Genomic DNA, 62,781 nt, shown 5'->3' with positions numbered 1-62,781 from the left:
ACCCCCCACCACCACCACCAGCCTGTGATTTACGTTCTGTGGCAACCGTCTGAAGAGGCTTTCTCACGTTGACGTGCCGTAATTCCGAATGCAGCGAACTACGTGCAGCCACGCTCCGTAATTTTAGTCCAGGCTGAGGAGGGATGCAAGGAAGTGTGTATTGCTTGCGGCCGTGTCAGCGCTGCCACACACCTGCGCTCAGAGGCTCTGGAAATAATTCCAAGGTATTCTTCGGAGCACTGCAGGACTTAGGCAGACAGATCTGAGGGGAGGAATGACGGCGGCTCCAGTCGCACACTGTGGCGAGCTGTGACATTGATTAAACATGCACTTGGCACTTGCTGAATAAAGAAGGAGCTACGAGCCACCCTTGCAGACAGCGAGTTGCATAACAATGTGCGATGGCTCCGCCGCTTCATTGTCAGGCCGGGCACATTTTCATCCTGCAACAGCAGAGAAAGTGTGCGGCGTTGGGAGGAGTGCGGCTAACTGTACTTCGGGGGGTGCTGATGGAGTGCTGCGTGACAAGTAGTGACATTAAGGCATTCGAGCTGAAACTGTGTTTCTGCCTGTTGTCTTTTTATGCTTTGTTTGACAGGCAGTCGTTTCTAAGGGAAGTACTGATGCTCGTAACGTTCCCTTTTTGTACTCACCACCCGAGGAATGCAGGTTAGGGTGTAATTAGTGAAAGCACAGGCTTAGAAAAATATATTCCTGCTTGCCTTTCAGAGGAAGCAGTGCCCCTGATTCTTCCTAGTAGATGACAGAGGTGTTTTCTGCCTGTGCCAGTGCAGGGGAGGGGGCAGCTCGCTTCTTCCCAACCTCTTCAGAGGAAAACCGACGATAACGAGAAACCTCCACCACATTCCAGAACAGCATAGTTCAGAAATTACAGAGTTGCTTGAAATTCATTTGTCAATAATCTTTTTGTGGAGTGTTTAAAGAAAGCAAGAGGGTAAAATCATCACTTCAAATACTTCAAATTTAAAATTGTTTTATTTACACATTAAGTATTTTTTCTCATTTTTCTGAAGTGTTACAGTGCATTTGTTTTTGTTTTTTTTTTTAACTTCAGAGATGATTGGCAACACCCAATATTTTCAGTGTGCATTATTTAATGGCAACTGCCATGTTTGAAGTACAGTGCACTGTGTATGGTGCTGGTACTTTGTCCTTACGCTGAGCTTAGTGTTGACTCGGTGCAGTTGTTTGGCTCTAGAAGAATGGCACAAAGAATTAGTTGTAATCTGTCCAGCACTGCTCCCCTAAAATATATTATAGTGTGAACATGCAGGCTTTCACTTTAAGCTCTTTCTGTGTTCTGAAAAGGCTGCTGCAACTTCTGTTTTCTTGGAATGGTTTCCTGTTGATGCATCTCGAACGAAGTTCTCTTTGTTTAGATCTGCTTGGATACAAAGATGGGAAAAATGTCACCTGTGTATTCTGACTGTTCCCACTTAATGGTAACCTAATATTCAAGCCATTGTACCATATTAACCCTCACATGTTAAAACCTGAACTCTTTGTGAAAGGAGATAAATTGTGCAATGTGTGTCTTCTATTTAACAATAAATAATGTACTTGGAGGATAAGAATCCATCACCTTGTCGATTTAATGCAACATGATTTAAAGCATTCAAGGCCAGCAGAAGAATTTCTTGCAGTGTTGTCGAGTACAAACGGTGACAATAAAGTAAATTTAGCAGTTGCACTACAGATAGATGGCTAATTAAGATGTACCCACAGAGAGCAGCAAAAGGACCTGCTAAGTATTTCTTGGCCTGGTTATACCTGTGGTTGAGCTCTTGTATTGGCCTGCTGTCATGAGCCACATGATGCAGCTGATAGTACAGGGGCTACATGAGCCCAGGGAAACAAATCTCTGGAGGCTCCCTCTGCACACAGTGGAGGGGGAGCAACAGCTTTTGCACGCCATGATTCAGATCCACCCTTTGCCTCGGCCTTGGTTTGATAATCATCCTTCCTCTGCATTAGTGTGTGTGGCTGGACAGGTGTGCTGAAGTTTGGAGAACACACCCAGCACAGCACAGTGAGAGGGATGGGGCAGCGGCTGTGCAGAAGAGTTCTTGTCTGTAGGGGAGAAGAAAAATAAAAGATTGTCAATCCTAACATTTCTTAATTACAGGAAGCTTGAGGAGTTCATCTGTGTTGGGTGAAAGCTAGTATTTACTAATACCAAACTCCCTTATAACTACAATACATCTTCAATATGAAGAGAAAATTCCATGTGAGATTTTTCACATTTTTACATCTTAAGTGAATAATACGGGGTCATTTTGAAAAGACCTTGATTTCTGCATAATGTTTTGTATGAAGAATTGAGGAGATATTTTATATTTTGCATAAAATAGTATTAGAGTTGACACATCTTATACACGTGAGTAATAAAAACACTTGCTTTGTTGTGGATGTGAAATGGCTATGTGCTATTTGGTTTTGATATCCAGAAATGTACTAAATGTAATTCTGTTTTTTCATCTAGGCCAACCTTTCAAGCACTTAGTAAGACTTTGGCAAGTCATTGGCAACTAATTTATGTAGCATCCCAAGAGCAGAGCGAGCAATTTCTATTGATTAGAGGTCATTCTGTTCATTATGCTGGTGTCTGAGCATTTGTATTGCATGGAAAGAGTCCTGAGCAATACAAATATATGTCGTATTTTACAGATATTCATATTTCAAGCAAGAGTTGCCAAGTTATCTTGTAAAGACTCAGTGGTATAAATACAGTGATATATAGTTTCAGTCCGTAGATGATCATTATCCTGCTTTATGCTGCAGCTGTGAGTAATGTGTTATACTCATAACATCACACTTACAAAAGAGACCAGTACTCTTAGCCAAGGTGTAAGTTTTGTTTCCTCGTGCGTTTTTATGAATGTATATAATTTTGATTTTAATGTACTCTAACATTATCGTGTATGTTATATTTTTGTTAAAATCTGCATATTTTGAGGGAGGTATTTATGCCCTATAGAGAATGAATGCTCTGGAGAAGATTGCACGTTAAAGGAGAATGTAAATAAAGATTTGAAGGGGATAATGTGAAGAAAAGCATAAAGGATTGTCTAGACTTAAAAATCTATTTAAGACACTGTAATGAGATCCAGAGGATCACTCATACATCATTTATGTATGAAGATTATTTCCTCTTGTATTTGTTCTGCATTTTCCCTAACATGCAGGAAAATGCATCCTGTAGGTTATGCATTCTAGTTTTCCTCTGTGACAACTTCCACAAACATCTGTTTGAGATCTGACACTGTTTCAGTTTGAACTGCAGTACAATAGAGGAAAGCTGTGTCTGTTGGGAGATGCAATGATAAAGATGAACCAGTTTGCTTAGTGTAACCAAGAAGCAGATGTCCATGCCCTTTCCTCCTCCTTTCTAAGGCTTTTGGTATTTTATTCTCATGAGATCTAAACACAGCTACTGTTTTTTGTTTGGGGGAGGCGGGGAGAGTTGGTTATGAGCGCCTTACTTATTTTTTCTGACGTAGGTAATGTGTGATGCCTTTGAGTCCGCAGTGATGACATGGTTAGTCTGAGACAGATTTCAAAGTCTTTATTTTCCTCTCTGTTGCAGGAAAAAAAAGCTCAAGTTACTTTTAGATTTCTTACTGTTGTCATTCATTGCTCTTGATGTGTATCACCTCAGCCTTGTTCGAATGATGTTGACACTTCAGCTATGTATCTACATCTTGTAAGAATTTTCCTTCTGATTGTGGAACTTCAAACGAACAGAATTCTCTCAGAGCTGTAAGTTCTAGCTTTTCCCCATCTGTCAGTCTTCATTCACCAGAAACTTACTTGTTCAGTCTCTCACACTTGCTCTATAATAGTTCTATATTAAGAAAGCAGTTTAAGCTTTATCGGTGCCACCCAGAGTAGTTTGACACAGAGAGTAACATCACTTTTTCTGCCACACTCCTTTTGTTGCCAGCTTCCATTAGCACCAGCAGGATCCACTGCTTTGTTGTCTGTGCATGTGGTTGGAATGCATACCAGTATTTAATCAAGAAAACTGGCAAGTTTGATAGCTGAGCTCAGCGTGCCTTTGGAGGATGTTGAGTGATGTGTCCCATACTGGCTTGGAGAGAACTATTTTAAGCTCTCTTGATAAATGGAAGTTACTTGGGAGCTGGTGACTGAATCTTGCTGACTCCAACTGTGCTCACTTACTGGATGTCGTGGAATGGAATGATGGAAAAAAGACTATTGTTTTTGTCTTCAGTCTCACATAGGATGTCAGGCATCTTCATTTTTTACTTTTGCTGTGTTATCAAAGAGAATCTCTTGTATGAGTGTTGTACGTCTGAAAAGTGATTGGTAATTTTTAAAATGCTTCAGTGATGATTCAGTGCTATTCTTTACAGCTCAAGAGGTTTTCTTCCAAAGGTATCTGGGACTAATTCTTCAGGTTGGTTTGAATTTAAGCTGCACACTTCTGGAGGATGGAGGATTTCAAGTATCAAATTTCTGAGCTGTCATGTTCGTAAGTTTTATTGTGGTAGAGTTATCGTTAAGCAAATATTGGATCCTTCTCCTGGGCAAGCCTGGAGAGGCAAAGTAGTGAGCATTGATCCTAGTCCAGGAAAGTGGCTCTTGGTGAACAACAGAACTAAAACAAATTCCTTTTTTTTTTTCAAAGACTTTAAAGCATCTTCCTTGGTGAGAAAGAACAAATCTTGTGCATGTGAGTGAGTCCAGATGACTGCTTTTATTTAAATATAGAGAAGGTACCATCATCCTAGTACCTTTTGCTATGACTTTTTTCTGATTTCTTATCTTTACTTTGAAATGGATACTTTTGGAGCAAGACCATAACATTCTCCTTGTGAATGAAGTCTTTTATTTTCTATTGCAAAAAGAATGAGTATGTGCTTATCATATTTTAAAAGCGTTTAAGGTATTGAATTATTTCCTAGTGATGTTTTTGTAGTATAACAACTTAATGAACAGATTTTTTTTAAATATTAAAACTGATTATCCATGTGTGGTTAATAATATTGAAGGTGTACGAAAGAACTAATTGTAAACTTGTACATCTAATTTGACTCTGATGCAGAACGTTATTTTAATTTACAGGGAGTTGTTATGAAATATGCACTGAAACATTACCCTACTGAGGTATTTGAGAATTAAAGACCAGGCAACCTGCCTTTCTTTTGTAATTAGATACTGGATTACATGTCGGGTAAGACACTTAGTCCTTTGAAGACTAAAGTTTTCTACCTCCAAAGAGCACACAAATTATTTTTCTCCAACAAATTATTATTTTGCAAAAATCATTGAGAGGTTTTATCTTCTACTTCAGTCTTCATCTGTTTCTGTACTCCACGTTGTTTTAGATTGCTTTTGAGCATTAGACCATTAACTGGAGAGCTCTTCACTGATTTACACAGCTGGTGATGACTTTTGGAGCTGCATATACAGAGCATGCTTTAACTTGCAGTCTCTAGCTCCGCTCACTTGATTGCAGTAAATTTCCCACCAGGAAGGGAATTTTTTAGGCAAGATACCTGAAAAAGTATCAGGTAAAAGATAGAAGAGTTAGGGCTTGATTTAAGTGAGGCTTCTCACATCACGCTTTGTTCTTCCTTCTGCTTTTGCTCGCCTGTGTGCTGCTGAATTTCTGTGGAGTACTTTTCAGAAAGACAGATCTCTGGAATAAAGAGTGGAATTTTTTTGTCCATTTGTTTATATGAGCTTTAAGTTACAGATATTTTTCCAAAATTACAACTAAGTCTCCAAAAGTTCTTTACAGGACAGTCTTGAAAGCATAAGGGAACTAGGTTGTTTTCTTATCTGGAGACCAATCTGAAGTTCTGAACCTTTATGGTTACAGGATAGTATGATTGCTTTGAAGCAGGAGCAACAGACTGCTTATCTATCTGTATCAGTCTGCCAAGAACCTGTTGTTTTTTGGTATCCCCTTTCTTCCAGTACTGACATGAAGTATATTTTTCTGGCAGATTTTGATGCCTTGCACTCGGCTGTGTAATATGTTTTATGTAAAAGGAAACTAAACTTTGGCCTTCCAAAGATGAGATATCTTTTTTAATAAGTTTTCTTGATATACAAGGATTTGTAGAAGCTAACATCATATATGAGATGCAGCTGGTATTCATTTTATTACTGAAGTTAGTTTCTGTGGTTTTGTTTCTAATTGTTTATTCAGAAGAAAAGGTAGTGGGAGCTGTTGTCTTCAGAAGGAAGGTTTGGTTTTGGTTTTGGCCATAAGTGTGACTGTTCAAGGGATATGGCAGTAAAGCTTCTGCCTTCTTTAAAGAAAAGGGAGCCTAACCATAAGCTTTCCTGATCAATGTTATCTTACTGCTAAGGTCCATGAGTATTTCAGGAGTTTGTTTGTTTGTTTGTTTGTTTCCCATTTCATTATTTGGAAGCCAAAATTGGTAGGTACATCTCTGCTAATAGGATCAAACTGGGAGCCTCTAACAACTAAATTAGCTTTCCCTCACAGTGTAATTGGTAAAGATACTTCACAGGCCCTTTAACACTTGAGGTGCCACATTGCATCTTTGAAAATTTCCGTGGTAAATATTATCGGAACTCCCATTTTCTCTTATTTTACGTTAGTCAGACTGTACATCTCAAATGGTTTCATGTGGATTTAATAAATATAGTTGGATAGCTGGTGGGTATCCGGAATAGTTTTCTCTGCAATCTACCACGTGCTCCAAACACACTCACAGATTAATAACCAACAGCATCAGTGCTTTTTGAAAAGAGAATATGATATCATAGGATAATAGGACATTACACTGGGTGTCCTGTAGTTCCATGTTACATTGTAGAAACGTTGATGCCCTTTTATTCTCATCCCATCCTGTTCCTTACTGCTAGTGGTACTGTAAATGCTGGGCACAAACATTTTATTGATGCGCATAAGAGATTCCTAAAAGTTTAGAATAGTAAATAATGCGTTTTCAATGTGTTTTTTTTCTTTTTCCTCTATTAGTGACCTAGACATGTTGCCTAATTGAATAAGATGCTAAGAGTTTCTTGTGCAAAGAAGAAATATATGCAGAGAAGATTGCCATGATTAGTTTTAGATAATTTACTTCAGCTTTCCTGAGGAGGAGCTCCCTGTACTTCCGGACCAAATTTTATAACAGTTAGGAGTCATGAAGCTCAGAATGAATTTGAAGAGAAGCTTAGTGGAGCATTGAGCACTGCCTTTAATTTTCATCATTCGGAACTCTCATTTGTTAGATGGTGTGATAGGTCTTGATTATTCTTGGCAATAACAGTCTCACTGTCTCATCTGTTGTTTTGTGTGTGTGTTCTTGTTTTCTCTCTTCTTTTTGAAAATAAGAGGCTATATCTGGCATTTCCCATATTCTTATGCAGATGCTTTTGTAATATTTCCTTTTCTGCATTTGCAGTTTTGAGTGCGGGTCACAAGAAAACAGGTTCCTGCAGTTGAAGGTGTTAGTCTGGAAAGAGCTTATTTCAGAACACAAAGCCTACTTTTTAATAGTGTTCCTATCTTCTTGTCCTCTTAAGAGCACAACTTCACTAGTACCACTCATTTGAAAAACAATGCACTGATTTCTTTGAGTTTGTTTGTTGTTATGCTGTTATCTCGGGCTAGTGAATGACAGATTTTAAGAAGTGATACAGGAGCTTGATTGGCATTGCATGGATGATGTAAACTCTCCTTTTCTGCATGTCTGGGGTGTGGAGGTGATTCTTCCCATCATACATGATGCTCAGGCATGCTGGTCGATAAATGTACCACAAAGCTGCTTGCACTCTAGGGCACTCAACATTCGTTGAGTGCAGGGATTGCCTTTCATGTAATGTAGGCTCAGGAAGGCTATTAGGCTTCAATTTCTCCACAGCGTGAGCTTCACCCATTTATACCAAAACCCCACGTTGATGTTTAAATAATCAGCTGTTCAACAGAAAATACACTGAAGAGGTAAAGGTTCTGTCTTGCATACGTACAGGGATTCTGTCATGTTGACCAGGCAAAATAGTTAGGTATTTAAGGCAGAATGAGATTTGTAAAACAGTCTTCTTTCTGTCACTTGAGGGCATGATATTGTAGGTATGCTCACAAATGGAAAGTTTGCCCTGAAGCACAAAAAAAAAATGAAAGCACGTCCATTCACTCAAATAGTAATGTGAGTGTCCTTTGCTGATAGTGTGGAGTTAGAAGTAAAAGCCTAAGTCCTGGCCTTCTTCCATCTACTGAAGTAATGGCTTAAAAAAAAAGAAGTAATCCTTCATTATCTAATTTTGAATTTCCACGTTGATTTCTGCAGCATGTGTTATGAAATGGCAGATTTCCATCTTATTTTCAATTCCCATTTTGCCTTAAAATACTAGTGACTGTTTTATGGGCTGGAAGGGGTAACATGACTTGCTGAGGACCATTTCAAGGTGGCTGCTTGCCCACTCCTCCTGCCAAAAATAGTGAAATCATTGTTCCCTCTCCCAATGCTGAGATGATGAAAGCCAGATTAACTTCCTTAAAAATCCTGCTTTGTGTTCGTAGAGCAGTGATACCTTTCTTTTAATCTCTGTGGAGTGCCTGTACTTGAGAATTAGCTTTAATTATACTTAATGATTTAGGAATTCAAAAGGGGGTAAATATGTATTCTGATTTCTAATAATACACTTAGAGCATGCCAGTGTGAGTGTGCAACAAATGAATGGGCCTAAAAATAGAGTTGCTGTGTAAATCTAAGAATTTGGTCATATCCAAAAGCAAGCACACTTAACATGGAGCGATAGGCAAGCTTGCACCTCATTTTATTTGATTTTATTTTTCAATAACATTTTTGTCCACAGGCCATTTAAATCATGGAATTTCTCTCAAGGAGAACATTTTTCTTACTTTCTTAGTTAAGAGGATGATTAATTTGACATTTTTAGCTTACGACTAATATTAAATTGATTTCATTAAATCTACTTCAAATAGAAATTTTCTTCTCTTTTCATATTAAATGCCATAGCAAAGAGAAGTAATGCCACCTATTTGTTTCCATGGAACTACAACAGATACAAAGAACACAATAAAACTATTTTGATAGAGCACGTTCACAGCCACAACTCATTCTTTTTCAACATGGTCACCACCAATAGCCATGCATTTTTGCCAGCCATTGACAAGTGAATGCATGCTGCCCTTATCAAAATCTGCACCAGCAAAGGTGACCCACTTTCACAGCTGCTGTGACAGCATCATTGCTAGGAAAATGTTGCGCATGCAGTCCATCTTTCACCAGCCCAAACAGGTGTAAGTCAGGAGGTGCCAAATTTGGACTTAAAATGTGTGTGGTAGGACAGTTCAGCCAAAATAGGCATCATGCTCCACAGTGTGCAAGCTGGTATGAGGCCTGGCATTACTATTTTTCCCACACAGAGAAATTCAGTGACATACCTATACTTCATATGTACTTCCATGTCTGACTGTCCCTCTGCTGTCATCTGTCACATGGCAACAAAATGTAACTGAATATTGGTGGGAAGGTTCAACCTCTACAGCCACACCACCACCAGCAGCCTCCGATGTCATGGGCCAATGTAATAACATAGAAGGCATTACTTTTGGAGCAGCCTTCATATTAATAATGAAACTTTTTTCATCCTCTGTCCGGGTATAAAAACTTAATTCTCATGCATTCTCTGAATGTCTTCTGTATAAAACTTTTCTTCTATCTTCCCTGTATTTCCTTGCTTTATCTGGGTTTGTATCGTTTTATGTTGATTCTGTAACTTTACCTTGATGCTTCTTATACTTGTTTTCTAGGTTTGGATGCAAACATCATTTGGTCACAGCTTTATCATTTGCTTACTTTTCTGCATGTTTCATTGTTTTAAAGGATTGGTACTGGGGGAAATGTGTGGACCTTTGTGAGTGCAGTGGGACTGGATCCATTGGCAGTAGGAATTTCCTCTGTGCAGTATTAATTAATAGCAGAGAATGGTGTCTTTCATGGATTCTGTTCCCAGGGACATGAGTGTAGCATGGAAATAGCACTATTTCTAATGTTGTGGTTCTAGTAATCATGCTTACAAAGCTGCTTCCCTTGCATATCTTTCATATCTGTTGTGTATCCCTTGTATATCTGCCATATCTTGCCTCTTCAAAACAGGAAATAGTCAGTTGCGTTTGCTCAGCTGTACATACTGGCTTCATGCAACACTGCCTCATGCTTTTCTGGCAAAGCTTTGTTTTCTGGGTTCATTGATGTATTCATAACAAGTTTTTTAAGTGAATAATGTTATTCAATTTCCCTTGTAAATAAAACCTTCCTGAAAAAATCTATCTTCACCAAAATCAAATATGCTTTAAAAATAAATGAAGCAGAACTCCTTAAGAGCAGTGGGCTGCCCTCTGAGCAGCATTCCTGCCCAGACTCCAGGTGACAGACCAACTAGCTTGAACAATGCATCTTGCTTCTTGGAGTTGAAATGCACAACTTCCCTTTCCTGCAGCAGTTAACCTGTTATTTTTTCCTAATTTCCTAGAGTAGATGTGTGAGCACTGCAGTGCTGGCGCAGGCCATGCTTGTCAGCCTGTTATTTCTATCGCCAATAGTGGGCAGTAACAGTTGCCTGTGGGAGAGCATAGCAGTGGAGCTGACCTGTTAACTGCTGTGCTGCTAACGCTGTTGTGTGGCCAGGGCTTGTGTCACCTCATTTATGAGTCCTTGGTGCCCTCTTCTTACATTCTTACATGAATTTACCCAATTACTTCTGGAGCTGTAATAATATTTCTGCCCCAGCATTTATTGCTAAATCCAAATTTAGCAATTTCATCCAAAAAAGCCTAATTGTGGAGCATTGTGTAACACATCCTGATCTTCTTTTACAATTTGCAGTCTTCTCATGGCATGCCAAGTTGTTTTGATGTGTAGATCGGGTTTTCTTTACCACTGATCATTTCAAAAAACTTTATCATTTGCTTCTTTAGTCTCTGGGGCTGCAAGGTCTTCATTCGTTTCATTTGAGGTAGTACAGAAGCTCTCATGCTGTACCTTCAGTTTTTCAGTTGCCTTTTATCCCTTTTCCAGTTCCGTGCTGTCTTCTTGAGACATCTGTTGAAGTCACACTATTGTTTGAATGCCATTTCAATAAGTAATTTCTAATTTCTTCCAATTTTCTCATATTTGGTCTATTTTCTTTCTTTTTTTTTTCTTTTTTTGACTGCTACTGCTGACACCATAGGAACAAGGTGCTTTGAAGAAGGCTGAATTTGAATAATAATCATCATCATGAACTTGGAGCCTGCACATGTTAGGAGACCTACCATTACTGCGTTGTTTCACTCTGCTCTGATACAGGGTTTGTAACTCCTGAGCTGGAAGTGAGCTTCCAGCATGAGGCTTATCCCCCTCCTCCTGCTGCAAAGGGACTCATCTCATCTGATGCCCTTTTTTTTTTTTTTTCTGATGATCAAAAATGGTACCATGAAAATGTTTATGCCATTCTTATATATGGAAAAGCAAAGAAAAAGTCAGAGTAATTAGATGATTACAAGATGACAATGTTTAGAAAGCTTTTATTTTTGCCCTAAGGTTAATGTTTCCTTTAAGTTATCCGATTTTGAAATATTCTGCAGGCAATCTTTTTTTCTGTCAAAATGTAACAGAACATAGGGTGCTAATTAGGCCTATCATAAAAGAGGCTTGCCCTGGGTTGATTGTGAAACAGAAAATCAAGAGGCAGCAGAGCATGACGTATTTGGAACTGACACTATTGCCTGCAGCATGGACTGCATTCATAGATCGTATGTTTGAAAAGATGCAATAAAGGGGGCTGAGGAGCGCCTGCACTTGTAAAATCTGTAGGAAAAGGAAGTGGGGCCCTCCTGGAAGCACCGTGTCTGACATGGATGTCTGGCAGTTCTGCGGTTGCAAGGCTGTATGAAGGTTTTAACTGAAAATACAAAATCAGTGTTTTTTTGTGTGGCTTTTTTGAGGAGTGTTATTTTTTTGCTGCTGAAAATCTTTAATAGGAGAAGGAGAATCCTGAAAAACTTAATTTAAACACAGCTTTGCATTTTAGGTGTCTGAATAATCTGCTAAGTGCACCCTCAGTAATTATAAGGCGTATTTTAGGAATGGTATAAAGTTGAAAGAATCTCTAAGTGATGTGAAGGTTAAAAAAATACATCAGTGGCAGATGTGTGTTGTACTGCAGTTATGATCTTAACATTGAGCTTAGAGGTTTTTAATAAGAGAAATGATAATAACCTTATTTACTTTCATCTTTTTAAATTGAGGAGACCAATGTCTTTTAAACTTTGTTACTGTTTTTAAAAAAAAAAATACTGTTCCTTGGAGTGCAAAAGTGTTCTTCTGTGGTTGGATTGTTTGGTTTTGTTGGTAATCGGATTTTTTGTCGGTTTGTTTTTGCTAGGGAGATTTGAATGCACTATAGTAAACCTTGAGCCTTTATGCCTGATGTAAATAGAAGAGTTATAATAGAGTTGTTTTGTGTAAATATTGGTACCTTTCTTTCATATTAGTTGAAATGGAGGCAGAGTTTTTATTTCTGGACAGAAAGGTAAAGGACAAATACTTTTTGTCTTTCTAGGAAGATGTGAAGTCGAATAGGGGAAAAGTAGATCCAAATCAACTGAGGAAATCAGACACAGAGGAGGCTCTTGGGTCTCTGGAAACTGCCCCATACAAGAAGCAAAGTTCTTGGCATGGGAGATGAGAATGTTACTGTAAAATCAGAATTCAAATTTGTCATGGATTATAAAAGTCGGTCAAGTTTTAATCTGTTTTTTCTCCTCTCAGTCTATAAAATGCAAGCCATACTATTTGCAGGAATTTTAGGTTTAACCTCATATTTCTTGTTTCTAGTCTGTGCATTCTGTACAGAATGCTCTTTTCCTTTCTGTTATTTCCTTTTAAACATGTCTGTATATCTCATGGCTGCTGTGGGAACTGCAGGAAGTTGGATAGAGTGCCTGGTGCCAACACAGCCTTTTTTCCTTCAGCAGTGGCAACAGGATATATTTTCCTTGTACTATAAAGCGAGGTTTGGAAGGTTTGTTTTTTTGGGTTTTTTTTAGGTGGTGGTTTCACAGGTGTCTGTTTTGCCTTGTTTTACATTACATTTACAAGCACTTTGGGGTAGAAATTCCTGTTTTAGTCATAGTGAGAATTGCAGTGGGAATACCTTCATATTAGATCCCTATAAAGCATAACTTGTCATCATTTTCTTAGAAATTATTCTTCTCTATTTCTTCAATCTACTGTAAAGTGTGAACATTTTTAATATGGTGCATATACTATACTAATCATTTCTTTTATTGTAAAATAAATATGTTTATTCTTTGTATTGTGTTTTAAATGTCCAATACAATGGAAATAAGCTTTATAATCTTACTCATACCCAGTTAAGTTGTACTGAGGTTGTTAAATGAATTGCAGAAAAATTTATTGCTGCTCAGTATTATCTATTTAATGGGCCATTAGGCTTGGCTATTCTTTGTTTGAATATTGTGTAATATTAAAAGAAAGCAAATGCATTAGAGTCACGGGGGCATTATCTTGTTACAGATACTTACATAATTCGAGGCAGTACCTTGATCCTATGAAGCTACCTGTCCTCCTCACTTGCTTTTTCATATATTGAGGTTGTAATTGCATATAGGTAGCCTTAGGCCCTCTTAAGAAGTAGAGCTGTACCTGTGATGCATAAATACATGTGGAAGGCAATCCAAATCTCTTAAAATCACACATAGTTTTTGAACCTAAATGAGTTATTTTCCAGGAATAGCTGGATTGTGTTTAGAACTCTTCAGTGATGTGGTAGGTGCTTTCATATCTCACAACCTTTTGGTATTTGTGAAAGATGGGCATTTTCCAAAGACAGATGCTCAGTACCTTCGTGGAGACTTCTTAAAACCGCTTCAGTTTCTTCACCCCTCCACCAGCCCCCAGTCAGAACTGCTCACTGCTGAGGTACGAGGGAAGCTTGGTTTTATGTATTGCCATTTTTGACCTATTTTTAGACTTCTTTGCCTTTCAAAATTGCAAATACTGCAGCAGGAGTCTAACAGATATTTGTGATTATTGGATAATATTTTTGGTGCTGGAATAGCAGAGAATCCTGGGTAATGTATCCATCTGTCATTTATTACAAAGCAAAGAATTTCAATCTCCTGTTTTCATTTTCTTAGGAATGCAGTGTATTTGGTGTTTGGTATGCTCATGTATGTGCCCATGTAACTTAAATGCTGTTTGTGCTGCCTTATACAACTGAAGCACCCATATAAAAATAATTCTGATATATTTAAGATGTACTAATACTATTCAAATTATAGCATCTCTATGAGCAAAACTACTTATTTTTATTTTCTGATGTGTAGAAAAGAAAATCCAACACAAGAAGATGCTGTATTTAACATCAATAAAATGTTACTGTAAACTTGTATTGCCCAATTCAGTAAGACAGAAGTTCCGTGTGTTCCCAAGGTACAGCATGCTGCAGCAGAAGTGGCTTACTTGTAACACTTGTTATTCACTGATGTTTATATTTGCTTAAAAACCAAATTGCTGTGATTATGGGCAGAGAGGTACAGGTACTTAAGGATGGAAATCTAAAGGTACCGTTGCTTCTATTCGATGGAAATGGGATTTCTTAATTTTCAGATGTGCATTGTATATTTTTCTCTGCAATACTACGTGGAGAAAATTTGATTCCTTTTAATTTTGGTTCCCTTAAAGGACTTAAATACAGGATCTAAATGACTTTTTTTTTTTTTTTTAAGGTAGCCATATAATTTGTATTTCTGAAGTACTCTCCCATCTACGTAGCTAATGATATCTAAAGGAAAGACATATATCTCATAGATCCCAGCTAACTTAGTATGTTGCAAACTCTAGGAGCAATGAAGATGATGCTGGAGCCCAAGTGCTCCAGGCTGACCATAGAGGCTCTGCTGTGCTCTGTGTCACTCCTGGGAGATTCTGTGGCCACATGAGTGCATGTTGCTGGTCCAGGCAGCAAAAGGTGGACACAGCAGCAGGGCTGGGCCAGGTGGCTCCTTTACAGAGAAGCATTGTGTTCTCCTAGTGGCTTAAGCATGGTGACTTAAAAATGGAGCATAATCCACTTGGGAACTTCTAATTATAAGTAAATGTCGAGATTGTTAAAATGCTTGAGTCATCTTATTTCAGAAAGCAGATGCTGCAGTCAGTTTGGCATCTCTTTCAACTGAAAATAAAGGAGGCGCAAGAAATAGAAGAACTGCCCAATAAATATAATCAACAGCAGTTTGCCGATATTGAGCTCTTTACAGCAAGTTTTATACTTACCCAGATATCCAGTTCTCAAGAGAGAAAATTTTCCTCTCTGTTTCGTTTTACACTGGGGACTACTGGGAATTCTTTTCTGGTATTTTGGACAAGCATACTTGCACAGATCATAATCTTTACTAAGTATAATGAACAAAAGTAATGTAAGACACAATGATAACTAGGAATTGAGATAGAAGAGTCTAGAAGGCAATATTTTAAAAACGGTGATAAACATGGAAGTAAAAAAGAAAAATAAAAAATGATAGCTGTTCCCTAAAAGTAGAGTGTTTAAATTGAATCCAAGCAAATGTTTTCATTTGCTTCACAAGGGAACAATTGCAAAGCAGTGTAAGCTAGTTGAATCTGATAAAAACATAAATTCTGTCCTTTCTTCCTAGAAGACATTTCTATGTTAAAGATAATGTCAGTTCAGTTTCTCTCAGAGCAGTGAATTTGAACGTAACTCCATCCAGGCAAGGAGGAGAGGGCAAACAGGCACTGAAGGATTTGAAATGATGTTTTCTGGCCTTGTGAAAATTTGTTGGTTAAATTAAAGAAAGAGCAAAGCTTTCCAGGAGTGAGCTGCTGTGGTTACCAAAAGGTTGGGGTTTATCCTTCCTCCAGCTGTCTCATAGCAGACTGCTGTTGTTTATATGGTCTCAGCACTGCAGGCTGGAGGTGGACTTCGAGGAGGGATAGACCAGGGCATTTTATCTCATCTCTTTGTTTTCCCCTCACGCTTTTTCTCCAGGAGCCCAGATGCACCAGCCCTTCACACAGACCTCTTCAACTCAGACCTGTTCTTGTTTCTTTAGTGAGCATTTTACACGTTTGAGGGATTTTTCAGTGGGGCAGTCTTTATTCACTACAGGGTAGGCTGTGAGCATGAAGGAATGAACGTGTGTTTTTTATATATATTATGGCAAATAGGAAGGTGATTTTTTCAATCGCCAGTGTTTAAATTCACTGAGGTTTGATTTAAGTATGATATATTTAAGCACAGGGTGTTTTCAGAGCTGTGATACCAGACCTGACACATTAATGCTTTGTTTCAGTAAATCTTCCTTCTGTTCAACCAAAAAAATTTTTGCCCAGTCAAGTGTTTGGGGTGTTTCAGTAGTTTCAAAATACAGATAGCAAACTCTTGATCAAAGAAGAGAGAAGTCCAGCTGAAAACTTGGATAAACTCGCTTGTTGAATTTTAGATGGCTATTTATCCTGACCCATCATGCTGCATTTAGTGCTAAGGGATTGGTAATGGGACGTGAAAGTTTGTGATATGCTTTAGCTTGGAGGGTGAGATGTGCTAAATGAAACATTAAAGTTATTCTGTGCTTCATTCTGTCCTAATGCAAGTTGTCAGTTAATTTGTGTGTGTGTGTGTTGGAAAATGCAGAAATGTATTTTATCAAACTCAGTCATTTGTAAACACTTTGAACTAGAGCAATGGCTTTTTTTCTGCGGTTAGGTTAAAAATAGTATGTCCTGGGGACAGAGGAAGCAGCTGTGTTAAAGTATCTGAGTATTGCTACATTTTCAGGATTTCTATTAATGATACAAAGTCAGTTGAAATGACATCCATTGCATATTTGTCCAGGCAAGCAGAAAAGAAAAATAAACAATGTGGCGCTAGAGAATCCATTAGAACCATGAGTGCCTCTGCATGTCTTTCCTACTTAGAAGAGCTGATACCTATGTACTGCCTCAGTTACTTCTATCATTCTGCGCAACATTAGGACAGTGAACTTTGCCTTCTAGTATATATTCTTATTCATCCGTACTGGCTTGTAGTTCACAAGTGTGCAGATAAAATATGCATCCTTTTCAAATAGTGCATGCTCTGAAGAATGCGTAATTGTTTTTTAAGATGATGTTAACATGGAAAGGAGAAAAGCTAGACCTCTGAGCTGATAAACTCATTTATTTCATGACTATAAATATTCCTGCAGTAATGCAGAAAAATTTTCCCAAAGGAGAAGGTAACTATAGATAAAAATTGATGATATTTAAGTCTTTCTTTATTAATGCTTATGCTATTAGAATACCAAATGCTGCAGTGTTACAGTATATAGCTTTTCACTTTGTCTTGGAGTAAAAGGTTAGAATTTCTTCCGTATAGATGTTTGTTTGCCATCTCAGCCAGCATACACCATGAGCCATGTTTGAGTAATAAGCTTCCAGAAAAGAATTGTTTGTGTGGTAATCTACTGTGTATTCATTAGCACTTTTTCTTTTGTTTTCTAGGTATCTTTCCAGTTTATTCTGGACAAGTCAATTAAAACTTAACATAAATTTTAAATGGCTGTTACAAAATACCATGTTATATAACTGTCATTAACATTTTAATTAGTTTTCTATAGTTTTAGTAATAAGTGTAAATTGTTTTTCCTCCTAGTTTTGGATATGGCCCGACATGTCCCTCTCTACCGAGCTCTGTTAGAATTACTCCGTGCTATTGCATCTTGCACGTCAATGGTGCCGTTACTGCTTCCTCTGTCTGGAGAAAATAGTGAAGAGGAAGAAGAACAGTTGGAGTCACAAGCTTCCGTTGGGACCTTGTTGGCTAAAATGAAGACCTGTGTAGATACCTATACCAACCGATTGAGGTAATTGTTCTTATTATCACAGCCATTATGCCATTGTCCAGACTAAGAACATGCTATCTGCTTGATGTACATTTGTCTTTACTGTGTATATATTCTAATTTATTATGTTACTTACTAGAATTTTTTTTCCATGACACAAATAAGTTAGTGGGTTTCATTCTTCTTATGGAAAGGGGACTGCTGCTTAAGAGTCTAGGAGCTTCAAATTTCAAATTTCTTTCTTCAGTGAGGACTTTACATTTCCTGCTGTCAGTCTGAAAGCAAGAGCATCCTTGGAAGCTCTTAAACACGCCCATTCTGTAAAGGGCAGGATTGAGGAGGATTAAACAAGATGGTATTTTTTACCAGAAATATCCCAGGTTTCTTCTATGTGGTACTGTGGCCCTTTATCCATTGAGTAAGGATTCCTCAGTGGATACCTGTTGAGTAAGGATTCCTCAGTAGATTGTCTGTCAGAGGCCAACTGGTTAGTAGAGAAGCCCTTTTGGGGTCTGTCAGGAAGCAAAAGATTAAGAAGGCAAAAGACTTAGTTGTTATTTGAGTGAGAATTCTACTATGTACTGCAAGCCTAAGATAACTGAAGGTTTTTGAGTAGCATTATCTGTTGGCACTACGTATGTAAAGAATGCTTCTGCACACGGTGATTCTACAACAGTTAATCTTTCCATTAACACGAGCTTTAGTGGTGAGCCGGTATGCTGAAGATGATTTGAAATCACAAATGAATGCCCTGGAGCCGTCTTTGCCGGGTTTCAAGGTCTTCTACCCTTTTCCAAGAAACTCCACACTTGACAGTTCTTGTCAAACACTCCTGCAGTCTGACAGAGCCATTAGCAAACAAATGGAAAAGTGTCCAAATATCCCTTCTCTGCAGTGATGCTATCTGGCTGCGTGAGGCTTGCAGTATAAAGCCATACAGGCTTGTTCTGTGCACCGTCCAGAGTTCAGGGGACTTCTTAAGGAAAGTTATGCAGCCAAGTCATAAATGACAGCTTGTTTCAGTAAGACCAGTCTCTTGGTACCTCCCTTTATTATTGCCTTTTTAAAAAGCCAGTAATAAATACAGATTTTTCCACAGAATGTGTGAACCCAGGCTAATTGGTAGCTGCATTTTTTCTTGATGATTCTGGTATATTCCATAGTTACATGGCAGTTTTGCTTTGTCAGACCTGGTATTATTGTCCTATTATCTGTCCCAGGCTGGTTGGGTCATGAATCTTTGACAACAATAAGGTTTAGACCAGCAGTCTTTTTCCTGTTCTGTTCAGTAACAACCAATGCCTGTATTGCTAAATTGTTTTTCCCTTTCTGAATTCACTCTTTTGACAAAGAAGAACTGCATGTTTTGGATAAATATAATGCCATTTTGTATAATTCTTACAGCCCAAACAACTTAGTTTTGTCTTTCTTCTGGTTCTTTGCGGTTTCTGGCTGTTCTGTTTCAAAGACCAAGCCATCTTCTCAGAGCAATTCTGAGTGATCAGATGAATTTGATCTTTGATTCTCACACTCTGCAGAATTATGGCTTATCTTCTGAAACTCTACTGTCACTGAATCTAACTGCTGATTTACACGAAAGGTTGCACTTTTGCTATGGCTCACCAGGCAAGAAACAAGTGTGAGAAGACTTTGTTTAAATCAGTTGACCAAATACGTTGGTGCTGCATGTGTTTGTTGCTTGAAGGGAACAGTCGCTGGACTGGCATTCACAGAAACAAGGAGCTCCTGCATGCTTCCCAGTGCCTCTGGCAGGTGCTGGACTTGGTACAGGTTTCACAACCAACTTTTCATCTGTTTCTGGATGTCTCCAACCTTTCTGGTTTCCAGATCTGAGGATTTGAGTGTGGGGGTTTTTTTGTGATGGTTGAATCAGCTTTTTATGCCTTGACTGAGGGAAGTGAGAGAACTGAAAGGCAAATGCTGCAATTCAGATTCCCATTCTTAATCTCTTAATAATTTTCTGCCACCAGCAGTTAAGAGGTTTCTTAGGTTCTCGTCAGTTGCTTCCAATATGAAGTTGGCTCATTAAGAAACAATATTCATATTTGCCTGAAAAAATGTAATGACCTCCCTAAGCATATGCTGAAATATCATGAGATGGAGATAAATACAATATCTGAAATATGTAAAGAAAATATGTTAAATATTTTCTCCTGTTATAAACTGAGAACACTTGCCAGTCAGTACTTGAAATTTTGAGCAGGAATCCCATTATTTGGAATAATTTCTAGTAGTTGCTGATGGGCTTAATTTCTTGTGAATTTCTCTTCTCCTTTTTAACTTAGCTTTCTAGTCTTGCATATCAAGCATGGAGTACCACAGTGTGATTTTCTTGTTGACTTAATGCAAGAGAAAGAGAGTAGTATTACTTTATATTTGATACCTATCCGAGAACTTCCCACTTTTGTGGCAGTCGTAGGAAGATCACAGTCTATGTAATCCTCTTAAAATAGGAAAGAAAATTGTACTTGTCTTCTGAGTAATTTGTTTCCAGTATAAATACTTTCTTGTTTTATTAGTCTGGGCATCTGTTGGGTAGTCTCAGATTTAATGGGCATGGAAACCTGTGCCTTCTCATGTTATTTCCCTAAGTTGAAGTCTAAAATGATTGTCTGTGAGAATGGCACTTGACCCTTACTCTCATAAACTCTTTTTCATTTTGATAAAATAAAACATGGTATTAATAGTTCTTCTTAGGATCTGAAAATAAAGAATAATTCTTCGGGCATAGAATTATTATCAGTATTAATAACTGATGAATTTTTTTTTTAATTGTAATTGGTTCTGTTATATTATCTTATATGCCTTTTGCTCATAGGTTTAAGCATAATACTGTTTGTCTTTAAAGCTGCGTATAAACAGGAATGAAAATACCAACAGCCTGGACAGCCTGGAATCATTGGAGTGGAAGGTTTTTGTTCTCAGCCTTTTAGCTGAAGGTTTGCCAGCAATATAAGCAAGTGTTGGCATGAATTACTTAAATGGGACAATCTGCTGTCCTTCTTAGGTCAAATGCCATAAGAACAACATAATTATGGGATCTGCTTTCAAAGACAACATTTTCCTATAACTGAACAGCAGTTCTACTTGCATGTCTACCAAATGTCACTTCCATGTTGGAACATGACTTCCATCCAAAATTCAAGGGGAACAGTTTGGTTTGGGGTTCCAGTTAGCATTCAGTTTCATTATCTTCAAATGCCATAGTACTGAATTGAAAAGTCAAGAACCTTCTGGATAATGGAGAAGGTTCTTGTTTAGGAATCAGCCCTTCTCATGACTGTTGGTCTGATAGGGAGGCAAAGCCATCACTAACTGCAGTGCTTCGGAGAGAGTTGTCCCCGGTATGAGTTTGAGACATTTTTTCTTCTTCTGTCCTCTGCTGCAGAGAACTCTGTGCAGCAAAGCAGGCATGTATCAACAGCCATTTACTTTGTGAAGGCTGTGGCAAATGCTTCAATTAGACAAAATAATCTGATGGCTAATTTGTGTAACATGGAATATAGCAAGCCTATGTCTAGAAACTCCTAACTAGAAATGCTTTTACTTTCCATGTCACCCAGGCCACCCAAGTGATAACTGCTTCAGGGAGGTCTGAATTCCTTAGTCTTACACACTTCTGTCATTTGTCATTCTGCTGCTAAGGGTTAATGCAGCACAGTTCCAGGATGGTCTCAAAGTATCTGACCCTGCCTGTCACATTGTTGTTAGAGCTCTTTGTTTTTTTTTGTTGTGTGAAGATGTTAGAATATAATCAGCTGAGCCTGCGGCATTTTCCCTGCTATAGCTTTTCAGTGCATTGACTGATATTTTGCAGACTTCTAAATGAAACGGTGCATTCTGCAAACAACAGTTTCCTTTCTAATCAAGTCCCAAGAATTTGGGTGTAATTATTTAATTGTTCTTTTTTAAAAGACAAAACCACTGCCAGTTTCTTCTGGAGAACTCTCATGTTCAGGGTTCATGGTTGGTGACAGGGAGCAGTCCTGCAATCCTTGTAGGTTTGAAATCTTCAATTTACAGTCTGTAAATACAGTGCGTGGAGCCCTGAGGATGAGTGTGTAGAGCCATCTCAGAGGAGGCTACTAGGCTTTCTCAGTTTTATTTGCAAAGGCAGGTTCCCTTGCTTGTTTTGCCATATTTCAGGATATTGGTTTAAAAATCTGTGGGTTACTGGAAGGAACGTGCATCTATTTGGTGTCTGTGCAAACCTGCAGAAGGTGAGGGGGCATTAGAGCTGGGTGATAGCAAAATCTCATGGCAATTTAATCACAACTTATCCATTAGTATAAAATGGAGCAGAATTCTGTTCCAAGCAACATCTCTGCAGTACAGAATGGTTCACTGCTTTTATTTTGTGAATAATGTGATAAATGTATCATTCCATATTGTCACGTTTACCTCTAAGTACCTGGCATGAGTGAGTAACTCTAAGTATTGGCTTTAAAAATTAAAGTTGCCTTGGGAGTGTATCATTCATTATTCATTTAGCACGGCGTGAAAAGAAGGCTGTCATCTTCCAGCACAAGCTAAATTAATGGCTTAAATTATTAGCATGTACACTGCTGTCTTCTCTAGCAAATATATTAGTTACTGTCATCCTTTTAAATATGAGTTGACAGGATATTGTCCACTTTTCCTTCAGTGGGTGAAAAACTGCAAGGCAAGTTTCTAAGTCCTAATTAAATATTTGGCTCTTCCTCAACTCTGAAAATTGTAACATTTAAACAAAGGTTTGGCCGGTATTAATTAACTGATGCATTTTGCTGCATACACAAAATCTTGGTGGAAAGAAATGTACAGCATAACGCAGACATTTAAATCTTTTCTAAAAATAGATAAGATATATATCAAAATAGTTAGATGATTGTATTTTTTATCTTAGTTTATTATTCGTGAGTATTACTGGTTCTTCAGATTCTTTAAAATAATGAAAAACTCAGAGCTTAGGATTGTGGTAACACTGCTAGTTTTTATGTGTGCATAAATGGATGTGCAGGCTGCTACAGTGCAGGAAGGATGGAAGGATCCTGCTGTATTTATCACTTCAATTTCAGTATGATTTCCTCATTCATCGTTTTTTGGGAGAGCATCTGCAATTCTTAGCAACTCCCTCTCCCCAGCTGGGATCTCTTTGGCCTTCTGAGACCTGTGTACGACACACAATATGGAGAGCTGCAGCTCTGAGTCCTGGCAGAGTTGCAGCAGCAGGATAGAGTGGAGATGGTACCAAGAAGGGAGGACAATGTTTCTGCAGCTAATAACTTGTTTTGCCCGTATTACACATGCTCACAGATGGGAGAATGCTCACCTAAGTGGTTTTTTTTTCATTAGGACACAAAATAATATCATGTGTTTGAGATTATATTAAGTTATAGATCTAGGGACCAAAAAATCATCTTTTGTATTGCTGTAAATTTGTCCTGGGAGCAATGCTGGCACTGCCTTGAAAGTCCTGCTTCTGACCCCCAAGATCAAACCCAACAGAATCTTGTTACAAGTATTTATTACTCAGGCTCCATGCAGGAGACCACTAGGCCTCAGCAGGCCACAAGATACTCTGGTACTTCTGTGTTTACTTCTGAGTGTACTGCGTCCTCCGTTCATCAGTTGCATGTGAACCCCATTCAGCTTTCCACAGAGCTTTACATTATGTTTGTTTCATGCCTTTTATAGCCATTTCAGGATGGAAATTGTTTATGTTCCTGGGTTTTCCATGCCAGGGAGTGTGAACATTCTTGTTGTTACCTTAGGAAGGTGGGTGCATGGACCAGATGCACACCTCCAGCAGCAGTTCCGGAGCTTTCATTCAAGATTTAACATTTTAGTGTACCTAATCTGTTTTTTAATTGCATTCATTTAATAGTCATAATGAACCATTTTATGAGATGTGATTTTTTGAAAGGGCTGCTGTGATCTTCTATTGTAAAATAAAAATCAGCTATAATAGTGCACTGACAATGAAGTTCAGTTCTGTCCCAGGAGGCAAGTGATGACAAAACTCTGTGAACTTCAAAAATTGCAATCAGTGTGAAAGTATATATCACTGGGGAGCCCTTGACAGACTTCACCATCTGGAGACTAGGGAATTGTTTGATTTACCATATGTTGATTGTAAATAAACTGCAAAACTAAAAATCACTCCAAGTAATATGTACATAACTGAATATGTATATAAGGTAGTCCTGAAGCAGCCTCAACTGTGCAGGATTAATCACAATAAGCTGATATTCTAATCTAGATACCAATAGATTTGAATCAAGTAAGGATAGGAAGGAAAAATGAGGAAAGAAGATTTTCTCCAAGATTTTTGTAGCAAAGAGTATAAGGGTTCCACACCAACAGCAAGCACTGCTAACTGGGTACACCTCTCCTGGAACTGCTGCCTGCTAGCGTGTCTGAGATGTCAGGTATCACCAAGGTTTAGGGAACTCAAATACACATATCAAACCTTAACACAAGCTATTTAAAAAATCTTGGCTTAGATTTCCACAAGGAGAAAGGCAGTGATAAGGATTTCAGATGGTGTAAATGGGAGAGGCAGCTGCTGTTTTTTAAACTGTTTCTTAAACTCTGAATTGCGCTATTTGCCTTCAGTGCATTCCTCCTGACTTAAAGGATCTGAAAGCTCAGAGTTGCTTGAAGTCATCAAAGGGCTAACAGCAGTTTGGATCAAGTCTGGAACACAGAAACTGTATCATGCTGCAGTGATGAATTTTGTTATTAATATGCTCTAGTGATGTTTTTATTTTATAAGGTATGGTGCAAAGACTTTTGTTATTGATGTAATCATCTCTTGAATACTTTAGAGATTAGTTATTTATGCATTATTTACAGCTAGTTCAAAATAAAGCATATTGTAACTGATATTTACTAAAATATATGTTTGGAATATCATAGCATTACATTGCTAATTCTTCTTGCTAAGGTAGCTTTGTTTTGCTTCTAGGTATGGTAGTGGGAAAGAAAGCTGCGGTTTCTTGGCTGTTTATCTTGTTTAGATCTTCCCCATAACTTTGTTCATTTTAAGTGATGCAACGCAGAGCAGTTTCCCAGGCTGCTCCTGTAAGGGCAGGTTAGGCTGAACACTCAGTTCAGATTACATTTGGAGTCTGTATGGAACTGAGTCGATGTCCATTTTTATTAACCATCTTTTCAGTACAGCATTCTTTTCTCCACCACACATGCACCATGCCAGCATCTACTGCAGGAGCAGTGAGTCTCTGTGGGTGTCGTCACCTCTGCATGGAAGCGTCTCTGGTGACTCACAAGGTTGTAACCTTCAGCACAGTGCAGACCTCAGGTTATGGGCTATTGCAAGGGAAGGATCTTTCTGGGACTCTGAATCCTTAAGGATCCTACATCCTTCCATTCAGTGAGCTAATGTGACTTGCATCAGAACCCTGCGTTTGTGATAGGGGTTGGAGAATTTGGGGTTGTTGTTCTGTGTTCTGGTGGGTATAGAGATCTTTGAAGAAGAGTCCTCCATAAAGGAGAAAGAGGACTTGAACTCAGTGATCCTTATGGATCCCTTCCAATTCAAGGTATTCTGTAAGAGATATTAAAATATTTACAGAAGACAGCTGGGAGGATGGGGCAGGGAGTGCTCGTTAGCATTAGAATCTCTAAGTTTTGCAGTCTAACAGTGTAAATTTATTCCAGCTCTTAAATATTAAATTCTGAAACAGGCATGGTTAATATTAAATACCACATCTTCATTTCAGTAATCAAGTATGCTGGTAAAGACTGAGTTATCACAATCAAAATATATAAATATGTCTGTATGTTCACAGGTCTAAAAAAGACAAGGCTAAAGCAGGGGTAAAGCCCGATACTTCTGATCAAGAACCAGAGGGACTGACACTTTTGGTACCAGACATACAGAAGACTGCTGAGATAGTTTATGCTGCTACCACCAGTTTACGCCAGGCAAATCAAGGTAAAATAGAAATACTTTTATTTGTTCATTAACAGATAATTTAAAAATTGGTTTAAAAGCAAGAGAAAAGCCTTCCCCCTAGCTGCAGTGACTGGCTACGTTTTCAAGTGTAGCTGTCTGGAACCTTGCATTAGTCTTAAATTCTAAAATCAGGATATAGAATAATTCAAGTTAGAGGACATCTCACAACCTTCTGCACCGTTATGTAGTACATTGTTTTTCTTGTTAGAAGACAAGAGATATAACCTGTAGTAGCAAGGCCTTTGCTATTAAAGCTAAACCTTGTGAATTAGCATGGTTATATGCAGAACAAAAATCTGAATTGTGGATTGAACTGCATACAGCCAACTAACCACCTGATTGTCTAGTAAAGAAAACTAAGAAGTGATGTAATTAGTGAAATGTGTTCTGTGAAGGAGTTTATAACCAGCTCCTGATATTGGAGAGTGGATAAAAGAATACTCATGGCAGCACTGGTCTTGAATTATTCCTGAGCTGAGATAACCATCTTTATTTAGCTGTTCGGATAATGAAAAGTAATAGTGAGAAATGTGGAGATGGCTAAAGACTTTAAGATCAGAGGCAGCCTGGGCTGCAGCAACCATGCCCTGGTCCATTTAGTGATCTTAAGGAGTGTGGGCCTGGCAAAGACTGGAGTCAGGACCATGATCTTCAGGAGAGCAAAGATCAGGTTGTTTAAGAAATTGTTGGAAGAGATCTCTTGAGAAAAATGTCCTTAGGGACAAATGAACAGAACAGAACTGGCAGCACTTTAAGAATGTGTTTCTGATAGCACAAGCTCTCCATCCCCCAGAATAAGAAATGAGACAGAAGAGGCAGCAAACCAGCATAGCTGAGCATGAAACAATGATCCCCACCCTTCCCCCTACTCCAGTTGCTGTGTAAAAGCCCTAAATTACTACTGCTGCCTGGAAAAGCCAAAAAAAAAAAAAATAGTAGCTGGAGCACCTCTCCTATGATGAAAGCTGAGGGAGTTGGGATTGTTTAGCTTGGGAAAGAGAAATCTTCAGGGAGACCTCATCATGATCCTTCAGTAATTGGAAGGAGCTTACAAGCAGGAGGGGGGCTGATTCTTTAGACAGGTAGATAGTGACAAAGGGGTATGGCTTTAAACTGAAAGAGGGGAAGTTTAGGTTAGATGTTAGGAAGAAATTCTTCACTCAGAGGGTAGTGAGGCACTGGCACAGGCTGCCCAGAAAAGCTGTGGATGCTCCATCGCTGGAGGTGTTTAAGACTGGGCTTGATGGGCAGTCTGATCTAGTGGTTGACAACTCTGCCCACAGCAGGGTGGTTGGAACTGGATGATCTTTGAGATTCCTTTCAACCCAAGCCATTCTATGATACTGTGAAAAATGGATTTGTATGTTGTGAGTGATCCCCGGTATTCAGAATTCTTTGCAGATACTGTAATGATAAAATGTCATTTCAAGATAAATAATCCCCAAATGTTTGGTGTATTTGCCCCAGAATTACATTAACTACAAATAATGATCACATTTTATATAACAGAAAAGAAGATGGCTGAATATTCCAAAAAAGCTGCTGTGAAGCCCAAACCATTGTCTGTTTTACGCTCTCTTGAAGAAAAGTATGTGGCTGTCATGAAAAAACTCCAGTTTGGTAGGTTGAGAAGTGTGAATGTATTTTAGAATGTGCATAAAAAATACTCTGTTGCAATGATACCATAATTATATTTTGAAATAATTTTAAAATATTTTTAAATGATACTTTTCATACATGGAAAATTATACAAGTCAGTATTCTCAGGTTGCCAGCTAATGCGGTCATTGAACAAATAGGAAATGTGTTACGTTATCTGTATACTACGTGAATGGAACCAGTCACAAAATTCAGATATGATGTTCATATTTTCATTCCAGTACTGATTTGTGAGATTTTCAGTCCTCAGATTCAATTGCAGCATTAGTAGAATTCTTTTTTAAAGCTCTTATTAAGCCTTATTAAAAGTACATTTTTTAAAAACACGCTTTTATTTTTTAAATGGAATAGAATTCAGAAGAAAACGTATTAGAGTAAAATGGAACTGTTGTAAACTTCATTCTGTGCTTTTTTTGTGAAACTCAGTATGTTGCATTTGGAAAACATGGTGAGAATCAGTGCTCATTTTGGCCATAAGAGAATGTGTTTGAAAAAATTCATAAGGAATAGTATTTCATCCGAATAGAGCTGTAAAATTATTGCAGAAGCGTGTTTATGAATATTTTTTGAGTTGCAGTGACAATATTTGCAGTCACATTTCTTTGCTGCTATATTTGTAAGGGATTTTCCTCACAAGCTGTTGTAGAGTTGTATGCCAGGAATAGGCAGGTAAGAGAGTTTGTAATGGCAGCTTCTCACTCTGTCAGCCAAGCTGCAGACTTTGTGTATTAAATGACTAAAGAAAATTAACCTCACTGTAATTTTGTATGATCTTCTAATAACATTGCAACCACTACACAATTAAATGCTGTTGGCATACTGATTCCACTAGTAGCGTTATTATGTATTTATGAGTATCACTGTATTCCTGGCCTGGAGTAGCTGGTAGCCTTCCAAATCAGAAATGGTATACACTAGACAAGTTGCATATGAGAGCTTGTAAATTTGCTGCAGGAGTTCATTTAACTCAAGACTGGTAATGCTTTGTTTTTTGAGATCACTGTTAATTCCCAAAATGCACATTTTCTTGACACACATTTCCTGATTTTAATACTCAGAATCTCTATCCAAGACTGATCTGTTATTAACTTCACTGTTTTCCTGATGCTTTTCTTTTTTTTCTCTTCTAGATACATTTGAAATGGTTTCTGAAGATGATGATGGAAAATTGGTTTTCAAAGTAAATTACCACTACATGTCTCAGGTAAAAAATGCAAGTGATGCCAACAGTGCTGCCAGAGCCCGACGTCTTGCACAAGAAGCTGTGACTCTTTCAACATCACTGCCTCTCTCATCTTCATCCAGTGTTTTTGTACGTTGTGATGAGGAGCGGCTTGACATTATGAAGGTAATGTTATTTTTATTTCCCTCTTTCAGCTCAGTATAAAAGAAGATGCAAAAGTATTTCATTTGTACTTTAGTTGCTATCTCAACTTCTAAACTAATGTAGTTGGTGGTATTTTAGTCTGATGATTTTTCAAGAACTTGGTGGGCATCCGTCTACCAATAGAGGACTTCGTTAGCGACGTAGACTTAATAGGACAAGGTTTGTTCTTTAGCTATTCTGAAAGGAAAAATGTAGTTTTGCTACTCCATTGCAGTCAAAGTGTATCTTTGTATATTACGTTATTAAGTCAGTTAAAAATGGTAGGTATGGAGAAATACACTGAACACCTCCTGTCCTGAACAGAAGGAGCTAACAGACATGTTTTGCTTTCCATTTGTAATCTGTAAGGAGAAATGGATATTAGCAGGGGATCTTCAATTATCTAGACTACTGAAATGAACAGACTGATAGCTTGTATGTGAGGATAATATTTAATAATAATTTCTGATAAATTGCATTTGGAAATAAAAATTATTCCCGTAACTTACAGAAATCTCGACTGGATGACAAATATAAGGGTTCTTTCTGAAAACTGTCTTTTTGCTTTCTTAACATTGGTAGGTTCTCATTACTGGTCCAGCAGACACCCCTTATGCAAATGGATGCTTTGAATTTGATGTGTATTTTCCACAAGACTATCCTAACTCCCCTCCACTTGTGAATCTGGAAACAACTGGAGGCCACAGTGTGAGATTTAATCCAAATCTCTACAATGATGGCAAGGTAGGTCAACTTTACTCTTGTGAAACTGATGAGACTTCTGTTTAAGTTCTTTAGTGATTTTGTGTCTTAAGCATGATAATTCTGATCTTCCAAGATTAAACAGTTTATGAATGGGAGGCCAAAGGCCTTTCTACCTCAGTACTTTGCTTCCAGTCATGTTTGCCCGCAGAATGTGGCATGTTTTGTACTCTGGGTTTGGCAAACCTGGTAGTTTGTCCAAATGTAGGTTGCTCATCCAAATGCACATCCAGATGTGATTGTGTGTGTGGAGACAGATCCTGCTGTCTTTGCAACTGTGGCCAGCAAGGTTTTAGAAAAGGGCTTTTTAGAAAAAGAGTTGATCAGCAGCTTAACAGGCACCTCAGTGAAAAAAATCTACCAGTTTGTCCAGTGACTTCATGAAAATCCTGCATGTCTTCATCTATAACACTGCACAGTAGTGAGTCCTACTGTTACACAGTGGTAATTTCTTTTCCACATTTTCTTAAAATTAAGAAAATTGCTCGTAATTGTCTCTTAATTAAAATATTCAAGTGTGTATAAGAAGCTGAGAGAGGTATTGCACACTCCCTAAATTTAAAGTGCTTGGTTTTTTTGTTTTTTGTTATTTCTCCTTTTACAATCAAATGATCAGCAGAAATGTTCTTTTCCACTTTTCTTGCCTAAGTAGTCAGGCAGAGATCTATTTAGGCTAACTGATGTACCCGGCATCCCTTCTATGGACAAAATGTGCTTCGTATCAGTTGCAACTGGTTGCATTTGCCAAGTACCTTCTTTCTCTCTGCATGCAAAAGTGCTTTTTCTGAAAGGGAAGAAAAAATATCCTTTATAAAAGCAAATGCAACTCTAAACAAAGGATTGAATAACGTTTTGCTTTAAAAAATACTAAAACTTTTGGAAATTATATTAAAAGATGAAGCAAATGATGAGCTCTTCCTAGCCCCCAGTCTCCATGTTGTGTATACCTCGTTCTGAAGGTTCCAAAAAATGTTTATGGTCAATGGTTTTCCTTTTTTCCACTACCTTATTGTTTTCAGAAGCTTTAACGTTCCTTTCCTGTACTAGACACAGAGTTTTTTCTTAACATAGACACTGAATGTAATTCAAATTTGAGAGTGTCTATCCTTTTTCTTATGCTTAGCATTAAGTCATGGTGAATACTCTTATCTAGATTTCTTATATTTTATCTCACTGCATTCCCTCTCTCTGATTGTTCCATTCTCATCATGATAAGGTTCAAGAACTCTATACACTTGACTACAAAAAATTCAGATAAGTCATAAGAGTTGATAAGTGTTTTCAATTCCTTGTTAGTGTGACAGAGAGCACCTTTGAAATGCTTAGTCAGAATGATTTTCTTTAAAAACAAGAAGTGTTAGAACAGTATTTAAAGAAGAAAATAGAGAATCAGATATCAATGATTCATTTATTTTTGGAGCCACTGGAATCCATAAGTTTTCTTTGAAGGAAAGTAATGCGTTTGTTTTGTTCTTCTATTAGCATGTGATCTTCTTCCTTATCCTCATTACTTTTATCCACTTTCATTTCAAATTAATTTCATAGGAAATAAACTCGTCTTTTGCAATGAAGCTACACAAAAGTTTGTCCAAAAAAAAAGGAACTTAATGCGATGCTAACATTTTGTTCTACCCAAGCAGAGCAAATATATTATAGTATTTATCTGTGGTATTAATCATGTGACCTTCTCAGGTATGTTTAAGCATTCTTAACACATGGCATGGGAGGCCAGAAGAGAAATGGAATCCTCAAACATCAAGTTTTTTGCAGGTGAGTATTTCTTGTTTCTCTTCAGTTTGTCACTGAGTAGTAAGTCTGTCAGTGTTAAGACTTTCTCTTTGTGATTTTACTCTGGAATTTTCTTCCTTGAGTAAGGAAAAATAAAACAGTCATCCATAAAATGTCTTATTGTGACATTCCTGTTCTGTAACTGATACTAACCTGTTCATCTGAAATGTCTAAGCATTATTTTGCAAATAGTCTGGAATTTAGTTCACCTATGTAGTAGGTCAGTAAGCAAGGTCCAATTGAGAAGCTGTGTTAATAAGTGTTGCTATTTAGAAGATAAAAACCTGCCACAATCAATCTGATTCCTGAGGAGTTCAGAGCGTGGGAGAATAAACTCACATCAGATTCATGAATGCAGGTAGATGTATCTACATATGAGTCTTTCAGTGCACGGTGAAGGAGCTGTGGGGGAGTAACAGCTGATTGTTAGTTAAATGTTACTGCAAGGATGAAAGCAATATGCTGTGAATGTCCAGCACTCAAGCCGTTCTCAGTTTCTCTTGAGGAGTGCCTCTTCAAGCTGATTTTTTTTTTACTCCCACATGTAAATATCCTTTTGTTGCACTGGGAGCTGTGATGGGATGTATATTTGTTTAATAATATTTGTTTACATATACCCAGGCAGTCGTATTTAGCAGCTACAACTGAATTAAATAACTGCTTGAATTTGTCAGAACTTGGACTGAAAACTCAAAGAATACAAAACTCCCAGATCTTGTCTTCCTTCAAGTATTTTCTTGTATTGGCAAATGCTGCAAGGTTGAGAAAAGCTGTCTTGCCTATGTGAGAATCACTTTAATGCAATTAAAAAAAAAAATCCAAATTATACTTTTGAAAAATGTTGCAACTTTACAGTAAAAACCAATTTTGTCAATCTGGCAAATCCTCGCCTCTTTTACTCAGAAGTTAAATATGAGTAGCTGATAACTTAAAACTAGTTAACTTTCGTAACAGGTCTGATCCAGTCAAATACAAAAAGAGTTATTCAAGAGTTACATCTTAGTGATTTCATAAGATTGCCTAGAAACAATTCCAACTGATTCCACGTTTTTTGACTTGTATTGTGGAAATCAAGAAAATTACTGGCTGGACTGAACACTTGTAACCCAGTCCTTATGGGCACTTTCTGTTCAATGTATCAGAGCATCCAACTTAAACTTCTAAGGGAGCTTGAGAGCATGTTGTCTGTTTTGATACTTCAGTGCTCTTGTAAATGTGGAGATCTATCCTCAGGCTTATCACAGATCTTCAGTCAATTGCAACAAATTGTTCAGTGTTCTCGATACCTGCATGAGCGTTTTCCTGAGAGGGGTCAAAATGTCTCAGTTATCCCACAAATACATATGGTTAAAATTATGTCGAAGTGCATGTTCTTAAGCAAACTAACCAGAAGTGGAGGCAATGTTAGCATCAAATAATGAGAAAAAGACAACTCCTGTTCGCTCTTTTCTTGTTTGCTCTCTCATCATTCATTCTCTATGTGCTTCATGCAAACCATCTCTTGTACAAGCCAGCTGCTTTCTACGTTCACGCAGTACCTTCAGTTCACTGTCATCTACTGGTCTTCTAATCCATGTGCAGCCTGAGTGACTGGATTTTCTGTACTGACTGTCCAGCTATACATGAACTGAAATTGGTGTGCATTATCATGTGGAAGACTTAGGGTTTTCCTAGGCTATTCTTCCTGTTTTGGGTCAGAGAGCATCATTTAAAGGCTCCTTGACTGCATGATACCTTATATTTATGTATGTCTTTGTACAGGGTTGTTTCTTCTTTTTTTCTGTATTAACATCACTGGTAGAATTTTCATGACTAATATTTCAATATTCTTCTAGGTTTTGTTGATACTGCATTAGTAATTTTCAAATTGCACAGCAACATAAAAGCACATATCTTATCCCTTACCCTTGTACTGGTAATGTAACAAAATATGTAGTTATTTAAGAGAGCCATCATGCATTGTAGGTGAGTATGGTATTCTGGTGCAGTAGCTACGCTCTTCCAGATTTTAATTCAGGGGACTCACCATCCTAGAAAGAAAAAAATGTTTCTGTAGCTTATCTTATAACAGAGTTTCTATGGGAGATACATAATCTCAAATGATTTTCATTGCAGAGACCCTGTTCAGCTGTTTTGAGGTGTTGCTTTTGTAAGCAATTATTTTAGTAAAGCCAGTCCCAAAACTTTGCATTTCTGAAGCCTGCAGTGACTGTAATTCTGTGGAACATGTATCAAGTATTGCATTTGAACTTCACCGAACCATTTTCTACCTCTGTTTGTACTGGATGCCATTCTTTCAATAACAATTCTTTGAAATCTCAGAATTGATCAGAAATTCTTGTTTAATTTGTCTACGGTTTTGTTGTCTTAGAACAGCAGTAAATCATCAAACATTAGTTTCTTCTTTAAGCTCTTGCAAGGTACTTTGGTGAAACAGTGGTTTTTCCCAGTAGGTAATACCCATTACAGGTAGCTGAGATTATCTTACTCAGATTTTTTCCCCACTTCACTTTCTTCAGCTATAATCCATTCCATAATGCCAAGTCTTACTGGTTAATTTCTGTAGGTAAACTGGAGTATTAACATACTTGATCCTTCACTACAAGCTTTTGATCACAGGCAGAATTTTTTTTTTTTTTTAAGGTAAAGTTATGAGTTTCCTACAACAGGAAGTTTCCAAGCTAAGAGACCCAACAGGTGATTATAGGATCAAAAGTTTATGGTGGGAATTTTTGTGCCACTTAAGATGATGTGGACAAGATCCATGTAACCATTGTACATATTAACCTATTTGGTTTGCAGCCACCTTTTTTATGCAAGCACAGCATGATGAGCCACTTCAAGTTACTTAAAACTCACTGGAACTGCTGCTTAGTGTTAGACTCTATCAGTGTGATTGTGCAGAAATAAGTTGCCAGTAAGATTAATTCAGCTGTGTACAGGCAACCTATCATCTTAATAGCTCACAGTCATTTGACTGACATAGTTGTCAAATGAAGCAACATCCCATTTATTATATGAAGAAATCTAGACCATTAGACTTCCCTTAATTTTCTCCTAAGTGGCCAATGGAATTGTTATCCAAGTTTAAAATAGTAAAAATAATGGCAGATGCTATTTTTATTCTACCAATACACAGAAAAACAGCAAGGTACTTTCAGGCATGTGATAGGCTTTCCCCATACACTTGGATTTTTTTTACATGTTGTAATATGATCTTTCAAAAAAATTCAGTATAATAAAGACAATCCTTATAAAAATGTTTTGAAAGGCTGCTCTGACGGAATGCTTATAAGGAATAGTGGCTTGTGGTTAGCAGTGAGGTAGCAGCGTAGGGTGTGAAAAAATCTTACAAGTGCATTTAAGTTTTGATGTTCTAGATAATACCTTTCTATAAAAACAATGTTTGGGAGAGGTGAGCTCTCTGATTTCAATATTGCTGGGTGCTGTAATTTTCCACAGAGCCATATAATTAGCATTTGGAAATGAGTACAAAGCATAGTGCCAATTGCGATAGCTTTCACAGACAAAATGTGCGTGGTGCAAATTACCTTCCTTACTATCTCTGCAACCTAATATTTTGGTATGAGAAACTAACTTTTAAACCCTGGGATTTTTTTAATAGATTAAATTCTTTTTATAAAGCATGTTTCAGAAAAGTTAAATTTTGAAGATACTTTGCATACTTCAAAATAGTCTTAATTGAAATTACTCCTGAATTGGGACAGCTCTAAAAGTACTTTGCTAAGTTACTTAGAGAATTCAGAGAAATCGGGCTTATCTTCTGTTCTGAAAGTGAGTAATTTTGTGTTCATTCTCATTTTGTATGTCTTGGTTCTCCAGCTACAGCCAACTAGAAACAATTATTCTCTCAGAAATCTTCTCTTTCCAACAGAAGATACGTGTGCTGGTAAGGGAAAAAAAAAAAAGAAGCACCTTGTAGAGAGAGAGAGAATGGCTCTGAAGCAGGAGGGCAGGGCTGGCTTTTACACTAGCAGGAAGTGTTCACTTGAATTATTTCATTGAATATTCAGGTTTGGTTTCTTAAATTGAGCTTGAGGTACACGTACTGAAGTTGGACTTTGTGTTCTGTAGGGAGTCAATTCAGTCTGGCTTTGAGATGCTCAAAACTGAAACATATTCTGCTGCATTTAGAGTGTACTACCAGTCTTCTCTTTGGTGCTTGATTTTCTTACATATTCATGAGTGTTGGTAATCAATTATGGAAATCATAGAGGGTGAGTTACAGGTGATGTTTTCATGGCTCTGAAAGGTCATTTCACTTTGTTCAAGAGTTCCAGATAGCCCTGGAACAGTAGAAAAGAAACACTGGCAAATTATTCAAAATGCTGTTTCCAAGCACTATTCCTATTGGTCTTGTCTTGAAGAGTTGCTGTTTGTGCAGCTCATTCCTAGTACCACATGGACTTGCTTGGATGATTTATTTATTTATTTATTTAAAAGAAGACTCAAAGATGGCATCATCTACTGGAATTCATATTATGTCTATATCTTAACCTATTTATGGTAAAGACAAAGCTCCACATTCTAAGAGATGAACAATTGATGTATTCTACTGAAAACTGCAAAGGTACTCCTGAATTCTACAAGTAAACTGAGTAGAGGAATAAAACTGAGGAGTTAAAGTACAGCTGTGCTATCTTTAGTGACACTCAGTGTTAAATTAGTCTAGAATTTATCAGAACATACTATATTATGATAACTGTCTAAACAGTCCTTAACATTTTCAGGTTTCTGCCATAGAAATGCTTTAAGCAATAAGCACGTACATCATGCAAAATAAGAACTTGCAATAATTTGTTCAGGGTTCCCATGGCACTTTCTCATTTTGTTCCTTGGAATAGTTACTTCATATCACAAGGTGGATTTCCTGTTCCAGATTCTAAAGTATTATGCAGTTTGTGCTTCAGCATATTAAGTTGAAACTCTTCAGCAGAAGAGATTTCAACTTGTTCAGGAATTGGCTTTGGAGAGCTGCTTGATTAGTTCCCTAAAAACTCAACAATTATGTATTCCAGTGTGTTAAGTCAAACAAGAGTGGCAGAAAGCCAGCATGAGTAAATAAGCAACTCCTGCCTAAGCTCAACTGCAAAAAGAAAGTACACAGAAGGTATAGGAGGGAATGGGCTTCATGTAAGGAATGTAAAGGCATAGGCCAAATGGCTCAGAAAAATCAAAGCTTAGCTGGTGTTGAAAATGACAAGAGATCTAAAGATCAAGAAGGGCTTCCTGTAAGTATGTTGGCAGCAAAAGAAAACAGTGGGAAGTTTGGTCCTGCTGCTCAGTCGAGCAGAAAATGTAGTGACAAAGGACATGGAAAAAGCGGAGGTAATCTCTTCATCATTCTTTAGGGCTAAAATTTGCCTGCCCTTTTCCATGACTTCCCTTGGTCTGTGAGAAAGAGGAATTGCCCACAACAGAGAAAATAAGTATTCAAGGCAACTGGATTTGCAAGATCATGGGAGCTAGCCAGTGCCATTGCAGATCTGTCATCTCTCATCTTTGAGAAGTCACTAGCATGGCAGCTTCCTGATGACTGGCAAATCTCACACCATTGTCAAGATAGGCAAGAAGGACAGTCTGGGGAGCTTACAGCTTGCTTAGCAGCACAGGAGTCCTTGAGACAATTATGAAACAAATCCTCCTGAAAGCTATTTTCAAGTACTTCAAAGACAGTAGTTAATATGGATGTACTGGGGTGATAGAGCCTAATGAATCAACTTGATGTTTACAATGAGATATCTGTCTCTGCACAAGGGGAGAGCAGTGGACATAGTTTTCTTTGACATCGGCAAAACCTCTGGTCCAGTCTCCTTCAGTATCCTTATAGCCAAATAGGTGAGATATGGATTACAAGATAGAGTGGAAAGGTGGCAGAACTAGTGGCAGAGAGATAGGGAGGGTATAAAGAAACTGGAGCCAGATACCTCTTAAAGATGCAGAGCAACAAGACAAGTATCTAATGACATAAGATGGCACTTGGGAAATATTGATTAAATATTAGGAAGAGCTTTTTCATTATGAAGGTGACACTAGGATAAATGTCCAAGGGAGCCTGTGGAATTGCCATGCTTGGAGATGTTAATGTTTGCTCTCTCTACAAGGGAAAAATATGATTTGGAGGTCTAAGTTGTAGTTCTTTACATGGTATATCTTTCCCAACATCCAACTTTGTAATCAAGAGATGAAGTTTTGAACTATAACAATAAAACTGATTTAGATAGGTATTAAGAAATCTTGTTTTCAGTAAAGTATTTTTTCTTAGATGAATTTATTAGATTTGGTTGTTAGAAATTTCATACAGCATTTAAGTTCAAAATGCTAAAGTTTTTTAGAGCTAAAATTTGAAAGTAGTAAGGGAGTTGTTGGAAAAAGTTCTGTCATTCCCCTCCCCCCCCCCGACAAAAACACTTTGTAGATTAAATAGAAAACAGCTGGAGGATGAAATAAATTGCTTGGAAAGAATTAAGTACTGCATATTTTTTTTCTGACTCAGAGATGGAACTATTAACAGACCACCCAAAAACACTCCAGCAATTGACTTTTCTGACCCAAATTAAACTGGAATATCAGTTCAGAGTTTTTTACTCATTGCAATTATTATACATTGTAACAAATGCTTATTAAGGCCAAGAAAGTACAGTGCTGCATATAGTCAAATTTCTCTACCATAGCTATTTAAAAATTATATATTTAAAATATAAAATTCAAAAAAGTAAAAAGTGAATTACTTCCAGACACATGCAAAGGCTACAAAATACACAAATCACTACAACTCCTTAGGTATCTGAGCTATTGGAACAGAATTAGATTACTCTTCTTCCTTATAGTGTTATAAATGATTATTTTCTTGCTGACATCCCATTTGTGCAGAACATTCTGTATATTTTAATGTATTTATCTGCATTTTTACTTTTAAGTGTAATGGAAGATAGCCATGGCTACTTCTCATAGTCAAATGCATGGCAGGGAGGGGAAGCAATATTTAATTTTCCACCTCACGTCAAACTGGGGAACTCTAGTTTACATTTCCCACTACACAAGCATGTGCTCTGTCCACCGTGATAAGGCTTTGCTGGGCTAGATTGCCTGTCTGTACTACAGTTTGAGCACATTAAGTATACAAGTACAAATAGAAAGTGTCATGGCATCAAAAGAGCTAAGGATGTGGTTCCATGAGGTGGCGGTGAGATTAACTTAGGTCATTCAACTCCTTAGCTGTTGTTTTGAAACTTAGTATTTAGACATTGTGTCTTTATAGTCAATAAACATGACAGAGAGAGTATGGAAAGCTGAAATGTTTATTTGCTTGTGTTGCTAAAGAGAAAATCTGTGAGAGTGCTGCTCCTAAGCACAGAGCACAACTACCTAGTTGTTGGGGCACTGCCTTCTGAGAGAACAGCTCTCTGTTGCTGACACGGTATCTATCTGATGTAAACTGTCTGTTCTGCATATTCCAAGAAAAAGAATGATTCCTTTCATACAAATTCGCAAACAAGACTCCTAAATTAGAGAATACCCTTAAGCTTTAAGTTATATCTAGGCTGGGAAGAGTCAGGAGAGTCTGTTCTAGAACATTTGCACAACCTTTTTTTTTAATCTGCTGCAGGGATACCTCGCACCTTAGTATCATTCTGAGGCATGTAATAAGAAAGGATCAAGAATTTTTTATTTGACTTGATAAATTAGCTTTCTTTCACAAAAGATTGCAATTAGAAATGCATTGCTTTAAACATTTTATTTTGCTTATTTTTATATATTTTAACTTAGTTTTTACATTTTTCTATGTGTTTGAACTAAATTTGTGATAGTAAGCCTTACATTTTTAATGTGTATTAATGGTTTCAGTTTGAAAACAGTGACATTTCCTACTTGCAAATAGTCTGTACTGTAAATAAGAATGCTTTGTCATAAGTGTTTTCACATATAAGTAAGCAAAATTATGTATATTTTTAAAAGCACGTGAATAGCAGTTCTAATACGTATGTTTTTTCTTTTAACAGGTATTAGTATCTGTCCAATCTCTTATACTTGTAGCAGAACCATATTTTAATGAACCTGGTTATGAACGATCAAGAGGTACTCCAAGTGGTACCCAGAGCTCCAGAGAATATGATGGAAATATACGACAGGCAACAGTCAAGTGGGCAATGCTTGAACAAATCAGAAATCCATCGCCATGTTTTAAGGAGGTGAGCTTTGTGAAACTAAGTAAATATCTTGTTCATGTCAGAATAGTCAAGGAAACTCATCCTGTAAACATGCTTATGTTCCTGTTCACAACGGCTTTTTAGTACAAAGAATCACTGTTCAGTGACTCTTTCCACTGTTCAGTGGGATGCTGAGATTGATGCAAATACTTGGAAACATGTCTTGCGTGAGATGTCTGGTTTTTGTTTTGTTCTCTTTGTTCTCTGGCACAGCTGACTCTGGAAACTGAACAGAACAAGAATGCACCTGGCTTTCACAGATCCCTTTCTGGGAAAGGGCTGTGTAAACAAACTGGAAGTGACCTATAAGTCAGGTTTGGTGCATAGGTTGATTAAAGAATGGTTTGTCTAGGTTGGCTCATTCTTAATGCCAGGTGGTGCCTTTTACATCCAAGTGACAGCTGTTGATCAGCCCTAGAGTGGACATTCAGTCTTTGTTAATAGGCTTAGGTAGCAATGAAGTATTTTTCTATGAAACATGAATGTGAAGCATGTATTAGGAAACATTTTAGACACACTAAAACAATGCAAATTGGAAAAATACTTCAAATTTCAGCTTTTGTGTTATTCATTAAAAAATGCATAAAATTTTTCCTTTGAAAAGAACTGTCTTGATGTTGATTAAACAGTACTAACCTTCATCCATTCACACTGCCTTAAAAACTTACTTGAAAGAATCTAAATAGTTTAATTTTTTTACTTGCCTGGAAATAAAATAAAACTCACTCAGAGTATCACAGAATAATTTAGGTTTTAGGGACATCTCTCATTGTCCCTTGCCCAATCCCATCCCCGAAATGGGTCCATTTAGGTTGCTGGGGTTTCAACATGCATGGCAAACAATTCCAGAAGAAAAAGTGTGGAAGTTACATGAAGTAAGAGAATCTGTATGACTACTAATGCAAAATGGTTGATCAAACAGTCCTTGCACAGTACTACCAGCCAATAGTTAGAAAAAAAATGCATTTTGCTCTCGACCATGGAAATTCTTGCCATTTCTAAGTTGAGGTATGGAACTGTGTAGTAGCATCACCGTGTTTTCCATTCTTTGCATGCTAAAATACCAAAAAAGTATAATTATTTTAGAATTATTTGCATTAGTAAGTGCGGCATCTGAGCAGGCAGGTAGTCTCTCATCCCTTCCTTATAATCCATAAAAACACCCTTTGGAATGCAGAAAGCTTTTCCCACTTAAATTACTCAGTGGCTTGTAGAATGAGAAATCATGAACACTTAACCTGTATAAGAAGTTAAGTATTCTGTCCATTTACAGAGGGAAAACGATGTGCTGTATACTCTGGTGTTTTGTATTATTGAAGAAAAACATGGTTGCTATTCTAAGCTATTTCTTGTATGTTTTACTCAGTAAGTTGAAGACCATGATAGTGCCATGACACCTAATCAAATAACTTCTGCTAGTAGGTACTTTCTTATTTTTAAATGTAACGATTGCACTTTTGCAAAAATTTTCTCCAATTGTCATCACCTAAAGTTACATGAAGATGTTATAAGTTGGTGAGCTCTGACAAGAACATTACATCTTTCTCTTCCTGTACGTAGAAATGAACGATATATAATTTACAGGATTTGATTACTGAATCCCAGTTTGCTGTTATGGCACTTTTGAAAAGAATGTTAAGAACGTTACATGATTATTTTGTAGCTTAGGTTTTTATTGCTTTCTATGAAAAAAGGCTTGTAAGCTGACATCCCGCTGCTCTTCAGGAAGGTAAACTAATAAAGTGTACCCAAACAGTGTTGTTTCAATGGAAAAACAATCATTGCATCAGACCAGGGGACTTGCACATAGCACATTATTACCAGAAGACAGATGTTGAAAACAATAAAGCTACTAGCTTCCTAATGCAATATTTGTCACTAGGACTGAGTGAAACTAAACCACACAAAATGTAAATGTGAAGTAACATTAAGAAGCAGATATCAGTTTGCAGTGGTATCTTGGACGCTTGAAACTCCCATCTGTGAGCAGATAACAGTTCTGCTGCAGAGAAGAGAGCTGGCTAGCACTTAAGAGCTTTGGATCCAAAGCTATTTTGTTCTGGTTTAGATTACTGCCCACATTTCCCAAAGTACAATTTTCATTTTTCCCTGTGTTTTCCTCTTTTTTTTTTCCTCCAGATGCTTTTAGGCTTGATTCTTTGGGATAGTATGATTAAATCCTCAAGACTGTGAGAATAAATCTAAAGCTGTGATATCTTGCTCCTAGGAGATGTTTGAGGCTAACATAGCTTGCATGTGTGTTAAAAATACAATCATACAAGATTAAGCATGGGGTCATACCTAGTGCTTTACCAACTTATGAGAATTCTCTCTGTGCTTGCTTGAATATATACCCCCTATCACCAAGAAAAGTGGTGTTTATTTTTCTTTACATAGCACCAAAACAAAAGGAGATTATGCGCTGAGATACATTACAATTTTCATTGATGCAGTAGATGAATTTATTGGAATGCTGCATTCAGTTTGTAGCCTGTCCAAATGAAAATAAGTTCTCCGAGCAGATTATCTGAGTGTTTCTCTGAGAGAATAGCTTGCTGTTATGAACTGTAGGGCTTTGTAGGGTTGTGTTAAGAGTAATTGGAACAATTACAATTCAGCAATACATTAACACTTGGAAGCTTAGGTCTAAGAAAGAATATACATCCTTTCCACTCACACTACCTTCTGTCTTGGGCTGTCTTCCCTTCTGTGTCTTAAATGACAAGAAGACCCAAGAGATCTAAACTGCCAGTCTGTGGGAGTTCTTCCAAACTCCATTATGGATATAAGGAATGCATCCAGAATTGGAGTCTATTAGGCTTTCAATATGCAGTTTTTCCTTAGACGAATAGCTATATTCTCTAACCTCTAGAGGGAGAGATTATTTTCTCAATTATATTGCAGTGTTGCCAAGAACCCACTGTGCTCAATAAAAATTTCTGTAATGTTATTGTTTCTTTCACCAGGCAGAGTTTTAAAAATCTTTTTAAGGCAAAGCCAACACTAGAGTTTCATAACTTTGTATGCTTTGTTGGTGGTAGGTTTTAGTTTGGGGAGGGGTTGTTTTTTGTTTCTTTTTTAAACTCCATCTAGAAATACCAGAGTTTCTGTGTGATCAAATACTGGCTCACAACATGGGTGCAGCTCAAATACTATTGATAGGGAATTGTAGTGTCCTCAATGATGCTGCTCATGCCTAGAGAACGTAACTGTCATTGTTTATCTTTCTTACAAGCTGGTAATCTTTCTTCTCTATGCAGAAGCATATTATTTTTCTGTGCTTAAACTGCTCAAAGGGTTTCTGCTCATCTGCTTTCTGTTCAGCCAGCAAGCAGTCAGTAACGAGAGAAGATAAGGTGCTTATTAAAGAAGCATAGGTGGGAAGTATAAAACAGGGCAGTGAAAGCAACAGTGAAAACCCTAACATTTTATCTTGTATCCTTGCACATATGTTAATGTAAGTGCACATACATAGTCATACAATCATCTTTGGACTGGAGAATATCTGACATTCCGCTATCACTTTGCTGTTCTGCCATCTTACAACTCATTGTCGGTGCTGAATTATCCTTACAATGTTTTGGTTTTTTTCCTTATCCATTTGGACTCACAGGGCTCTTGCACGTTTTGTATTATTTAAGTATATGGTTCTTAGATGAAAACCCATGTTTTTTCATCCCAAATATTTTCTTGCAGGTCATCCACAAACATTTTTACTTGAAAAGAGTGGAGATCATGGCTCAGTGTGAGGAGTGGATTGCAGACATACAACAGTACAGCAGTGACAAACGGGTAGGCAGAACTATGTCCCATCATGCAGCGGCTCTCAAGGTGAGACTTGCTTTTATAACTTTGTTCTGTAAGCCAGAAATGACGAGTAGCAATTAAATTGTACAACAGCTGAGTTTTCTAATAACAATGACTGAAAACCAAGGTTTCACCACTGTCAAAAGCTGAAGTGTATGTGCAGGCCAATTTCTCGTTTGTTTTTTTTTCTACAAGTAAGATCTTTATTTAGTTCTTGTCTTGCTGATTTCTCCATAAATATTTATATAAGGTATAAATACTTTGTTTTTGTTCTAGGGGTTTCGTTGTTCATTTGTTTTTATGACAAAATTGTTCTACAGCCACCCTTTAGTAAAAGTGGAGTTTAATTCCTTTCCAGAAAACAATCTTTTTGGACAAACAAACACAGTTAATAAAGTGTGATCCATTACCTTATAAATGTCCTTTATCCTTTGTTTTAAAAACTTTAATCAACACAGTTAACTATTTAAATGTTTTCTTCCTTCCTAGGCAAGTACTGTTATTTTGTCTTGTCTTCCACATGGACAATAGACTTATGTACAAACTATTTTTTATCTAACTGTATGGGTAAATTTTTAAAGATTTCTTTTTTGCTATTGCTAGACTTGCATTCCTTCAGTGTGATTGGTCATTAAAACCATATTAGTTAAAATCTCCATGTATCTGTCTCTACAACAGATCTCATCATACACTCTTAAATAGTTTTGCCTGTGAACTACCTTGTCCAAAGCAGGCCAGTTTCTGTCATAATCACAGAACATAAATGTGTCTCAAATGCAAAAGAAATAGCACAACACTTACACTGATGCACTCTTTTGCTACAGTTCTATGCACTGCCTTTAGTTTGTCCTCAGTAGCACCTAATTACTGTCACTATAAGGAAAGCACCAGTCCTTAAATGTGAACTGTGAGAAGCCTTTATCCAGGCAGTGAAATAAGACATAAAAACCTTTGCTGCTTACTCCTTTTGTTGTCTTCTGTTCCCTAAAACTGTGAGAAGTTCATGTTTTAACTCTGGTCTTTAGCACTGACTGCTTCTTTCTATTTAGCGTCATACAGCTCAGCTGCGAGAAGAACTTCTGAAACTTCCCTGTCCTGAAGGATTGGATCCAGATGCTGATGACTCCGTGGAAAAATGCAGTGCCACGAGTTCAGAAGAGACTATGTTGCACGAACAGGTGAAACCCAGCAGCAGTAAAGATATCCCCACTGATTTCAAGTTATGAGTTGCATTGACATGGACTTTCTAGACACAGAGGCTTTGAAGCACAAGCCAAATATGTCAATATTTGTATGTAAGAAGCTAATTATGTAATAGGCAATGAAACTGAAACTATACTATGCCCTTACGGATATACAGTTTAATTCAAGATGATCTTTTATTTACCTGTACAAGAGTGTAAACTTTTTTGTGCTTTTATTTTTCAATTGTGAGAACCACTGATTGGTATGTTTAAAAAAGTTATGTATACAAGAAATGGATAAATCACTGATATATAAGGGAAAACTACCTTAGGAAAGAATGTTTACTGAATGTTTATTATTTTTTTTTACTTGTAGAGTGAGGGCGGTTGTAACAAAGAATATATATTGGTCATTCTTACAGCTACTATTTAAAGTCAGAAAATTTTCACTGAATTTGATAGATTTTACGTTTGGCCATATATTCATGCTCATATTTGATTCTAAAGAAAACCTCCTGTATACTTCAATAAAAGTTAAATGGACATGATCCCTCTTTTATGATTTACTGGTACATTTTTTAAATAAACTGCCATAAAATACATTATAGCTGAAAGCTTGCACTTGTATGACTGAATTCATTGCAGTCAACGTATTTAATTTTATGCTTACTAATTCTAAAATGCAGTTGAAATAAATGCACATGGTTTTACCTCATGCCAAAATCTGGACTTCTGAATTCATCTTTTGTTTAGCTAATTTAAGCAAGCTAACAGTGTTCTAAATTTCTTAAGGGCTGTTGTGGAACAAAGTCTGTTTTCTGTTGAAATGTCTGATTTTTACATAATAATAATAATTAATAATAACTGTACTTTAAGTACTGACGGGCTACTGATGTGCCATGTAAGACACTTAACGTTCTGTAGTTCTTGCTGCATAGGCTTAGTTCTCATTTTACTCTTGCAGCCACAAGTCCCTAACTAAAAAGGGATTTACATGATTCACTTATCAAGTCTCGCTTTTAAAAATTAAGTGATAGTAATGGACATTACATGAAGTAGTCCTTGAAGGACTAAAAAGATAATAGTGGTATTACCTCAGACTAAATTATCTGTTGTATTAATAATACTACAAGTGAAGGTAAAAAAAAAAAAAATAAATCCTCTTGTTTGTTTTCTATTTGTTCTTTGTTTATAAGTATCACGCTGGAATTTTTTCACTTTTTGTTTTACAGTGTATTATTCCTAATCATTAAAAGTGGCACCAACTGAGGTTGTGTTCTTATGCTGATGGCTAACAGGCACTGATAGTTCTGTCCAAAGTACAATTTTTCTGTTCTTTTGATACACTGTGTTATCCCAGGGTCCATCCAGGTTTTACATAATTCTCAAAACATCAGTTTACACATTTCTGTGTGACTTCAGGAAACCCTTAAAAAGGGAAGCAAGCAGCTCTGTGCCAGTGTTACACAGGTAAGTGTACAAAACAGTTTATGCCATAGTCAACGTTTTAGATCGTTATCTGTGTTAAAACAGCACTGTGTTTCTCTTGATGGGTATTTACTTACCTTTTTACTGTTGAACAAAAAAGCTCTGATATTCTCGTAAAGGCTCCAAAAGCAGAACTGCCCACGTAGCATCTACATTTTATGTTAGCAATTTCTGTTCAAGCTCTTAATTTAGTGTTTAAACCATCTGTCTACAGGAGCACAGTATTTTTATAAAATCCTGGTACTTGTACCAAAAAGAAACATATCAGACCTTAAAGTCCAGCTTATGCATAAAAATGTATTTCTTAACCATTAAAAAAAAAAAATCCACAAAAAAAAACGACACCTGAAATACAAAGCACTTAACTTGCATTATCTGACTTTAAGACGCTGTATCATTTTCTCTTAGAGTGCATTTATGGTACCATGGTGATGCTAATGTGAAGTCACTGCTGTTAAATTAAGCAAATGCAAACAGCTGCACGGGATATTACAGTCTACTTTGTAAATGCATACCAACTTTTCTTGCTCCAATTTGAGCACCATAGAGCAGTATCATACCAAATTAATGCATGATTCCATCATTAACAACTTGCAACTGTGCTACCATGTAGTGAGTTGTATTTCCTGGAGTATTTCACAGACAAGAATGCCAAGTTTTTCTCTGATTGCTTCAATCTACACCTGCTACCAAAGAGAGAATGGCTCAGCAGCCATCTATGAGACCTTGTGCTCCATGAGAGCAAAGCAGTCATTACAATAATCTCTGCACATAAACAGTCACTCTGTTTTTTGCTAATGTAGATGCAGTGCTCACCATATGCAAATGTGAATGTTACCTCTCTAAGATTTATCAGTTTCCTTTGAAATTTCCTTCGAGTAGAAGGTGTGCATAAATGTATGGATTAATGCTCATCTGTAACTCTACCATAGCTGTACAAAACGGTGGCCATGCATGTGGCAGGGTGTTGGAGATTCGTGATCCTTGAGGTCCCTTCCAACCCTGGCCATTCTGTGATTCTGTGATAACCTAGAAGACCCAAGAAAAGTTGAATACAAGAACCCTGTGGACAACTTTTTGTTTCACTGCAGTAATTATGTGTTAGATGTTTATAGATACTAAAAGAATAAATTATGCATAGATTATAGGTTGGCTGAGTCTGAGGTAAAAATTCTTGCTACTTGGCTACTTGGGCTACTGGTAGCTCATAGAGAGCCTACATCTGCATGTCATCAATACTGCAGTTGGATGATAATCTTTTATGCAGCAGTAGAGCTTGAATTCATAGAAAAGTAAGTTCCCACACAATACAGGAAATAAATGTACTGCACTATTTATGATGGTTTTTAACCAATTTAATCTCGCTTGGTATATCAAATAAAACATCAGCTTTCTGGCAGGAATCACACTATTCAGAAAATCTCACCCCAAAACAGTATTTTTTGTCCCATTAACTGTGCAGTACTATACATAGGATGATTATTAGGGGAGCTTTTCTTCCCCAAAATGTTCCTGGAATTGCATAAACAAATGCTCTATTTTATATGCTGCAGCAAAGAAATTGATAGGTAAACCACCCTATTATTAATTTACCTTGTTTACCTGTAAATACCTGAACAAAAATCCAGCTGATCTACATTTAAGGCAGGACTTAGATATTTACCTGGAGTTTCTCTGACTTGTCTTCCATTTTTTTTTCCTCCATAATGCCTTGCTATTTGTGTGTTTTGCAAGTGTTCTTTTATTTATTTCTTTGTTTCCCCAGAAGCCAATCACCATCATGTGGACATCTCTCTGGACTGTCAGCTCTCTTTATCTAGAAATCAGAAATTAGAAGGATTTTTCAGTGAAAAGGTGATGCATTTTTATACTTATCGTAATCTAAAGAATAAGGCAGAGAAGACATTTCAAATACATGTTCTCAATGTATTATCATATACATGCGTATACACTTATATGAATAAATAGGCCAGGTCAGGCAGTCATTTCTCTTGGAAAAACAGTTTTCCAGGCTCTATTTTTTCTCTCTTTTCCCATAAATTCTTAACATAAGGTAGAGCATGCTGGCATTTATATTGAAATGTGAACTTTCTATGGAGTACAATAAGCTGAATGGGTAAAAGAAGTTTAACATTTTCTAAAACTAATAGTAAAAACATTTCATTCTCTAGAGCCTGCAGTTGCTATTGTTTTATTCTTCTGGAACACAGGTGGAGGAATTATAGTATCTACTCACTGAGTTACTATAGTAAAACTCCAAAATAATCTCACTACTGCCTATTTTTAATAACAGCTCAAAGATAACAAATCCCAGTACACAGTGCTTTATCTTGACTCAGATGGCTCTGCATACTGTGACCTCTCATCTCTACAGGTGATAATTTTTCCTATGTCTCTTGACCGAGCTGTTTTAATACTGCTTCTTTACATGAAAATTACCTATTGTATAATATGATCTCAGCTGTGTAGATAGAGGTCTTTTCCAGCCTTAATGATTCTATGATTAATACTAAGATCATCTATTCCAACTGTCCACCTACCACTAATAATGCCCACTAACCATGGCCCTCAGCACATCTACCCTTTCTTTAAACACCTCCAGGGATGGTGACTCCACCACCTCTCTGAGCAGTCTGTTCCAGTGCATCACCACTCTTCCTGAGAATAAATTCTTCCTAATATCCAACCTGACCTCCCCTGGTGCAACATGAGGTACCCTCATGACCTATTGCTGTTACCTGGGAGAAGAGGCTGACCTGCACCTCACTGCAACCTCCTTTCAGGGATTTGTAGAAAGCAATAAGGTCTCCCCTGAGCCTCCTCTTTTCCAGACTGAACAATCCCATCTCCTTCAGCCAGTCCCCATACGACTTGTTCTCCAGACCCCTCACAGTTTCATTGCCCTTCTCTGGACACGCTCCAGGGCCTCAGTGTCTTTCTTGTGGAGGAGGGGCCCAAAACTGAACACAATATTTGAGTCTCACCAGAACTGAGTACAGAGGGATGATTATCTCCCTACTCCTACTGGCTGCACTACTTATTATCCAAGCCAGGATGCTGCTGGCCTTCTTGGCCACCTGGGCACACCGCTGGCTCGTGTTCAGCCAAGCATCAACCAACACCCGCGGGTTCTTTTCCTCTATGCAGCTTTCCAGCCACTCTTTTTGTCAAGCTTGTAGCATTGCCAGGGGTTGTTTGGCCAATGTGCAGGACTGACATTATGTTTTGTTGAACTTCATCCCACTGGCCTCATCCCAGCTATCCAGCTATCCAGTTCCTTCTGTAGGGCCTTCCTGCCCTCAGGCGGATAGACACTTCCCCCATCTTGGTGTCATCTACAAACTTAATGAGGATGCAGTCAGTGCCCTCATTCGGATCATCAATAAAGATAGGGTAGGCCCTATCTTTACAACAACACTCACGACCAATCACCAGTTGGATTTTACTCCGTTCACCTCTCTAGACCCAGCCCTGTAGCCAATTCTTTATCCAGCAGAGTGCATCTGTCCGAGCCCAGGGCTGCCAGCTTCTCTAGGAGAATACTGTGGGGGACAGTGTCAAAGGCTTTACTGAAGTCTACATAGACTACATCAACAGCCTTTCCCTCAGCCTCCAGGCTGGTCACCCAGTCATAAGAGATGAGGTTGGTCAGGCAAGACCTGCCTTTTGTGAACCCATGCTGGCTGGGTCTGATCCCCTGGTTGTCCAGCACACGCTGTGTGACCTCACTCAAGATGACCTGTTTCATAACCTTCCTTGCCAGCAAGGTCAGGCTGACAGACGTGTAGTTCCCTGGATCGTTATGACCCTTCTTATAAAAGGGAGTCACATTAGCAAGCCTCCAGTCATCTGGGACATCTTCGATTGACCAGGACCATTGATGGATGATGGAAAGCAGCTTGGCAATTATGCTCACCAGCTCCCTTGGCACTCTCACGTGGATCCTATCTGCCCTAAACTCTAAATTGGGGGCTAATGCTAGAGGTAGAAATGTTTCTGTAATTCATATAGCAAAACCTTTTATTTAAGTTTATTTAGTAAACAGTCCAGAAAGGAAAGGTATCCATTCTGTATCACTGACCATGCAGGAAATTTATTATCATAACTCACAGTGTTATTTTTAAAAACCTTTCGGAGGCTTTCCTGTTTCCAGTGTTGTGCTCCATACTTCCAGCTTATGCACTTGATGCATTTTTTTCATTTGTTTTACATCTGCAGTCATTATTCTCTTCTTCACCCATAGACCCACCCCCACAGATACATATGCACAAATCCTTCAATAGTTCGTAAACTCTTTGCATAAAGCTCTTAGGGTGAAGCAACCACATCCCAGTTTCTCAACAGCAAACTGAGGAATACATTTTAAAAAATAAAAGTATTTTCCAACCAGGAAACTAAAGAAAACTAAAACCACACATTTAAAAACAAAACAAACAAAAAAAGACTATTTGTCATTATTACAGACTGTCTCTACTGCTTAATTAAATATTTTCTTATTTACCAGAGCAAAACACGGCCTTTTTTCCATCTTTTCCATTTTCTTTCAGATGCTTAAACAAGTGTGTGATTTGGAAAGGGAAAGTTGGCTGTGAGGGTGAGGGCAAGAGCTTTCTTTAACTTACTCCTAAGTAATGGTTTAGAAGTTTCCAGAAGTCCTGTTCTTTCACCTCGAGTTTAAAAGCTTATTTTCAGTCACCAGCTCCTTTCTCCTTATCAAATTAACCACAACTGTAACAAAGCTGACTTCCAGGACAGCACAGTTTCTGTCTGTCAAGCCTCCTTTGAAACTGCTAGCAATAATGATGTTATTTCTATAGCTACGATTTTAAGCAGGTCCTAAGGAGGTGGCAGTGAGCTGGACATCACACTGCCAAACAACAGTCCTGGCTGAAGCCCAGAGCAGCACAGTTCTAAGCTGAGTATGAGGGCACATCTTTTAACACTGCATGAGAGGCACCAGTGCAGTTTATTTAGAAAGTAACAAGGCCTTAATTCATTACACACACACAATCAGCCTAGCAAGCATGGGCATCCTCACATTATGGAAGTCGGGGAGCCAGATCCCTATGCACATGGCTGGGAAGCATTCTCCAGGATGCAAGTCACAGCCTGTATTCTGGCTATAGCTACAGTTCAAGCTGTCCCAAAAACCTTGCAAATGTTTGCTGGCAATGAACTGTGGCAATGATTCAAGAGGTGACAGAAGTGACATGGCGGAACAAAAACTAATAGCCAACAGCAGGATTGCTGAAAAGGAAATGGTAGATCTGCCAACTGGGACGATCCTCTCTACTACCAGGCTGTCAGTGCAAATCTCAACTGGGTTTTGAGGCAGTTTCAATCAGTGAAACTCATCACGATATATAAAATTCACAGGGGCTGGGCTCCAGATAAGCAGAAGTCACAAGAGAAATCATGCAACCATCTGGCTGGCTGAATTTTGCCATTGTGTGTGGGATTCTGGATAAGTCCCAGAGCATTTACAGTAGCTGCAGACTAGCAAAAGAAAAACTCTTTCCAGAATCAATTCAACACATCTTCTGTCTGCCTCACGGTCACTAAAGGCAGCAGAGCATGCAGCTGGGTCACACAGACATCGAAACACCTGCTGTCATATGGCTCCCTGGGAGGCTTTAAATGTTGGCAACATGATGAGAGACCACCTCATCCATATGACAACAGGGAAGATGAGGGGGAAAATTACATCTGAGTGATGATTTAGCTCAATACACATTTCATTCTAGCTTAAAAATAAATATCTACCTACAAGTGCATGCTCGATCACAAACAATTGCTGTTGATGGCTGCAAATAGAGACTGAAGCAAAAGTACTCCAGAGAACAAAATATCTGTTTGTATCTGCACTGCCTACTGATGTGTTAAACCTCCTCCAGCTCTTTTCTAGCTGTTCCTCTGAGGAAATCATTCATGTTAGAAAACAAATAGCCAGATGAACAAATGACATACGGCAGGGAACTAAATATCAATAACCAGTATCAGAGGAGAAGCCAAGCCATTTCAATAGAGAAGAGGAGAATGACAGTACATGGCTCCTGATTAACAACTGTGCAATTCAGGAAAGATGGTTCTATCTCACAGAGCTCTCAGGAGTCCATATTGTTAGCAGAAATCAATGAAAGACAGTGCTGAAATTTCAAGATTGAATTTAGAGAACTGCAACGGAATTCTATGTTATTCAAGATTTTATGTATGCCTAATGCAAGACATGGATTAATCATCTGAATAAAAATAACAGTTCCTATGACTTCTTCTAGTTACAAACAGTTTCTGATAACACTGTCTTCCTGAAAATGTTAGTCTAATTTGTTTGAGTGGGTTTTTAATTATTACTTAAAATACTCTTTCACTTGCTAATGCATTTTCAGGCTCAGAATCCAACAGCAAGTGATTTTCCATTGCCAAGTGTGCCTTCAAACACAGTTGCCCAGTCATTGTCACCAAGGGCAAACCATGGCAGTAAATTCATCCAGTTTTCATTTTCCCCTGGTAGTTCATTTTCCACATTTCAACATATTGAGCTTTATGCATCAAAGCTTCACTGAGACATCAGAACAGCATTCAGTGCCCTGGTATTCATCGCAGCCTGCAAGTGAAAGCCCCACCAGTCAGAATCTGGGGTCAGAATCTGTACGGCAGATCGAATTGTTCCACACCTCCTACCAAATACTGCATCCTGTGAGTGACAAAGAGTTTCCTTGCAGACTGAATTGCCAGCAGTGTTTACCTCAACCTTTGGCTTCTTTTTATCAGACTGAATTCATACCGTTGGTCTTCTGGAGAAAAGGACATTTTTCCTAAATGTAAGTATTTAAATGGTTTGAAAGTTTTTGCCTTAATGGCCTTTGAGTTTTAGTTCAGTTAGTATATGGAAAAAAAATATTTTTGTTATTTTAATATGTTAATTAAAGATCAAGAAATTTACTAGCAGCTGAAAAAGCAGGGAAGTCTTTTGTGATTCCCGACTATAAACCAGGTAAAATAACAAGTACGAACTGTAGAAATCTTTAGGGCATGGCCTCTCATAAAACACAGATAAAAATTTAAGGGTAGATTCAAAAACATTAATCAAACTGGGCTTACCTATTTGCTCCCATTAGTGTCATTTATTTCCACATTTAGCAATGTGGAAAGCACACAGTGGAAATATCAAAAATCACTTTGAAATTGACCCAACCTGAACAACAGACCCATCACCAATCACACGATTCCTGTGTCACCATCAAAACAACTGTCTCTTCTAGTGCTTCTAGTGCTAAGTTGCTAAATAAGAAAAGTACTGCATACTCACTGTGCAGCTTCAAAATACTTCACCCACTATAACTACAGTAATATTTTTGTATGTGTGAACACTCCTATACTCACCGTATTTATGCAAACAAGAAATAATAATTGTTAACATCTTTTCATCTTCAGACTATGAGTCCCATAGCAATGTGTTGAAAAAAGCTGCCATAAATTTATTTGCACAGATGAAATAGAAGCCAATTATCCTACCTAAAAATGCTCATTTTCGGGAGAATACCAAGAAATTGACAGTCTGTACAATACCTCCAGAGTTCTCAACCTGCATTATTTTCTCATCCTAGTTTAGATCCTTGTATTAAGGAAAAAGACAGTTCAGAATGAAGACAGTAGAGATGTTAAAAGAGATGTCATTTTAAGGCACATATATATGCTTTCCTTAATTAACATGACTTTGCCCTTCATGTAACCATACGGTGTACTAAGTCTTCTGCCCAAAGTCAGTTGTATCATAGAATCACAGAAATGATGACCAGAAGGGGCAGCTGGAGGTGATCACCGCTCTTCCCCAAACAAAGCATCAAGTTCCCTCAGCAGCTCTCAGTGGAATATGTCTCTCCTAAAGTTTTGGTAGCTTGGACTCTGCTTCAAGCTAATTGCCTTCTCCCTTTTGTCTCTAGTCCCAGCTACATCGCAGTGTTACCTCGGACACCCTGCATTTATAGCTTACTTCAATTACTAGATCATTTTTATTTGCTCAAAAACCAAACCATTTTAAAATAGATGAAGAAAATAGGGAAGAAAACAGAGCAAAGGTCATGTTGCACTTTAAAAAGTCCAGCCAGTTCCAGTTTCTCTCATGGTTGTAGTAAAACCATTAATCATAATAAACTCATTTTGTCTAAATGCAGAGGTAATACATTTTTCCATGTAAATCATTAAATTGCCATGACAGAATGATGTCAGAGAGTCTAAATAGGTGATCTAATAAATTTTCCTTTAGGAACATTGTTTAGCACTAAAGGTTAGAGCGGGGAGGGGCAGGGAACAAGGGGCAAGATTGATGGCAGCTGTTGGTAAGAAAGATTTGGTTTTAATTTTCTTAAGATAGATCCAAATATTACATTTACACAGAAGCATTTTTATAGACTGAGAAAATGTATATATCTGAATATTGGAGCAATAAGAACTAATACCTTTCTAAAAGAAAAATACAGCCCTAGCTAATAGCAAGATTTTCAGAAATGTATAAGAGATAATAGGAAAAAAAAACTTAACTTTGCAAGCTTTTTAATATCATTCATCTGTTTAAGGGCTATTTTTGATATAATTCAGCACTCCACATTCACCATTTGTACTCACAGATTCATACACATAGATCAACACTTTTTTTAACTGAAGTTAGCTCTGCATCTGATTTGACTGCGTGCACAGAAATGTTTCAGTAATGATGCAGTAGTACAGGAGACAAACCATTTTATTCCCCACCCCTCTACCAAAAAACAAATGGAAAAAAAAAAATCAAAAATCCTTGTATTAACTGCACTTCATACTTCAACAGAAACGTGACTATTTGTTGAGTCCTACAGCAGCATGGGAGAACAAATATACATATTGACAGCATGGAAAATGAATGACCTCAGATGAAACATTAGAAAAAATCAAAGCTGTTACTCCCTATTTCTTTGCATCAGATCTCTCAAAGTCGAGCTTTGGAAGAAATTACTGATTTTGGTTTAGTTCCAACTATTTTTTTTCTATTTGTCCTTTTTTTTCATTTCAGTACCTACAGATGAAAAACTGTGTTTCATGTAGGCTTAATCCCTACTCTTTACTGCAGCACTGGGTACACTCAGTAATGACAACCCTGCTGTGTAAAGAACAGCAATTCTTTTCTTTCCGCACATAGTTGATCTAGTGAGATGTGTGCTACAGGCCACACAGATTGGCTGCAAAGAAAGAAGCAAATCTCCTTTAAAACAGCCATTTCATATACAGATAATACAGAAAGCTGGATAACCCCCAGAGTTTTTCCAGCTCTTACAATGGTGACACAGACTCTAATGAGCTCTGTAGTTGTAGTCTTTCTCCTTCCCAGTCAGCTCCTTTAAAGCCAGCTTTTTGCAGGGAGGATTTGCACATCTTCTCTTACAAACTAGATATTTCAAAGAAACAAATACCATCATCCAGCACACCTAACCTGGGTAAAAGAGAACTAACTAAATACAGATTGGTTCATTATTTGTTTATTTTCAGTGGGCAGAAGGGGCAGGGTGGTGTAGATGGAAGCATGGCAGGAGGGAAGGGCAGTGAGAGCTCCTATTTTCTGGTGCAGTGTGGTGTTTGACCAGCTCAGGTGCTCACACAGGTCACATCAGCTCTTCCACCTTCCTAATTTTTAAACTTACTCTGTAACTGGCAGTTTGCATCTCTGTAAAACGTAGCAATAAAGTCTGCTTATAGATTTTCACAAATCTATTAGGTAATTTGATTCATTGCAGCACGACAGTTTCTCAGTGTATTCAGTGTAATCTCTTCAGCAGTGACATTTATTCATTTTTATTCAGCTTGATAACTAGACTGATTTTAAATTCCTCTAAACATGCTCCAAAACATTTTTGGATAAGATGTATCACTAACGTGCCCTTGCACCAGGAAAACCTTAGTACATAGTGCAGGAAAAACGAAACACCAAAACAATGCATCCATCATCAGTAGAGCATTTTCCTAAATACTCACAGGAAAGAAAGATAAAGCTGTCTTTTTCCATAAGTCTGCATGCTGTCACGTGATACAACAACAACTGCAACAAAAATGACAGCTCAGAGAAATAGAATCTTTTTAATCATTTCTTCTACCGCTAAGAAAGACACGTACATCATTCTTTGTATTTCTGTAGTTGTGTGTGTGAGAGCCCACTGATCATGACAGAAAAGTAAAATCAAATAATTATCCTTTGTTTTCAAAGGGGTGACATGGTGTCTTTCCTTCTGAGGTATTCTAGTATGCTGCGTCAATTTCCCAATGCTGATAATGGAGAAAGGAAAGGAAATCATTTCATGTGCAATATCTAGTGTTTTGGATAATCTGTAGCTGCACATCTATTCAAAGAAATGCTGGAGAATGCTACCTTACTTGCAAATGACTCTCAGTAGTCAGGATCTAGCTGGAGTAACTCCCCTGAACTGAGTCTTTACTGCTGACTCTCAAGAGACACAACAAAGCATCAGATCTCAAAAATAAGGATCTTCCAGAGAGCCCAGTGGAGGGCCACGAAGACAATTAGGGTACTGGAGCACTTCCTGTATGAAGAACAGCTGAGACCCCTGGGACTGTTCAGCCTGGAGAAGAGAAGGTTGAGGAGGGAATCTCATCACTGTTTGTAAATATCCAAAGTGGGGGAGTGAAGTGTGTGGAGCAAGACACTGAAACAGTGGTGTTCAGCAATAGAACAATGGGTAATGGGCAAAACCTGGAATGGAATAAGTTCCATTCAAACGCAAGGAAGAAGTTTTTTCTTTACTGTCAGAGTTATGGAGCACTGAAACAGGTTGCCCAGAAACACTGGGGAGTCTCCTTCTCTGGAGATAGTCAAGACCTGTCCAGATGCCTGCTTGTGAGATCAACTGTAGGGAACCCGATTTAGCAGTGGACTGGACTAGATGATCTCTATAGGTCCTTTCCAACCCCTACAATTCTATGATTCTGTGACTCAGACACATGAATTCTTCTTACTGATACATTTAAGACTAACTCAAGCACTGTTCTCAAGTGCTGTTTCTCCATGTGACTTCCTTTATCAATTAATAGATTTTTCCATTAACTTACTTCACTCTCACTGCAAGAAATATAACCAACTTTTCCAGAGTTTGCATTATTTTTTCCCTTGTATATTTTCCTTGGTCATGCAAGCATAACTACTTTAAAAGTTTTCTTCTGTTAACATGAAGGCCTTCATTTCAGACAATTTAAGTACTGTTTACTACTACTTCATGCTATCTACTTCTTTCAGTTACCTCAGGATTTTCTTGGTTAATGGTAACAATTGCATTATTTTCTTTAAAACGGTACCCTAAATAAATCTTTTCCTGTAGTGTAGTGAAAATGCTAAGTGACGGCTTGAACCAGTGATGGAGCACCTGGGAAGGCAGGGCCAACCCAGGGAAGCTCAGGTGCATGTAATGCCCCTGAATGAGCAGAAGGGGTGGAGCCAGGATCCCTTCCCAGACCTCATTTAAGGGCTGGCTGTGGAAGCAAGGGTATTTTTCTGGAGACTCCTGTGTACCTGAGGCCTTCTGAAAGTAAGTAACTTCTTTCCTTTATTTCTGTGCCTTCTTTTGTGTTTGAGTGAATCCTCACTCACTGTGGCCTGGGACCTTGCTGCTCTGCTGTCAATATAAACTATTTTTCAAGCTCTTTGCCTTTCTGCTCTGAAGAGAGGAATATAACCTGGAATTCAGTAACTGGGAAATAATCATTCATTCCAAAACTATGCCAATGTGATGCTTAAATGATAGAGATAAAACTAACACAAATGAAGAAGGAAGTGTATTCACGTTTTGTATACCGCATTCAGATTAAGACCAGACTGTGGCTGACAACCCTGTGTTGCTTTTACTTTAAGAAAACTGGGTTTTTATACTTCTTTACTCCTTGACGTTGATAAAGGCAGTATATTTTTAACATTCGTTCTGAGGCCCATTATCATGTAAAGCTATTGCTAAAAGCTGACAAATTAAGCCTGTCAGCCATGGATGTATTAAACTCTTTCTAATTCCTTCAGCCTACTACATGCTGAAACCAATTAAATTTTTTTTCTTAAGCTCCCAGCATTAACACAATTTCACATCTAGTGTATGCAACATCTGCTAAAGCAAAATTTCTCCTTCCTCTGTTTCTGTCACCCCAGTGTCTACACTGCAGAGCTGCTCTAACCAGTGCACTTATCTGCATGTTGTCACCTGTGACTGGCACCTTATTTAAATTCTAAAATGGCTTGTAGATGTACTTGAATTATGAGGCTAAAATGATCTTTATTCCAGCACAGTCATCTGCTTAAACCTTTCTGGATAAGGCTGGATGTGCATAGGGATATATAGGGTGTGACTAGGCTTCACTTGCTTGGAAGGCTTTACTGTACTCCAGTGAAACAAAGTAAGCTTCAAAATAGAAAAGTAAGTAAACTGTCTGGGTCAGTATCTTCTACAGATGTTTAACCTGAGCCAGAAATACTGCCACAACTTATCAGGCTGTTCTTGTTGATACCTGGCTCTCTGCAAAAAAACCTACACTTATTTTTTTTTTTTTTTCAGTAACATATCTATCAGACCTTCTAAATCTGTAAGAAGATACTACAGCTCTTAGTATACATATATGTACCTTGATGCATCCCAGTCCTTCACTCAGCTAATAACATTTACTTCTACTACTTATTTACCCTTTCTTCCACAAACACATTCATGCTACCTTTCACACTGCATTATGGACAAACTAAAAGACACTCCTTCCAGGCTTCTTTGCAATACCACTTTTTTTATACTTTCTCATCCATTTTCAGTATCAGTTATGACAGCTACTGCAACATACTGGCTGTATATAGATGGAAGACTTGTAGTGATCTCCATTATTTACATAGCATTTAGATCCTTTAATTAAAAATAATAGAGTAAAATCAGACACAATTTAGCCATTTATATAGCTGGTTTATGAGAACAATTTCTCTGCCACATACTGCATTAGCCCTCCTCAGTATCTCTAGGTTCATCTTATAACCATTCTATATTCCCATCTAAAACACCAAAAGAGTTTCTGTCAGGCTCTTAGTGCACTAACAGGCCTTAACAGCCCTGACCAGCCTCAGCTGGGGCCTCCACACACATCTCTCTGTCCATGAGCCCAGGAGTTGCCACATTGGTCTCCATGCTGAAGACCTGAGCTGGCTTGATGTTGGACCTTCTGCACCACCATGAGCATGCAGGATGAACCTGACCACAGGCTATACTCCTCACAGCTTTTTTTTTTCCCTACTGCTTAAATGATAATTTGTGCAAGTCTAACTTGCTCTTAAATCCTTCTTATTCTCTGCTAACAATCAGAGAGGTTTCACAGAGTGTCCCAGGAGAAATTAAAGAGATGTCCAAAGAATATCATGATCAATCTTGCAACCCAAGGATTCTGGCAGATCTAATTCAATGTAGAAAACATAAAAAGCCTTTCCCTTTTCACTCCTCTCTTTCATGCTTTCTCTCTAGCTGGTATTTTCTTAAGAAACTTGTGTACAAGATTGTGCTAGTACCTGAACCAAAGCAAAATCCTCCATCTTGGAAACTCTGGTGCACATTGGTGGCAACAAGCAATACAATGGCAGACACAGAAAATCTCTACAAAGCAAATAGCCTTCAATAGATTTACCAGAGTGAAACTAATTATTTATGACACACATCTAAGAGCTAAATGTGTTTCAGCAGTGATGAAGACAACCACTGTGAAGCAATAAACTTCAAAAATTGGATTTCTTGAGGATGTATTCCACGTGTTTGTAACTAAATCCTAGTAAGTCTCTTACTCATCATGCTGCTTGAAGACAGATGATGGCTGCTTAATTAAAGAAACACATGGAGAAATGTAAAGGTATCTTTAGAAATTTAGCTTCAAAAGATAATGATGTTAACTGACAGTACAGTGCCCCAATAGGTACCAGGGTCAAAGGAGTATGACAGCTTCCTTCTGCTATGAGCTGAGCCAATCATATAACTCCAAAGCACTTAAGTAGAACATTCTCAGATTCAAATAAATAAAGATAAAAAAGGCTTAACATTTAAAACAATAAAAGAGAGAAATAGATTAAATTACCACAGAAAGCTGAATGCAAATGGCTAGTGAGGGGATTTAAAATTATGTAAAACTTAAGAAAAAAAAAAACTCACAAAATGTAGGATCAAAAAGTTTGTTAGAGCAACATTTTCCATAAGAAACCAAAATGAAAGCAAAGAACAACTGTGGATAGTCTGAAACAAGTCTGACCCAAAGTTCCCTCTATTTAATGGACTCTACTTCCTTGACCTCATAGCAAATTCAAATGCATAATTCTAGGCGTACAGCAACAGGAACACGTACAGCAACATGTATTGTCATTCCACAATCCTAGGGCCAGACAAGTCGCTGTGCATAAGAATCCAATCTTCCTCATCCTTTCCCAGAAGACATCAGCATGAGTTAGGGTCATTAGTTCTATCTCGGAACTGAAATCTGGAGATTTTAGGCTGCACATTTTTATTGATAAAAATTATAACACTAATTGTGATACAGGACTAAAGGTGAACTATGACAGTGACTTACATCACCAGTCACAGCAGAATTTAGCCTAGAAATACATGGATACTGTGGCACTGGAAAACTAGTAATAAATTTAAGTGCAAAAAGTCATATAATACAAAGAGAAATTAAGAGACAAAAGCATTCTGGGAAAAGTAAAAAGTTTTCAAATTTATGTTCTGCAAGTGAAGTTTTAAGGATTCTGGTGATAAAACTAAATCAGGAGTTTTGCAAACACAAGAATTGGTGAGGTCTGGATTCCCACTGATTTGTACCTCAGCTGACCACAAAACTGAATTGCAGTTTCTCCTGCTTCCTCTCTCCTGCACTCCAGGCTGTTCTCTCTTATATGATAGCACAGAAGTTCTCATGCAGAACACAACTGTAGGCGTCATATTTCTCTCCTATCTATCCACATTTTCATAAAATCACAAAAAGTGTAATGACCTTAGAGACAAGTTATGCCTTTAAGTTTTTCTGAACAAGGCCAGCAGGTTCTGAACATGCTAAATGGGGAGAGTCAACAAGACAAGACTGCATAAATACGTTTTCCTGAGAAAAAAGGCTAGCAAGAACAGAAATAGGGTGGCTGGATAGATTGTTTCTGCTCATTTATATTAGATGAGCTGTTTATTTTCAAGCCTGTACAGGTCTAAGATGTTGGTATTATCCCATTATTGGGATTTCTTAGTATGTTTTTATATATCATCATCCAATAAACGATAAGGTCTATTTATTTAGGCAGTGAGTCTGAACACTCTGTTATTAGTCCAAGTTTCTGGCAGGATCTTTTCCCAGAGGTTATATGGCATCTTTCCAAACTATACTTTGGCAGAGATTTTGGCTGTGCTTAGACCCATGGTGTTTCCCTCTTGTTGTATTCCTAAGTGATTACGCAACAATAAAATCTTGATAACTAATGTTTTGAATTTCAGATAAATTATTTTAATAGTGATTATACCATTAAGAAGTCATTTAAATTTTGCTCCTTTATGCTGCATTATCAATCAATTAGTGTGTCAGAGATATCAAGGCTTTACATTCTCACAACAGATACTCTATAAATTCTGAGTGTTAAGGTTTCCTAGAGTATGAGAGTGTGTGTTATAATAGCAGTCCTTACCATAAATAATAGCTGAGATAACAGTAATTGCAGGGTTTTTTTTAATTTATTTGCAAGGGCTAGAATAATGTAATATCTAAAACCAGCTGAGCTGTCTCAGTACAAGCTGAGACAAGACAAGCTCAAGTTTTATTTATAGTAACTTAATAGCAAATTCAAGAAGTAATTCTAGGTAACAAAGGTGATAAAGAATTGTATTTCAATTCCATGGTTCCAAGGAAATCTGTTTAAATTAGCTGCTCTTCCCCCAGGTGCAAGTCTGAAGCAGTTAAAAGATACTGTGTTTGGAGTTTAAGCCTGAATATAGTTACAAACATTTAAAATTAATTATTTCTGACTGTTCTAAATTAGAGACATACTACGCACTATACTAATAAATATGAAGCTTGCCTGCTATTAGGCCTATGTACTTGAATACAGAGATAGAACAAGGGGTTTGGAATGCCTGAACACTTAGTCATTAAAGTAAACAGGGGACACATTCAAAACTCAGTTCATTTGTCAACCTGGCAGCAGCTGAAAGATTTCTGCATATGAAATACAGGAGCATCTGGCTATCAAGAATGTTTAAGACCTTACCTATTGATCTCTTTCATCTGCTTAAATAATTCAAGATGTTAACATGCCTAAAAATTCTGATTAAAGTTTTCGTGCATATAAACCTCAAAGCAGTACAGAGAAGACAATACAAATGCTGATTTTGTTTAGTAGCATCAGACATCCCAAATAACTGACTGAAAACCTGAAAGAGCAGAAATTTGACTGCTAGGGGAGATGTGGGGAAAAGGAAGGATGGAAAGAGGGAGGGTGAATTGTGTATATTTTATGCCTTTGTAGAGAAAGACTTCAAAGCAAAAAGCTATTGAAAAGAAAAGTAAGAAACTAGAAAAAGATAGAAAAATTATTAATGATT

At 37.7% G+C, this 62,781-nt stretch overlaps 1 protein-coding gene and 1 long non-coding RNA gene across 2 annotated transcripts in view; one reads left to right on the top strand and one right to left on the bottom strand.

Annotated features, from left to right (window-relative positions):
• Positions 1-4,444: 4,444 nt before the first annotated feature.
• On the top strand, positions 4,445-45,398 carry LOC104909632 (baculoviral IAP repeat-containing protein 6-like). Its single transcript, XM_031552397.1, has 10 exons — positions 4,445-4,516; positions 17,713-17,923; positions 25,717-25,862; positions 27,393-27,503; positions 28,673-28,890; positions 29,491-29,652; positions 31,363-31,440; positions 39,483-39,671; positions 43,386-43,520; positions 44,546-45,398. The coding sequence occupies exons 2-10, from the start codon at positions 17,721-17,723 to the stop codon at positions 44,720-44,722; spliced, it is 1,419 nt and encodes a 472-aa protein (XP_031408257.1). The 5' UTR covers positions 4,445-4,516; positions 17,713-17,720; the 3' UTR covers positions 44,723-45,398.
• A 1,635-nt stretch (positions 45,399-47,033) lies between these two features.
• The window catches only part of LOC109365965, a 23,887-nt gene continuing 8,139 nt past the window's right edge, over positions 47,034-62,781 (bottom strand). The window contains exons 3-4 of the long non-coding RNA XR_002111892.2: positions 47,832-47,984; positions 47,034-47,197 (exon numbers count right to left, since the gene is read on the bottom strand). This is a non-coding gene — a long non-coding RNA (uncharacterized LOC109365965). The remainder of the gene's footprint in view (positions 47,198-47,831; positions 47,985-62,781) is intronic.

This window comes from Meleagris gallopavo, chromosome 2, assembly GCF_000146605.3.
Source record: "Meleagris gallopavo isolate NT-WF06-2002-E0010 breed Aviagen turkey brand Nicholas breeding stock chromosome 2, Turkey_5.1, whole genome shotgun sequence".
Classification (NCBI taxonomy): domain Eukaryota; kingdom Metazoa; phylum Chordata; class Aves; order Galliformes; family Phasianidae; genus Meleagris; species Meleagris gallopavo.
Note: the sequence above shows the minus strand (reverse complement) of the source record. Positions and strands in the feature narration are given on the sequence as shown.

What these genes read in the sequence shown, in the direction of transcription:
- LOC104909632 (XM_031552397.1), top strand. Translation starts at nt 17,721, where the DNA reads ATGGCCCGACATGTCCCTCTCTACCGAGCTCTGTTAGAATTACTCCGT. An exon ending in ATCTCTACAATGATGGCAAG is followed by an intron (nt 29,653 to 31,362) that starts GTAGGTCAACTT and finishes TGACCTTCTCAG; the next exon opens with GTATGTTTAAGCATTCTTAA. An exon ending in CATCGCCATGTTTTAAGGAG is followed by an intron (nt 39,672 to 43,385) that starts GTGAGCTTTGTG and finishes ATTTTCTTGCAG; the next exon opens with GTCATCCACAAACATTTTTA.